Source organism: Pseudophryne corroboree, chromosome 2 (assembly GCF_028390025.1).
Source record: "Pseudophryne corroboree isolate aPseCor3 chromosome 2, aPseCor3.hap2, whole genome shotgun sequence".
In the NCBI taxonomy this organism is placed as follows: domain Eukaryota; kingdom Metazoa; phylum Chordata; class Amphibia; order Anura; family Myobatrachidae; genus Pseudophryne; species Pseudophryne corroboree.
In genome coordinates, this window is record NC_086445.1 from 28461449 (window position 1) to 28533537 (window position 72089).

At 50.6% G+C, this 72089-nt stretch overlaps 1 protein-coding gene across 2 annotated transcripts; it reads left to right on the plus strand.

The window, feature by feature from the left end:
• The first annotated feature begins 25543 nt into the window (after nt 1-25543).
• Nucleotides 25544-58280, plus strand: RNF169 (ring finger protein 169). 2 transcript variants are annotated; one of them, XM_063950932.1, is made up of 5 exons: nt 25546-25763; nt 42411-42536; nt 42854-42957; nt 46807-46909; nt 54296-58280. In XM_063950932.1, the coding sequence occupies exons 1-5, from the start codon at nt 25740-25742 to the stop codon at nt 55433-55435; spliced, it is 1497 nt and encodes a 498-aa protein (XP_063807002.1). In that variant the 5' UTR covers nt 25546-25739; the 3' UTR covers nt 55436-58280. The 2 variants fall into 2 exon arrangements, with proteins under 2 accessions (XP_063807003.1, XP_063807002.1); XM_063950933.1 differs by lacking the exon at nt 42411-42536 and having other exon boundaries at nt 25544-25763.
• Nucleotides 58281-72089: the final 13809 nt, after the last annotated feature.

Genomic DNA, 72089 nt, shown 5'->3' on the forward strand with positions numbered 1-72089 from the left:
GCTCTATACACCCCATATACTCATACTGCCCCCCTACAGCTCTATACACCCCATATACTCATACTGCCCCCCTACAGCTCTATACACCCCAATATACTCATACTGACCCCCAGCTCTATACACCCCCATATACTCATACTGCCTCCCACACAGCTCTATATACCCCATATACTCATACTGCCTCCCACACCTCTATATACTCCCATATACTCATACTGCCCTCACACAGCTCTATATACCCCATATACTTATATTGACCCCACACAGCTCTATATACCCCCATACACTCATACTGCCCCCACACAGCTCTATATACCCCATATACTCACACTGCCCCCACACAACTCTCTATACCACATATACTCATTCTGCCCCCCACAACTCTATATACTCCCATATTCTCATACTGCCCCCCACAGCTCTATATACTCATACTGCCCCCCACAGCTCTATATACTCCATATACTCATACTGTACCCCCCCCCCACAGCTCTATACACCCCATATACTCATACTGCCCCCCCACAAACTCTATATACTCCCTTATACTCATACTGCCCCCCCCACACACGCTCTATATACTCCCATTATACTCATTCTGCCCCCCTCAGCTTTATATACTCCAATATACTCATACTGCCCCCTCCCACACAGCTCTATACACCCCCATATACTCATACTGCCCCCACAAGCTCTATATACTGCCATATACTCATACTGCCCTCCACACAGCTCTATATACCCCCATATACTCATTACTGCCCCCCCAGCTCCATATACCCCCATATACTCATACTGCCCCCCCAGCTCTATATACTCCATATACTCATTACTGCCCCCCACAACTCTATATACTTCCATATACTCATACTGCCCCCCCCCCCCACAGCTCTATACCCCCATATACTCATACTGCCCCTCCACACAGCTCTATATACCCCATATACTCATACTGCCCCCCCACAGCTCTATATACTTCCATATACTCAATACTGCCCCCCACAGCTCTATATTACCCCATATGCTCATATACTGCCCCTCACACCTCTATATACTCCCATTATTACTCATACTGCCCCCCACAGCTCTATATACTCTCATATACTCATACTGCCCCCCCCCCCCCACCAGCTCTATACACCTCATATACTCCTACTGCCCCCACAGCTCTATATACTGCCATATACTCATACTGCCCTCCACACACAGCTCTATATACCCCCATATACTCATACTGCCCTCCACACAGCTCTATATACCCCATTATACTCATACTGCCCCCCCACAGCTCTATATACTCATACTGCCCCCCACAGCTCTATATAACCCCATATGCTCATACTGCCCCTCACACACCTCTATATACTTCCCATATACTCATACTGCCCCCCCACAGCTCTATATACTCCCATAATACTCATACTGCCCCCCACAGCTCTATATACCCCAATATGCTCATACTGCCCCTCACACCTCTATATACTCCCATATACTCATACTGCCCCCCACAGCTCTATATACTGCCATATACTCATACTGCCCTCCACACAGCTCTATATACCCCCATATACTCATACTGCCCCCCCCCAGCTCTATATACCCCATATACTCATACTGCCCCCCCAGTTCTATATACCCCATATACTCATACTGCCCCTACACAGCTCTATATGCTCCATATACTCATACTGCCCCCCACAACTCTATATACTCCCATATTCTCATACTGCCCCCCACAGCTCTATATACTTCCATATACTCATACTGTACCCCCCCCCCCCCCACAGCTCTATACACCCCATATACTCATACTGCCCCCCCACAAACTCTATATACTCCATTATACTCATACTGCCCCCCCACACACGGCTCTATATACTCCCCATATACTCATTCTGCCCCCCTCAGCTCTATATACTCCAAATATACTCGTACTGCCCCCTCCCACACAGCTCTATACACCCCATATACTCATACTGCCCCCACAGCTCTATATACTGCCATATACTCATACTGCCCTCCACACAGCTCTATATAACCCCCATTATACTCATACTGCCCCCCAGCTCCATATTACCCCATATACTCATAACTGCCCCCCCAGCTCTATATACTCCATATACTCATACTGCCCCCCACAACTCTATATACTTTCCATATACTCATACTGCCCCCCCCCCACAGCTCTATACACCCATTATACTCATACTGCCCTCCACACAGCTCTATATACCCCATATACTCATACTGCCCCCCCACAGCTCTATATACTTCCATATACTCATACTGCCCCCCACAGCTTCTATTATACCCCATATGCTCATACTGCCCCTCACACCTCTATATACTCCCATATAACCCATACTGCCCCCCACAGCCTCTATATACTCCCATAAAACTCATACTGCCCCCACAGCTCTATATACTCCCCATATACTCATACTGCCCCCCCCCCACCAGCTCTATACACCTCATTTACTCCTACTGCCCCCACAGCTCTATATACTGCCATATACTCATACTGCCCTCCACAACAGCTCTATATACCCCCATATACTCATTACTGCCCTCCACACAGCTCTATATACCCCATATGCTCATACTGCCCCCCACAGCTCTATATACTCCCATTATACTCATACTGCCCCCCCACAGCTCTATATACCCCATATGCTCATTACTGCCCCTCACACCTCTATATTACTCCCATATACTCATACTGCCCCCACAGCTCTATATACTGCCATATACTCATACTGCCCCCCCCCCCACCAGCTCTATACACCTCATATTACTCCTACTGCCCCCACAAGCTCTATATATACTGCCATATACTCATACTGCCCTCCACACAGCTCTATATACCCCCATATACTCATACTTGCCCCCCCCCCAGCTCTATATACCCCATATACTCATACTGCCCCCCAGTTTCTATATACCCCATATACTCATACTGCCCCTACACAGCTCTATATGCTCCATATTACTCATACTGCCCCCCCAGCTCTATAACACCCCATATACTCATACTGCCCCCCACACAGCTCTATATACCCCATATACTAATACTGCCCCCCACAGCTCTATATACGCCCATATACTCATACTACCCCCCACACAGCTCTATACACCCCATTATACTCATACTGCCCCCACAGCTCTATATATCCTATATACTCATACTGCCCCCACAGCTCTATATACCCTATATACTCATACTGCCCCCCACACAGCTCCATTTACCCCATATACTCATACTGCCCCCCCACAGCTCTATATACCTCATATACTCATACTGCCCCCCACAGCTCTATATACTCCCATATACTCATACTGCCCTCCACACCGCTCTATATATCCCATATACTCATACTGCCCCCCCCCCCAGCTCTATACACCCCATATACTCATACTGCCCCCCACAGCTCTATATACTCCCCTATACTCATACTGCCCTCCACACAGCTCTATATATCCCATATACTCATACTGCCCCACCCCCACAGCTCTATACACCCCATATACTCATACTGCTTCCCCACAGCTCTATATACCCCCATAAACTCATACTGCCCTCACACAGCTCTATATACCCCATATAATCATACTGCCCCCCACAGCTCTATATATCCCCATATACTCATACTGCCCTCACACAGCTCTATATACCCCATATACTCATACTGCCCCCACACAGCTCTATATACCCCCATATACTCATACTGCCCTCACACAGCTCTATATACCCCATATACTCATACTGCCCCCCCCACAGCTCTATATACCCCCATATACTCATACTGCCCCCCACAGCTCTATATACCCCCATATACTCATACTGCCTCCCACACCTCTATATACTCCCATATACTCATACTGCCCCCCACAGCTCTATATACCCCCATATACTCATACTGCCCTCACACAGCTCTATATACCCCATATACTCATACTGCCCCCACACAGCTCTATATACCCAATATACTCATACTGCCTCCTAAACCTCTATATACTCCCATATACTCATACTGCCCCCCACAGCTCTATATACCCATATACTCATACTGCCCCCCACAACTCTATATACTCCCATATACTCATACTGCCCCCACACAGCTCTATACACCACATATACTCATACTGTCCCCCACACAGCTCGATATACCCCATATACTCATACTGCCCCCACACAGCTCTATATAACCCATATACTCATACTGCCTCCCACACCTCTATATACTCCCATATACTCATACTGCCCCCCACAGCTCTATATACCCATATACTCATACTGCCCCCCCACAGCTCTATATACTCCCATATACTCATACTGCCCCCCACAGCTCTATATACTCCATATACTCATACTGTACCCCCCCCCCACAGCTCTATACACCCCATATACTTATACTGCCCCCCACACCTCTATATACTCCCATATACTCATACTGCCCCCCCACAGCTCTATATACTCCCATATACTCATACTGCCCCCCACAGCTCTATATACTCCATATACTCATACTGTCCCCACAGCTCTATATACTCCCATATACTCATACTGCCCCCCACACAGCTCTATATATCCCCATATACTCATACTGCCCCTCCAGCTCTATATACCCCCATATAGTCATACTGCCCCCACACCTCTTTATACTCCCATATACTCATACTGCCCCCACACAGCTCTATATACCCCATATACTCATACTGCCCCCCATACAGCTCTATATACCCCATATACTCATACTGCCCACACCTCTATATACTCCCATATACTCATACTGCCCCCCACACAGCTCTATATACCCTAAATACTCATACTGCCCCCACACAGATCTATATACCTCATATACTCATACTGCCCCCCACAGCTCTATATACCCCCATATACTCATACTGCCCCCCACAGCTCTATATACCCCCATATACTCATACTGCCCCCCACAGCTCTATATACCCCCATATACTCATACTGCCTCCACACAGCTCTATATACCCCATATACTCATACTGCCCCCACACAGCTCTATATACAGCATGTTGATCCGCTTATAGGACTATACCACTATATAGTACACCACATTCCTTTCCTCCCTGTTTGACTCACTTCTCTCTCCTATTCTCTCCCTCTCATGCCCTGAACAAGCCACTTCCACATACAATGCATCCCTTACTTCTGCTCTTAACTCTGTTGCTCCACGAACCACTATTCACCCTCGCAAATTAACACCTCAACCCTGGCACACCAAATGCACCAGATATCTGCAAAAATGCTCACGTACTGCTGAGCGACACTGGAGGAAATCACGCTCTAAGGCAGACTTCCTCCATTTCAAACTTATGCTCTCATCCTTCAGTGCTGCCCTTTCTCTTGCTAAACAGTCATACTTCAAGAACCTCATCTCCTCCCAGTCTTCCAACCCCCGGCGCCTCTTTGCCACTCTCAACTCACTCCTCTGCCCACCTCCACCTCGTCTCCCTTCCTCACTCTCTGATCTTGACTTTGCCACTTACTTCACATCCAAAATTGACTCCATACATCAGGACATCACATCACACCAGACCACAGCTCTATATACCCCATATGCTCATACTGCCCCTCACACCTCTATATACTCCCATATACTCATACTGCCCCCCACAGCTCTATATACTCTCATATACTCATACTGCCCCCCCCCCCCCAGCTCTATACACCTCATATACTCCTACTGCCCCCACAGCTCTATATACTGCCATCCCATATGCTCATACTGCCCCCCACAGCTCTATATACTCCCATATACTCATACTGCCCCCCACAGCTCTATATACCCCATATGCTCATACTGCCCCTCACACCTCTATATACTCCCATATACTCATACTGCCCCCACAGCTCTATATACTGCCATATACTCATACTGCCCCCCCCACCAGCTCTATACACCTCATATACTCCTACTGCCCCCACAGCTCTATATACTGCCATATACTCATACTGCCCTCCACACAGCTCTATATACCCCCATATACTCATACTGCCCCCCCCCAGCTCTATATACCCCATATACTCATACTGCCCCCCAGTTCTATATACCCCATATACTCATACTGCCCCTACACAGCTCTATATGCTCCATATACTCATACTGCCCCCCCAGCTCTATACACCCCATATACTCATACTGCCCCCCACACAGCTCTATATACCCCATATACTAATACTGCCCCCCACAGCTCTATATACGCCCATATACTCATACTACCCCCCACACAGCTCTATACACCCCATATACTCATACTGCCCCCACAGCTCTATATACCCTATATACTCATACTGCCCCCACAGCTCTATATACCCCATATACTCATACTGCCCCCCACACAGCTCCATTTACCCCATATACTCATACTGCCCCCCCACAGCTCTATATACCTCATATACTCATACTGCCCCCCACAGCTCTATATACTCCATATACTCATACTGCCCTCCACACCGCTCTATATATCCCATATACTCATACTGCCCCCCCCCCCCAGCTCTATACACCCCATATACTCATACTGCCCCCCACAGCTCTATATACTCCCCTATACTCATACTGCCCTCCACACAGCTCTATATATCCCATATACTCATACTGCCCCACCCCCACAGCTCTATACACCCCATATACTCATACTGCTCCCCCACAGCTCTATATACCCCCATAAACTCATACTGCCCTCACACAGCTCTATATACCCCATATAATCATACTGCCCCCCACAGCTCTATATATCCCCATATACTCATACTGCCCTCACACAGCTCTATATACCCCATATACTCATACTGCCCCCACACAGCTCTATATACCCCCATATACTCATACTGCCCTCACACAGCTCTATATACCCCATATGCTCATACTGCCCCCCACAGCTCTATATACTCCCATATACTCATACTGCCCCCCACAGCTCTATATACCCCATATGCTCATACTGCCCCTCACACCTCTATATACTCCCATATACTCATACTGCCCCCACAGCTCTATATACTGCCATATACTCATACTGCCCCCCCCACCAGCTCTATACACCTCATATACTCCTACTGCCCCCACAGCTCTATATACTGCCATATACTCATACTGCCCTCCACACAGCTCTATATACCCCCATATACTCATACTGCCCCCCCCCAGCTCTATATACCCCATATACTCATACTGCCCCCCAGTTCTATATACCCCATATACTCATACTGCCCCTACACAGCTCTATATGCTCCATATACTCATACTGCCCCCCCAGCTCTATACACCCCATATACTCATACTGCCCCCCACACAGCTCTATATACCCCATATACTAATACTGCCCCCCACAGCTCTATATACGCCCATATACTCATACTACCCCCCACACAGCTCTATACACCCCATATACTCATACTGCCCCCACAGCTCTATATACCCTATATACTCATACTGCCCCCACAGCTCTATATACCCTATATACTCATACTGCCCCCCACACAGCTCCATTTACCCCATATACTCATACTGCCCCCCCACAGCTCTATATACCTCATATACTCATACTGCCCCCCACAGCTCTATATACTCCATATACTCATACTGCCCTCCACACCGCTCTATATATCCCATATACTCATACTGCCCCCCCCCCAGCTCTATACACCCCATATACTCATACTGCCCCCCACAGCTCTATATACTCCCCTATACTCATACTGCCCTCCACACAGCTCTATATATCCCATATACTCATACTGCCCCACCCCCACAGCTCTATACACCCCATATACTCATACTGCTCCCCCACAGCTCTATATACCCCCATAAACTCATACTGCCCTCACACAGCTCTATATACCCCATATAATCATACTGCCCCCCACAGCTCTATATATCCCCATATACTCATACTGCCCTCACACAGCTCTATATACCCCATATACTCATACTGCCCCCACACAGCTCTATATACCCCCATATACTCATACTGCCCTCACACAGCTCTATATACCCCATATACTCATACTGCCCCCCCACAGCTCTATATACCCCCATATACTCATACTGCCCCCCACAGCTCTATATACCCCCATATACTCATACTGCCTCCCACACCTCTATATACTCCCATATACTCATACTGCCCCCCACAGCTCTATATACCCCCATATACTCATACTGCCCTCACACAGCTCTATATACCCCATATACTCATACTGCTCCCACACAGCTCTATATACCCAATATACTCATACTGCCTCCTAAACCTCTATATACTCCCATATACTCATACTGCCCCCCACAGCTCTATATACCCATATACTCATACTGCCCCCCACAACTCTATATACTCCCATATACTCATACTGCCCCCACACAGCTCTATACACCACATATACTCATACTGTCCCCCACACAGCTCGATATACCCCATATACTCATACTGCCCCCACACAGCTCTATATAACCCATATACTCATACTGCCTCCCACACCTCTATATACTCCCATATACTCATACTGCCCCCCACAGCTCTATATACCCATATACTCATACTGCCCCCCACAACTCTATATACTCCCATATACTCATACTGCCCCCCCACAGCTCTATATACTCCCATATACTCATACTGCCCCCCACAGCTCTATATACTCCATATACTCATACTGTACCCCCCCACAGCTCTATACACCCCATATACTTATACTGCCCCCCACACCTCTATATACTCCCATATACTCATACTGCCCCCCCACAGCTCTATATACTCCCATATACTCATACTGCCCCCCACAGCTCTATATACTCCATATACTCATACTGTCCCCACAGCTCTATATACTCCCATATACTCATACTGCCCCCCACACAGCTCTATATATCCCCATATACTCATACTGCCCCTCCAGCTCTATATACCCCCATATAGTCATACTGCCCCCACACCTCTTTATACTCCCATATACTCATACTGCCCCCACACAGCTCTATATACCCCATATACTCATACTGCCCCCCATACAGCTCTATATACCCCATATACTCATACTGCCCACACCTCTATATACTCCCATATACTCATACTGCCCCCCACACAGCTCTATATACCCTAAATACTCATACTGCCCCCACACAGATCTATATACCTCATATACTCATACTGCCCCCCACAGCTCTATATACCCCCATATACTCATACTGCCCCCCACAGCTCTATATACCCCCATATACTCATACTGCCCCCCACAGCTCTATATACCCCCATATACTCATACTGCCTCCACACAGCTCTATATACCCCATATACTCATACTGCCCCCACAGCTCTATATACAGCATGTTGATCCGCTTATAGGACTATACCACTATATAGTACACCACATTCCTTTCCTCCCTGTTTGACTCACTTCTCTCTCCTATTCTCTCCCTCTCATGCCCTGAACAAGCCACTTCCACATACAATGCATCCCTTACTTCTGCTCTTAACTCTGTTGCTCCACGAACCACTATTCACCCTCGCAAATTAACACCTCAACCCTGGCACACCAAATGCACCAGATATCTGCAAAAATGCTCACGTACTGCTGAGCGACACTGGAGGAAATCACGCTCTAAGGCAGACTTCCTCCATTTCAAACTTATGCTCTCATCCTTCAGTGCTGCCCTTTCTCTTGCTAAACAGTCATACTTCAAGAACCTCATCTCCTCCCAGTCTTCCAACCCACGGCGCCTCTTTGCCACTCTCAACTCACTCCTCTGCCCACCTCCACCTCGTCTCCCTTCCTCACTCTCTGATCTTGACTTTGCCACTTACTTCACATCCAAAATTGACTCCATACATCAGGACATCACATCACACCAGACCATCAGTAACCAGCTTTCTCCCATCCATTACCAACCCTCCCACCTACTCTGACATCTTTCTCCCATGCATCTGGAGAGGAAGTCATGGCCCTCATTCGTTCCTGTCCCCTCACCACCTACCCACTTGACCCTATCCCCTCCCGCCTCCTCCGCTACCTCTCTCCTTCTGCTTGTTCCCATCTTTCCCACCTTCTCAAACTATCCATCTCATCAGGCACTGTTCCCTCTGCCTTCAAGCATGCACTCATCTCTCCTATTCTTAAAAAACCTACCCTTGATCCAAACACTCTCTCCAACTACCGACCCATCTCTCTCCTCCCTTTTGCCTCCAAACTCCTTGAGCGTATTGTCTACAACCGCCTTACTTCCTTTCTTTCCTCACACTCACTGCTTGACCCATTCCAGTCTGGCTTCCGTCCTCTCCACTCCACTGAAACTGCCCTTACAAAAGTATGCAATGACCTCCATGCTGATAAATCTAAGGGACACTATACTTATTCTACTTGATCTCTCTGCTGCTTTTGACACTGAGGACCATCCTTTCCTAATGCAAATTCTTCACTCCATTGGTCTGCGTGACACTGCCTTCTCTTGGCTGTCCTCCTACCTTTCTGACCGTTCTTTCCCTGTCTCCTCTCATGACTCCACCTCCCCCTCACTTCCACTAACTGTAGGGGTACCCCAAGGTTCTGTCCTTGGTCCTCTTCTCTTCTCTCTCTATACGTCCTCACTAGGTAAGCTCATTAGTTCTTTTGGTTTCCAATATCATCTCTATGCTGATGACACCCAAATCTATCTTTCCTCTGCAGACCTCTCCCCTGCTCTCCTCACTCGTATCTCCAACTGTCTCTCTGCTACCTCTTCCTGGATGTCCCAGCGCTTTCTTAAAATTAACATGTCTAAGACCGAGCTGATCATCTTCCCTCCCTCCCGCATAACCTCACCTCCTACAATCTCATTATCTATTGATGGCACTACTATCTCCTCTAGCCCCCAAGTGTGCTGTTTTGGAGTAATCCTTGACTCCTCCCTCTCCTTCAAACCACACATTCAGCACCTCTCACAAACCTGCCATTTTCATCTAAAAATGATTTCCAGGATCAGACCCTTTCTGACCCAGGATGCTACTAAGACTCTTATCCACTCACTGGTCATCTCCAGACTGGACTACTGTAATCTCCTCCTGACTGGCATTCCTGACAAATACCTCTCTCCACTTCAATCTATCCTCAATGCTGCTGCCCGGCTCATTTTCCTCACCAAACGCACTACGTCCACCTCTCCTCTCTTACTAGACCTTCACTGGCTTCCCTTCCCTTTCAGAATCCATTTCAAGCTTCTCACACTCGCTTACAAAGCCCTCACCCACTCCTCTCCCATCTACATCTCTGACCTTATCTCCCTTTACTCTCCCACACGTCCTCTTCGCTCTACTAATGCACGCCAACTCTCCTGCCTACGGATTACTTCCTCCTACTCCTACCTCCAAGATTTTTCACGTGCTGCACCACTTCTCTGGAATTCCCTACCTCTCCCCCTCAGACTCTCCACCTCTCTACAAAACTTCATACGGGCTCTCAAGACCCGCTTCTTCACCAAACCCAGCCAAATCTCATCCTAACCCTCTGTTCCACGCTCTCTATGTACCCCATCTGTCTCACCCCTGTCTGTCTACCCCTCCCCTTTAGAATGTAAGCTCTCACGAGCAGGGCCCTCTTCCCTCATGTGCTTATCCTTTCTTACTTTAATAATCTTCAACTGCAACAAATCCATCAGTCTTCTGCCACCTGATACTTATTCCAGTGTCATCTGCTGATGTAACTATGTTTATTTACCCTGTACTTGTCCTATATTGTCATCAACTGTAAGTTGCTGTTTTCCTGTTTATTGGTTTATGTACTCTGTAATTGGGCGCTGCGGAACCCTTGTGGCGCCATATAAAGGATAATAATAATAATAATAATAATAATAATAATAATATGTTATTATTATCATCCTTTATTTATATGGCGCCACAAGGGTCCCGTAGCGCCCAGTTACAGAGTACATAAACCAATAAACAAAAACAGGAAAACAGCAACTTACAGCAGAAGACAGTATAGGACAAGTACAGGGTAAATAAACATTGCTACATCAGCAGATGACACTGGACTAAGTATCCATTCCATATCTGTGCTGCATTTTTGTGAGCAGTATATAGTAGGACAGTGCAGCATTTTGGTGACCAACAGTATATAGTTGTACAGTACAGTAGGCCATTGCTGTATCTTGCAGCTCTGTGTCACTGCAAGTATCCATTCCATATCTGTGCTGCATTATCGTGAGCAGTATATAGTAGGACAGTGCAGCATTTTGGTGACCAGCAGTATACATATATAGTACAGTACAGTAGGCCATTGCTGTATCTTGCAGCTCTGTGTCACTTCTAGTATCCTGATCAGTGCTCAATATCTGCTGCATTGTTGTGACCAGTATGTATACTGTACTGTGCGATGTGTGTTATACACCTGGTGATTATACATCCTGTAATCTGTACTGAGCGATATGTGAAGATACACCTGGGGATTATACACCCTATATACTGTACTGTGCGATGTGTGTTATACACCTGGTGATTATACATCCTGTAATCTGTACTGAGCGATATGTGAGATACACCTGGGGATTATACACCCTATATACTGTACTGTGCGATGTGTGTTATACACCTGGTGATTATACATCCTGTAATCTGTACTGAGCGATGTGTGAGATACACCTGGGGATTATACACCCTATATACTGTACTGTGTGATGTGTGAGATACACCTGGTGATTATACACCCTTTAATAGGATTTTGGTACCTACCGGTAAATCCTTTTCTCTTAGTCCGTAGAGGATGCTGGGGACTCCAAAAGGACCATGGGGTATAGACGGATCCGCAGGAGCCTGGGCACACTATAAAGACTTAAACTGGGTGTGAACTGGCTCCTCCCTCTATGTCCCTCCTCCAGACCTCAGTTAGAAAACTGTGCCCAGGAGAGATGGACATTTCGAGGAAAGAATTTATTGTTATACACACGGTGAGTGTCCTACCAGCTCACACCTCAAACACACCGTAGAACATGGCATTCAGTAGAATACCAGCCCACAGCATGAACAAACCACAGCCACATGCTGAGAGAATATGCAACACAAACCGTGTGTCTACATAAGCAAAAATAAGACCCCGCATGCCCTGGCATGAAAAACGGTAGCAACCGCCTGACAGAGAAGACACCCCACCAGGGTGTAACCAAAACACTAACTGCAGACCCCGTACGCACTGGGACGGGCGCCCAGCATCCTCTACGGACTAAGAGAAAAGGATTTACCGGTAGGTACCAAAATCCTATTTTCTCCTACGTCCTAGAGGATGCTGGGGACTCCAAAAGGACCATGGGGTTTATACCAAAGCTCCAAAACGGGCGGGAGAGTGCGGACGACTCTGCAGCACCGAATGAGCAAACAAAAGGTCCCCAACAAGCATGGTATCAAACACGTAGAGCATAGCAAAAGCGTTTGATCCCGACCAAAAATCCGCTCGGCAAAGTTGAGCCACCTAGGCTCCTCGGGCATCCGCCCAAGAAAAACCCATCTTTCCATTAGAACGGGCTTCTACCAACTTCGGTCACAGCAATCCAACCATCGAACAACATGCCAAATCGTATCACAGATTCAGCGTGTAACAGACAGCATACTGCAGTCGCCCCAAGCATGTTGGGAGCATACCGGAGAAACAGAGCCTCTGTTTCTCCAAACTGAGCCAAATTGGCGACCTAAATATTCAAATCCCCGGCAACAGCGAGAGACTCCGAATCAGCTAATGCCGAAGGAACCACCGGCATCAAAAAACAGACTGTTTTCTGCGAAACCCAGAAACCACTCTTTGGTAGAACTACAATCCGAGTTCACAAGTCCTCTCTGTCTACCTGGAGATCAAACAAAGCTCTTGTGAGACAAACCCACCACGTCCGCCACCCACCTTGCGGACGCCAAAGCCAATATCATGACCACTTTCCAAGAGAGAATCTTTAAGAAATAATAAGGCCATACTGCACCGAAATGGAGCCTAACTGTAGGCCTGCATCCATCATGGCTTGTATGGATAAGAACGACCTAGCTGAAAGTCTTCCGTAGGAACCATCCTGGATTCACACCAAGACACGGAATTACGCCAACCACGGCGGTAAGGCTTTTCCGTTACTTCTGTTCCAGCCTGAAACATTGAGGAAACGGCTTCACTGAGAACATCCTTCCGGTTTAGAATATCTTGATACACGCCCTGATCTAGTTGTAACAGTTCCTCACGTAAAGGAAGAGGGCAGGAAGCTCCCATGAGCAAATCATGAAAAACGGGATAGCAAAACCTCCTTGGCTAAATCAGATCCGAGAGGATCGCCTGAACCTATGTTCTTCTTTCGTTTATCACCATCCGAAAAAATGAAATAGGAGAGGCCACATAGACCGACTAAAAACACCCCCGGTGTCACGAGGGTGTCCCTTGACCTGAAACAATATCCCAGAGGCCTCTCGTTGAAGCAAGACACCGACATGACCAATTGCGACCGTCCACAAAAGACGTCACTTCTGTGAAAACTTCTCGACGATGACTGAATTTTTTCCCGGATGGAGATCGCGTCAGCAGAGGAAATCCATTTCTCCTTCGCTAACCACCGGCACGAATACTACCAGACTTTTTGCCCCACGGCAAAACTGTGCATCTTCTGCCATTGCCGCTTTGCTCCTTGTTCCGTCATAGCGACTTACTCACGCCATCGCTGATAAGTTGTCTGGCAGAACTAACATGGGCCGAACACGAGAATACGTTCGTCGAAAATATCTCTTAAATCAAGAAAGCTTATTGCAGACAAGCTTTCCAACTTAACCTTAACCTCTGGAAATACGTCCCTTGCAAGGCCTGCTCCCCAGCCTCGGAGATCCTTAAGCACGGATACCAGGATCTAACCTTGGATCCCGAACCTTCATCCCTCTAGCAGGAGAAAACCGAGCAGACACCACAGGAGTGATGTCCTGGCCTTTAGGATTATATTCCGGTGCATGTGCAGGGAAAACACGGACCACAATTTCAACCGGCCCCTTGAAAGCCACTCTGGCAGTAGACCTGCTCACCAAAACAGGCCTCGTAGGCCGCACCCATCTGTTTTAGTAACAGAACATATTGATGCCTCTTTCCACAGGAAAACAGCCCGAACATTAACCGGTCAGTATCTACTCTAAAACCCACCTCCGACAACTGTGTCGGTGGGAACAACAGCCAATCCCTGTGTCGAAGAACAGTCAGAGAGAACCAACGATTTGCAGGGACAACCGGACAATGGCCCTCATTCCGAGTTGTTCGCTCGCAAGGCGAATGTAGCAGAGTTACACACGCTAAGCCGCCGCCTACTGGGAGTGAATCTTAGCTTCTTAAAATTGCGACCGACGTACGCGCAATATTGCGATTACAAACGAGTTAGCAGTTTCAGAGTAGCTCCAGACTTACTCTGCCTGTGCGATCATTTCAGTGCTTGTCGTTCCTGGTTGACGTCACAAACACACCCAGCGTTCGCCCAGGCACTCCCACCGTTTCCCCGGCCACTCCTGCGTTTTTTCCGGAAACGGTAGCGTTTTCAGCCACACGCCCCTGAAACGCCGTGTATCCGCCCAGTAACACCCATTTCCTGTCAATCACATTACGATCGCCGGAGCGAAGAAAAAGCCGTGAGTAAAAATACTTTCTTCATAGTAAAGTTACTTGGCGCAGTCGCAGTGCGAACATTGCGCATGCGTACTAAGCGGATTTTCACTGCGATGCGATGAAAAATACCGAGCGAACAACTCGGAATGAGGGCCAATGTCCTGAACCTGACGCACATCTGTATGACGTAGTGTACTACCTCCCCAACCAGAGGGGAACGGCAAGATCCATTAGAAAAAACAGGAAGGGGAACAACCGTAACTCAGAATGCTCCCCCTTTCGATTCTATAAATAACTCACAAGTCTTAGTCTATTCCTGGAATAACTGAAATTAGTAGACGAGTGCTCACTGGAGTGGGAACTAGCCAGATAGACTCAGCGACAAGTGGTGGATGTGTTGGAAACAGAAAACGACATCCACTTCTGCGAACCTACCAAGGCTGCAGAACTCTTACCTTCCAACCTTCCACTGTCTGCACAGAAAAGGAAAAAAGAACGGTATCGAACCGGTGAAAACGACTGCATCCCACAAAGGAATGCGTCACCAACCGTTGTGAAGGAGGCTAACTCACGAAAGTAGACTTACCAAGGTGTATCCGCCGAGATTGACTGAACAGAGGGCTTACCAAACAGTTGTATACGTCCCCCGAGTATCTCTCGGAGACAACCTCAGCATTTTCCCGGCTACACCTCCTGCCGTCACGCGGCAGGCTGCTGCAATGTTATAAAGTAGAATCAACATAAGCAAGCTTACCCACTGTGAGTAGGGTAATTCTATCGGATGCCTACCTGAATACAACCCTCCCACATGTGCATGTAATGCAATTAAGGACAATGTAAAGAAATAAAATATCACTTAGCTTCCTGTGTATGATCCTTTGCGACCGGGCTCTGCGTCGACCAGGAGTTGACTGCCGTAATGTTCACTCCGCGTCGGGAATAGAATAATATTCGGACTCCTTGAGAGGATCGAAAACCAACTCGTCACGGCCAATCTAGAGCTTAATCAACAGTGCCACCAGCACATGAGAAGAATACCATTATCTTAGCATTCATGGATATACATAATGTAATACACAATAAAACACACATATCCTAACCATGCATATATAAACATATATCTACATATATATACATATAGATATAACCTATACGCAAGTGGATTGTCCAGACCCGTCAGGTCCCAGCAATGTGTTGTGAATGTGTATGACCATGTACTGGCGTGCCCCCAAGGTGGATCTACCAGGAAACGTTATGGTCGACAGAAACTGCGTAAATGTCGACAGCAAGGAGTAGTAAGCAGGCAAAAAATAATCTGAGAACCCCGAGGGGTCTGAGGGAAGTATGCATGTACAATTTCAATAACACTCCCCCCACATCTACCTATAAATATATACATATATATATATATATACATACATATATATATATATATATATATATATATATATACCAATACAGGTACAAGGCAATAACAGCCTGTTAATTTTTCTACCCCGGAATTACCGTTGATGCCGACAGGGCATCCACCAACAACTGTGTCTCCCTTAGCGCGTTTACTTGTTTTCCAGCACACAAAACCAACCTGCTAATACTTAATTTTTATGAATCAAGTACCGCCCAGCGTCGGCGAAGCCGACAGTTATCCCCACAGCAGCTTGTGACAAAGCCCTAACACCTGTCAACATAAGTCGACTAACCGATAGTGGGTAAAAAACAGGGAAACAGTGAGTTTGTGTATCACAACAAAGGATTAAGCGTCCATTATGAAACATAATGCTATATGATACCCATATAGCATTAAACACTCTGTGCCCCCCCTCCTTCTTACTATACAGTAACTCCTGGTGGGGACCTGAGGAAAATGGCGCTGACTCCTTTGTGAGGGCTAAGCTCCGCCCCCTCCCGGCGCGCCCAAGCCCGCTCAATTAAATAATAAGAATTTACTTACCGATAATTCTATTTCTCGGAGTCCGTAGTGGATGCTGGGGTTCCTGAAAGGACCATGGGGAATAGCGGCTCCGCAGGAGACAGGGCACAAAAAGTAAAGCTTTAGGATCAGGTGGTGTGCACTGGCTCCTCCCCCTATGACCCTCCTCCAAGCCTCAGTTAGGATACTGTGCCCGGACGAGCGTACACAATAAGGAAGGATTTTGAATCCCGGGTAAGACTCATACCAGCCACACCAATCACACTGTACAACCTGTGATCTGACCCCAGTTAACAGTATGATAACAGCGGAGCCTCTGAAAAGATGGCTCACAACAATAATAACCCGATTTTTGTAACTATGTACAAGTATTGCAGATAATCCGCACTTGGGATGGGCGCCCAGCATCCACTACGGACTCCGAGAAATAGAATTATCGGTAAGTAAATTCTTATTTTCTCTATCGTCCTAGTGGATGCTGGGGTTCCTGAAAGGACCATGGGGATTATACCAAAGCTCCCAAACGGGCGGGAGAGTGCGGATGACTCTGCAGCACCGAATGAGAGAACTCCAGGTCCTCCTTAGCCAGGGTATCAAATTTGTAGGATTTTACAAACGTGTTTGCCCCTGACTAAGTAGCCGCTCGGCAAAGTTGTAAAGCCGAGACCCCTCGGGCAGCCGCCCAAGATGAGCCCACCTTCCTTGTGGAATGGGCATTTACATATTTTGGCTGTGGCAGGCCTGCCACAGAATGTGCAAGCTGAATTGTATTACACATCCAACTAGCAATAGTCTGCTTAGAAGCAAGAGCACCCAGTTTGTTGGGTGCATACAGGATAACAGCAAGTCAGTTTTCCTGACTCCAGCCGTCCTGGAACCTATATTTTCAGGGCCCTGACAACATCTAGCAACTTGGAGTCCTCCAAGTCCTTAGTAGGCGCAAGGCACCACAATAAGCTGGTTCAGGTGAAACACTGACACCACCTTAGGGAGAGAACTGGGGACGAGTCCGCAGCTCTGCCCTGTCCGAATGGACAAACAGATATGGGCTTTTTTGAGAAAAAAAAACCCACCAATTTGACACTCGCCTGGCCCAGGCCAGGGCCAAGAGCATGGTCACTTTTCATGTGAGATGCTTCAAATCCACAGATTTGACTGGTTTTAAACCAATGTGATTTGAGGAATCCCAGAACTACGTTGAGATCCCACAGTGCCACTGGAGGCACAAAAGGGGGTTGTATATGCAATACTCCCTTGACAAACTTCTGGACTTCAGGAACTGAAGCCAATTCTTTCTGGAAGAAAATCGACAGGGCCGAAATTTGAACCTTAATGGACCCCAATTTGAGGCCCATAGACACTCCTGTTTGCAGGAAATGCAGGAATCGACCGAGTTGAAATTTCTTCGTGGGGCCTTCCTGGCCTCACACCACGCAACATATTTTCGCCCCATGTGGTGATAATGTTGTGCGGTCACCTCCTTCCTGGCTTTGACCAGGGTAGGAATGACCTCTTCCGGAATGCCTTTTTCCCTTAGGATCCGGCGTTCCACCGCCATGCCGTCAAACGCAGCTGCGGTAAGTCTTGGAACAGACATGGTACTTGCTGAAGCAAGTCCCTTCTTAGCGGCAGAGGCCATAAGTCCTCTGTGAGCATCTCTTGAAGTTCCGGGTACCAAGTCCTTCTTGGCCAATCCGGAGCCATGAGTATAGTTCTTACTCCTCTACGTCTTATAATTCTCAGTACCTTAGGTATGAGAAGCAGAGGAGGGAACACATACACCGACTGGTACACCCACGGTGTTACCAGAACGTCCACAGCTATTGCCTGAGGGTCTCTTGACCTGGCGCAATACCTGTCCCGTTTTTTGTTCAGACGGGACGCCATCATGTCCACCTTTGGTATTTCCCAACGGTTCACAATCATGTGGAAAAACTTCCCGATGAAGTTTCCACTCTCCCGGGTGGAGGTCGTGCCTGCTGAGGAAGTCTGCTTCCCAGTTTCCATTCCCGGAATGAAACACTGCTGACAGTGCTATCACATGATTTTCCGCCCAGCGAAAAGTCCTTGCAGTTTTTGCCATTGCCCTCCTGCTTCTTGTGCCGCCCTGTCTGTTTACGTGGGCGACTGCCGTGATGTTTTCCCCACTGGATCAATACCGGCTGACCTTGAAGCAGAGGTCTTGCTAAGCTTAGAGCATTATAAAATTACCCTTAGCTCCAGTATATTTATGTGGAGAAAAATCTCCAGACTTGATCACACTCCCTGGAAATTTTTTCCTTGTGTGACTGCTCCCCAGCCTCTCGGGCTGGCCTCCGTGGTCACCAGCATCCAATCCTGAATGCCGAATCTGCGGCCCTCTAGAACAGGCCTGGCCAACCTGTGGCTCTCCAGCTGTTTAAAAACTACAAGTCCCATCATGCTTTGCCACAGTTTTGCTATTAGGGAATGCTAAAACTGTGGCAGGGCATGCTGGGATGTGTAGTTTCACAACATCTGGAGAGCCACAGGTTGGCCAGGCCTGCTCTAGAAGATGAGCACTCTGTAACCACCACAGGAGAGACACCCTTGTCCTTGGATATAGGGTTATCCGCTGATGCATCTGAAGATGCGATCCGGACCATTTGTCCAGCAGATCCCACTGAAAAGTTCTTGCGTGAAATCTGCCGAATGGAATTGCTTCGTAGGAAGCCTCTTTTCCTGGTTTTAGGAGGTTCCTGACTAGCTCGGATAACTCCCTGGCTTTCTCTTCCGGGAGAAACACCTTTTTCTGGACTGTGTCCAGAATCATCCCTAGGCACAGCAGACGTGTCGTCGGGAACAGCTGCGATTTTGGAATATTTAGAATCCACCCGTGCTGTTGTAGCAGTATCCGAGATAGTGCTACTCCGACCTCCAACTGTTCCCTGGACTTTGCCCTTATCAGGAGATCGTCCAAGTAAGGGATAATTAAGACGCCTTTTCTTTGAAGAAGAATCATCATTTCGGCCATTACCTTGGTAAAGACCCGGGGTGCCGTGGACAATCCAAACGGCAGCGTCTGAAACTGATAGTGACAGTTCTGTACCACGAACCTGAAGTACCCTTAGTGAGAAGGGCAAATTTGGGACATGGAGGTAAGCATCCCTGATGTCCCGGGACACTATATAGTCCCCTTCTTCCTGGTTCGTTATCACTGCTCTGAGTGACTCCATCTTGATTTGAACCTTTGTAAGTGTTCAAATTTTTTTAGATTTAGAATAGGTCTCACCTAGCCTTCTGGCTTCAGTACCACAATATAGTGTGGAATAATACCCCTTTCCTTGTTGTAGGAGGGGTAATTTGATTATCACCTGCTGGGAATACAGCTTGTGAATTGTTTCCCATACTGCCTCCTTGTCGGAGGGAGACCTTGGTAAAGCAGACTTCAGGAGCCTGCGAGGGGGAAACGTCTCGACATTCCAATCTGTACCCCTGGGATACTACTTGTAGGATCCAGGGGTCCTGTACGGTCCCAGCGTCATGCTGAGAGCTTGGCAGAAGCGGTGGAAGGCTTCTGTTCCTGGGAATGGGCTGCCTGCTGCAGTCTTCTTCCCTTTCCTCTATCCCTGGGCAGATATGACTCTTATAGGGACGAAAGGACTGAGGCTGAAAAGACGGTGTCTTTTTCTGCAGAGATGTGACTTAGGGTAAAAACGGTGGATTTTCCAGCAGTTGCCGTGGCCACCAGGTCCGATGGACCGACCCCAAATAACTCCTCTTCCTTTATACGGCAATACACCTTTGTGCCGTTTGGAATCTGCATCACCTGACCACTGTCGTGTCCATAAACATCTTGTGGCAGATATGGACATCGCACTTACTCTTGATGCCAGAGTGCAAATGTCCCTCTGTGCATCTCGTATATATAGAAATGCATCCTTTAAATGCTCTATAGTCAATAAAATACTGTCCCTGTCAAGGGTATCAATATTTTTAGTCAGGGAATCCGACCAAGCCACCCCAGCTCTGCACATCCAGGCTGAGGCGATCGCTGGTCGCAGTATAACACCAGTATGTGTGTATATACTTTTTATGATATTTTCCAGCCTCCTGTCAGCTGGCTCCTTGAGGACGGCCCTATCTATAGACGGTACCGCCACTTGTTTTGATAAGCGTGTGAGCGCCTTATCCACCCTAAGGGGTGTTTCCCAACGCGCCCTAACTTCTGGCGGGAAAGGGTATACCGCCAATAATTTTCTATCGGGGGGAACCCACGCATCATCACACACTTCCTTTAATTTATCTGATTCAGGAAAAACTACAGGTAGTTTTTTCACATCCCACATAATACCCTCTTTTGTGGTACTTGTAGTATCAGAAATATGTAACACCTCCTTCATTGCCCTTAACATGTAAAGTGTGGCCCTAAAGGGAAATACGTTTGTTTCTTCACCGTCGACACTGAAATCAGTGTCCGTGTCTGTGTCTGTCGACCGACTGAGGTAAAAGGACGTTTTAACGCCCCTGACGGTGTTTGAGACGCCTGGACAGGTACTAATTTGTTTGCCAGCCGTCTCATGTCGCCAACCGACCTTGCAGCGTGTTGACATTATCACGTAATTCCATAAATAAGCCATCCATTCCGGTGTCGACTCCCTAGAGAGTGACATCACCATTACAGGCAATTTGCTCCGCCTCCTCACCAACATCGTCCTCATACATGTCGACACACACGTACCGACATATAGCACACACACACAGGGAATGCTCTGATAGAGGACAGGACCCCACTAGCCCCTTGGGGAGACAGAGGGAGAGTTTGCCAGCACACACCAAAGCGCTATATTTTACAGGGATAGCCTTATAATAAGTGCTCCCTTATAGCTGCTTTTATAAAATCACAATTTCGCCAAATTTTGCCCCCCCTCTCTTGATTTAACCCTGTTTCTGTAGTGCAGTGCAGGGGAGAGCCTGGGAGCCTTCCTGACCAGCGGAACTGTGTGAGGAAATGGCGCTGTGTGCTGAGGAGATAGGCCCCGCCCCCTTTTCGGCGGGCTCGTCTCCCGCTTAAAAATGGATTCTGGCAGGGGTTAAATATCTCCATATAGCCCCGGAGGCTATATGTGAGGTATTTTTTGCCAAAAAAAGGATTTTCATTGCTGCCCAGGGCGCCCCCCCCCAGCGCCCTGCACCCTCAGTGACTGCCGTGTGAAGTGTGCTGAGAGCAATGGCGCACAGCTGCAGTGCTGTGCGCTACCTTAAGAAGACTGAGGAGTCTTCTGCCGCCGATTCTGGACCTTCTTCTCTTTTCAGCATCTGCAAGGGGGCCGGCGGCGAGGCTCCGGTGACCATCCAGGCTGTACCTGTGATCGTCCCTCTGGAGCTAATGTCCAGTAGCCAAAGAAGCCAATCCATCCTGCACGCAGGTGAGTTCACTTCTTCTCCCCTAAGTCCCTCGATGCAGTGATCCTGTTGCCAGCAGGACTCACTGTAAAATAAAAAACCTAAGCTAAACTTTTCTAAGCAGCTCTTTAGGAGAGCCACCTAGATTGCACCCTTCTCGGCCGGGCACAAAAACCTAACTGAGGCTTGGAGGAGGGTCATAGGGGGAGGAGCCAGTGCACACCACCTGATCCTAAAGCTTTACTTTTTGTGCCCTGTCTCCTGCGGAGCCGCTATTCCCCATGGTCCTTTCAGGAACCCCAGCATCCACTAGGACGATAGAGAAATATAAATATATAACCCCCTAAAACTAGCTGGGGGACCCTATATACAGGGGGTAACACCTTGTATAACTTACTTTTTTCCCCACGCAGCCCAGGTCGCCCCTCCTGCGCCCTGCACCCAAGGAAGCCGTTGGTGTGTGGAGCTAAGGACCGCGGCGTGCTCCCGGCGGGGCGAAGACACCCGGTGTCCGGGAATGTACCCCCGCCCGGGATCCTCTTATCCATGCCGCTTTCCCCCAGCGCCCTGCACCCTGGAGTCCGACGGGGAGCTGCCTCTCCCTCCCGTTCGCAGCGCACTGGCGGGGCGGGCGCCGAAGCATGTCCCCTCCGCCAGAGATTACATTATTTTAAATGTTGCTCAGGGCGCTCCCCCCCAGCGCCCTGCAGGCCCGATGGAGTGCGGGAGCCGGGAGCGCAGCGCTACCGCTGCCTCTCCCTTCCGTTCGTGGCGCACTGGCGGGCGGGCACCGAGGTATGTCCCCCCGCCAGTAATAATACCGATCTTATTATATGCTGCCCAGGGCGCTCCCCCCCAGCGCCCTGCAGGTGATGGAAAGCGCGGGAGCCGGGAGCGCAGCGCTACCGCTGTCTGTCCCCCCTGCGACATGCTGGCGGGGTGAACATACGCTGTGCCCAGGCACCGTAATATGTCCCCCGTCAGCATCATAGACTGTTAGCAACATGCCCCCCAGGGCGCTCCCCCCCCAGCGCCCTGCACCCTGCCAGAGACGTTGGTGTGTGGGAGCATGGAGCGCAGCCCTACCGCTGTGCTTACCTTCGTTACTGAAGTCTTCTGCCGTCACTGAAGTCTTCTTTTCTTCCAATACTCACCCGACTTCTTTCTTCTGGCTTCTGTGAGGGGGGTGACGGCGCTGCTCCGGGAACGAGCAGCTAGGCGCACCAAGTGATCGAACCCTATGGAGCTAATGGTGTCCAGTAGCCGAGAAGCAGGGGAGGGAGAGGAGAAGCAGAGCCTTTAAACTAAGAAGAAGTGGGTCCTGCTTCTCTCCCCTCACTCCCACGCTGCAGGGAGCCTGTAGCCAGCAGGTCTCCCTGAAAATAAAAAACCTAACAAAAGTCTTTCAGAGAAACTCAGTAGAGCTCCCCTAGTGTGTGTCCAGTCACTACTGGGCACAAAGTCTAACTGAGGTCTGGAGGAATGGGCATAGAGGGAGGAGCCAGTTCACACCCAGTTTAAGTCTTTATAGTGTGCCCAGGTTCCTGCGGATCCGTCTATACCCCATGGTCCTTTTGGAGTCCCCAGCATCCTCTAGGACGTAGGAGAAATTATTATTATTATCCTTTATATGGTGTCACAAGGGTTCTGCAGCGCCCAATTACAGAGTACATAAATAATCAAACAGGGAAAACAGCAACTTACAGTAGATGACAATATAGGACAAGTACAGGGTAAATAAACATAGTTACATCAGCAGATGACACTGGAATAAGTATCAGGTGGCAGAAGACTGCTGGATGTGGTACAGTTGAAGATTATTAAAGTAAGAAAGGATAAGCACATGAGGGAAGAGGGCCCTGCTCGTGAGAGCTAAAGGGCCCTACTCACTGGCCGACCCGCCGCCGAGCTGCCCGACGGCGGATACGGCCGACGAGCGACCCGGCGGCAGGGGGGCAGTGACGGGGGGAGTGAAGTTTCTTCACTCCCCCCGTCACCCGGCTCCATTGAAGTGCAGGCAAATATGGACGAGATCGTCCATATTGGCCTGCATGTACAGCCGACGGGAGACCAGCGATGAACGAGCGCGGGGCCGCGCATCGTTCATCGCTGGAGCCTCCACACTGAAAGATATGAACGAGTTCTCGTTCATTTATGAACGAGATCGTTCATATCTTTCCGAAAATCGGCATGTGTGTAGGGCCCTTTACATTCTAAGGGGAGGGGTAGACAGACAGGGGTGACACAGATGGGGTACATAGAGAGCGTGGAGCAGAGGGTTAGGAGGAGATTTGGCTGGGTTTGGGTCTTGAGAGCCTGTTTGAAGTTCTGTAGAGAGGTGGAGAGTCTGAGGGGGAGAGGTAGAGAATTACACAGACATGCAGCATAACACCCCCCCCCCCCAACAGAGACATATTATACCCCCCCCCCCCATGTAGATGTACTGATGATACCGCCTCAACTCACAGCCCAGCCCACCACCCGGCTACCGTATATATAATACACACAGCGCGTCACGTACATCACGTGCCCTTGTACTGACGCTGATCCCTCCCTGCGGGCGGCTACCGTATATATTATATTAATACCCACAGAGCATCACGTGACCCGTAATTTGAGCCCGCGCCCCTCTCTCAGCGCGGGGAGGTGAGGAAGGACACGCGCCAGGGGGCGTCGTAGACGTGGGACACGCCCCCTCGCATGACGCCCCTGCTGTTACCTCCGCCGACGTCACGCGCGACCTCTCGCCATCGGAGCACGACTAATGACGTCACGCGTGGCTGGGCGGATATCCGGCGGTTGGATCCTAACCGGGGGATGTGATTCCCACTCGGCATGTCCCGGAGAGCTGCCACCCAGGTACCGGGTCACACCGTGCGCCCTCTTCTCACACACGTGACCCGCCGTTACGCCCTGTGACGCCCCATTCTGCACCCTGTTACACACGTGACCGCCATTACACCCTGCGACGTCACCTGACGCCCCATTTTACACACGTGACCTGATGGGCTACCCTGTGACACCCCATCACACCCTGTAACATCACCTGACAGCCCATTCTACACCCTATTACACATGTGATTTGCCAGAATACACTGTGACACCCCATTACACCCTGTAACATTACCTGACACCCCATTCTACACCCTATTACACATGATCTGCCAGAATACACTGTGACATCACCTGACACCCCATTCTACACCCTATTACACATATGTTCTGCCAGAATACACTGTGGCACCCCATTACACCCTGTAACATCACCTGACACCCCATTCTACACCCTGTTACACATATGATCTGCCAGGCTACCCTGTGACACCCCATTACACCCTGTAACATCACCTGACAGCCCATTCTACACCCTATTACACATGTGATTTGCCAGAATACACTGACACCCCATTACACCCTGTAACATTACCTGACACCCCATTCTACACCCTATTACACATGATCTGCCAGAATACACTGACATCACCTGACACCCCATTCTACACCCTATTACACATATGTTCTGCCAGAATACACTATGGCACCCCATTACACCCTGTAACATCACCTGACACCCCATTCTACACCCTGTTACACATATGATCTGCCAGGCTACCCTGTGACACCCCATTACACCCTGTAATATCACCTGACACCCCATTCTACACCCTATTACACATATGATCTGCCAGGCTACCCTGTGACACCCCATTACACCCTGTAACATCACCTGACACCCCATTCTACACCCTATTACACATATGATCTGCCAGGCTACCCTGTGACACCCCATTACACCCTGTAACATCACCTGCCACCCCATTCTACACCCTGTTACACATATGATCTGCCAGGCTACCCTGTGACACCCCATTACACCCTGTAACATCACCTGACACCCCATTCTACACCCTATTACACATATGGTATGCCAGAATACACCGTGACACCCCATTACACCCTGTAATATCACCTGACACCCCATTCTACACCCTATTACACATATGATCTGCCAGAATAGACTGTGACACCCCATTACATACTGTAACATCACCTGACACCCCATTCTACACCCTATTACACATATGGTCTGCCAGAATACACTGTGACACCCCATTACACCCTGTAATATCACTTGACACCCCATTCTACACCCTGTTACACATATGATCTGCCAGAATACACTGTGAAACCCCATTACACCCTGTAACATCACCTGACACCCCATTCTACACCCTATTACACATATGATCTGCCAGAATACACTGTGACACCACATTACACCCTGTAACATCACATCACACCCCATTCTACACCCTATTATACATATAGTCTACCAGGCTACCCTGTGACACCTTTATTACACCCTGTAACATCACCTGACACCCCATTCTACACCCTATTACACATATGATCTGCCAGAATACACTGTGACACCCCATACACCCTGTAACATCACCTGACACCCAATTCTACACCCTATTACACATATAGTCTACCAGGCTACCCTGTGACACCTTTATTACACTCTGTAACATCACCTGACACCCCATTCTACACCCTATTACACATATGATCTGCCAGGATAGCGTTTGACACCCCATTACACCTTGAATCATCACATCACACCCCATTACACATATGGTTATTACACCCTTTGACATCACGTGACTCTATTACACATATGGTCTGCCAGGATAGCATGTGACACTCCATTACACCCTGTGACGTCACCTGACGCCCCATTCAACACACATGACCTGATAGGCTACACTGTGACACCCCATCACACCCTGTAACATCACCTGACACCCCATTCTACACCCTATTACACATATGGTCTGCCAGGCTACCCTGTGACACCCCATTACACCCTGTAACATCACATCACACCCCATTCTACACCATATTACACATATGATCTGCCAGAATACACTGTGACACCCAGTTACACCCTGTAACATCACATCACACCCCATTCTACACCCTATCACACATATTTTCTGCCAAGCTACCCTGTGACACCCCATTACACCCTGTGACATCACGCCCCATTCTACACTCTATTACACATGTGATCTGCAAGAATACACTGACACCCCATTACACCCTGTAACATCACATCACACCCCATTCTACACTCTATTACACATATGATCCGCCAGGATACCCAGTGTTACCCCATTACACCGGGTAACATCACCTCATGCCCCATTCTACACCCTACTACACACATATGATCTGGGATGATACACTGTGACACCCCATTACACCTTGTAACATCACAACACACCATAATCTACACCCTATTACACATATGATTTGCCAGGATAGCATGTGACACCCCATTACACCCTGTAACATCACCTGACACCCCATTCTACACCGTACTACACATATGATCTGATAGGATACACTGTGACATCCCATTACACCCTGTAACATCACCTGACACCCCATTCTACACCCTATTACACATATGGGTGGTCATTCCGAGTTGTTCGTTCGTTATTTTTTTGTCGAAACGGAGCGAATAGTCGCTAATGCGCATGCGCAATGTCCGCAGTCCGACTGCGCCAAGTAAATTTGCTATGCAGTTAGGTATTTTACTTACGGCATTACGAGGTTTTTTCTTCGTTCTGGTGATCGTAATGTGATTGACAGGAAGTGGGTGTTTCTGGGCGGAAACTGGCCGTTTTATGGGAGTGTGTGAAAAAACGCTACCGTTTCTGGGAAAAACGCGGGAGTGGCTGGAGAAACGGAGGAGTGTCTGGGCGAACGCTGGGTGTGTTTGTGACGTCAAACCAGGAACGAAACTGACTGAACTGATCGCAGATGCCGAGTAAGTCTGGAGCTACTCAGAAACTGCTAAGAAGTGTCTATTCGCAATTCTGCTAATCTTTCGGTCGCAATTTTAATATGCTAAGATTCACTCCCAGTAGGCGGCAGCTTAGCGTGTGCAAAGCTGCTAAAAGCAGCTTGCGAGCGAACAACTCGGAATGACCCCCATGGTCTGCCAGGATACACTGTGACACCCCATTACACCCTGTAACATCACCTGACACCCCATTCTACACCCTATTACACATATGGTCTTCCAGGATACACTGTGACACCCCATTACACCCTGTAACATCACATAGGGGACAGATGTCATCTGCCAGGTGCTGTGTCTTAAAGGATACGAGCGGCAGGAGGTGTATCTAACATTACATTACATATATTGTACAGGGCCCTATAGGAGACCAGCGGCAAGAGGTGTGTCTAGCATCACATTGCACATATTGTATAGGGCCCTATAGGTGACTGGCGGCAGGGGGTGTGTCTGACATCAAATTACACATATTGTATAGGGCCCTATAAGAGACTAACGGCAAGAGGTGTGTCTAGCATCACATTACATATATTGTATAGGGCCCTATAAGAGACTGGCGGCAGGAGGTGTGTCTAGCATCACATTACATGTATTGTATAGGGCCGTATAGGGAGACTGGCAGCAGGAGGTGTGTCTAGCATCACATTATACACTGATACATCTGACAGGTGCTGTGTATAGGGCCCTGTGGGAGACTCGTGGCGGGAGGTGTGTCTAGCATCACATTACATGTATAGGGCTCTATAGGAGACAAGCAGCAGGTGGTGTGTCTGGGATCACATTACCCACGGATACATCGGATAGGTGCTGTATATTGGGCCCTATAGGAGATTGGTGGCAGGTGGTATTTATAGGATCGCATTACACACTGATGCATCTGACAGGTGCTGTGTATAGGGCCCTATAGGAGACTGATGACAGGTGCTGTGTATAGGGCCCTATAGGAGACTGATGACAGGTGCTGTATATAGGGCCCTATAGGAGACTGGCGGCAGGTGGTGTGTCTGGGATCACAGTGATACATCTGACAGGTGCTGTGTATAGGGCCCTATAGGAGACTGATGACAGGTGCTGTGTATAGGGCCCTATAGGAGACTGATGACAGGTGCTGTATATAGGGCCCTATAGGAGACTGGCGGCAGGTGGTGTGTCTGGGATCACAGTGATACATCTGACAGGTGCTGTGTATAGGGCCCTATAGGAGACTGGCGGCAGGTGGTGTGTCTGGGATCACAGTGATACATCTGACAGGTGCTGTGTATAGGGCCCTATAGGAGACTGGCGGCAGGTGGTGTGTCTGGGATCACAGTGATACATCTGACAGGTGCTGTGTATAGGGCCCTATAGGAGACTGGCGGCAGGTGCTGTGTCTGGGATCACATTACTGATACATGACAGGTGCTGTGTATAGGGGACTGGCGAGCATCTCTGAGGTCACATACAGGACAGTGATGACTGGACAGGTTCTATGTCTGGTGAGCTATGGGAGATAGGGGTCACCGTGTATAGATTTCTGTAGGGAGCTGTGAGGGGCAGTGGGTATAGGTTCCTGTACAAACTCGGTCCTCAGGACCCCACACAGTGCATGTTTTGCAGGTCTCCTCACAGAATCACAAGTGAAATAATTAGCTCCACCTGCAGACCTTTTATAATGTGTCAGTGAGTAATGAGTACACCTGTGCACCTGCTGGGTTACCTGCAAAACATGCACTGTGTGGGGTCCTGAGGACCGAGTGTGCAGACCTATGCTGTAGGAGGTAGGTGACATTAGAGAAGTGCTGCGTATATAGTCAGGGTATCAGGACTCCATATCGACACCAAGAAGGTCGACACACCTTACCTCGACATCTGAAATAGGTCGACATGAAAAAAGGTTGACATGAGTTTTTCACTTTTCTCTGACGTCCTAGTGGATGCTGGGGACTCCGTAAGGACCATGGGGAATAGACGGCTCCGCAGGAGACTGGGCACATCTAAAGAAAGATTTAGGACTATCTGGTGTGCACTGGCTCCTCCCCCTATGACCCTCCTCCAAGCCTCAGTTAGATTTCTGTGCCCGGCCGAGCTGGATGCACACTAGGGGCTCTCCTGAGCTCCTAGAAAGAAAGCCCGCCAAAAAAGGGGCGGAGCCATCTCCCTCAGCACACTGGCGCCATTTTCCCTCACAGCTCCGCTGGAAGGATCGCTCCCTGGCTCTCCCCTGCAGTCCTGCACTACAGAAAGGGTAAAAAAGAGAGGGGGGGCACTAAATTTAGGCGCAGTATATATATAATACAAGCAGCTATAAGGGAAAACACTCTGTATAGTGATATCCCTCTGTTATATAGCGCTCTGGTGTGTGCTGGCATACTCTCCCTCTGTCTCCCCAAAGGGCTTTGTGGGGTCCTGTCCTCTGTCAGAGCATTCCCTGTGTGTGTGCTGTGTGTCGGTACGGCTGTGTCGACATGTATGATGAGGAAAATGATGTGGAGGCAGAGCAAATGCCTGTAAATGTGTTGTCACCCCCTGAGGGGTCGACACCTGTGTGGATGGACTTATGGAAGGAATTACGTGACATTGTCAGCTCCTTACATAAAAGGTTTGACGACATAGGACAGCCGGCTACTCAGCTTGTGACTGTTCCAGCGTCTCAAATGTCATCAGGGGCTTTAAAACGCCCGCTACCTCAGATGGCAGACACAGATGTCGACACGGATACCGACTCCAGTGTCGACGACGATGAGACTAGTGTACCCTCCAATAGGTCCACCCGTTACATGATTGAGGCAATGAAAAATGTATTACACATTTCTGATAGTACCCCAGGTACCACAAAAAAGGGTATTATGTTCGGTGAGAAAAAACTACCAGTAGTTTCTCTGACGTCCTAGTGGATGCTGGGAACTCCGTAAGGACCATGGGGAATAGCGGCTCCGCAGGAGACTGGGCACAAAAGTAAAGCTTTAGGACTACCTGGTGTGCACTGGCTCCTCCCCCTATGACCCTCCTCCAAGCCTCAGTTAGATTTTTGTGCCCGACCGAGAAGGGTGCACACTAGGGGCTCTCCTGAGCTCTTAGTGAAAGTTTAGTTTTAGGTTTTTTATTTTCAGTGAGACCTGCTGGCAACAGGCTCACTGCATCGAGGGACTAAGGGGAGAAGAAGCGAACTCACCTGCGTGCAGAGTGGATTGGGCTTCTTAGGCTACTGGACACCATTAGCTCCAGAGGGACCGAACACAGGCCCAGCCTCGGAGTCCGGTCCCAGAGCCGCGCCGCCGGCCCCCTTACAGAGCCAGAAGCAAGAAGAGGTCCGGAAAATCGGCGGCAGAAGACATCCTGTCTTCACCAAGGTAGCGCACAGCACTGCAGCTGTGCGCCATTGCTCCTCAGCACACTTCACACTCCGGTCACTGAGGGTGCAGGGCGCTAGGGGGGGGGGGCGCCCTGAGCAGCAATAGAAACACCTTGGCTGGCGAAAATACATCACATATAGCCCCCAGGGCTATATGGATGAATTTTAACCCCTGCCAGATTCCACATAAAAGCGGGAGAAAAGGCCACCGAGAAGGGGGCGGAGCCTATCTCCTCAGCACACAGGCGCCATTTTCCCTCACAGCTCCGCTGAAGGGACGTCTCCCTGACTCTCCCCTGCAGTCCTGCACTACAGAAACAGGGTAAAAAAGAGAGGGGGGCACTAATTGGCGTAATAATTACAAATAGCAGCTATAAGGGGGAAAAACACTTATTTAAGGTTATCCCTGTATATATATAGCGCTCTGGTGTGTGCTGGCATACTCTCCCTCTGTCTCCCCAAAGGGCTAGTGGGGTCCTGTCCTCTGTCAGAGCATTCCCTGTGTGTGTGCTGTGTGTCGGTACGTTGTGTCGACATGTATGAGGAGGAAAATGATGTGGAGGCGGGGCAATTGCCTGTAATGGAGATGTCACCCCCTAGGGAGTCGACACCTGAGTGGATGATCTTATGGAAGGAATTACGTGACAGTGTCAGCTCTTTGCAAAAAACAGTTGACGACATAAGACAGCCGGCTACTCAGCTTGTGCCTGTCCAGGCGTCTCAAAAGCCATCAGGGGCTCTAAAACGCCCGTTACCTCAGATGGTAGATACAGACGTCGACACGGATACTGACTCCAGTGTCGACGGGGAAGAGACAAACGTGACTTCCAGTAGGGCCACACGTTACATGATTGAGGCAATGAAAAATGTTTTACATATTTCTGATAATACTAATACCACTAAAAGGGTATTATGTTCGGTGAGAAAAAACTACCTGTAGTTTTTCCTGAATCTGAGGAATTAAATGAGGTGTGTGATGATGCGTGGGTCTCCCCCGATAAAAAACTGATAATTCCTAAAAAATTATTGGCATTATATCCTTTCCCGCCAGAGATTAGGGTGTGTTGGGAAACACCCCCTAGGGGGGATAAAGCGCTCACACGCTTGTCAAAACAAGGGCTCTACCCTCTCCTGAGATGGCCGCCCTTAAGGATCCTGCTGATAGAAAGCAGGAGAATATCCTAAAATGTATTTACACACATACTGGTGTTATACTGCGACCGGCAATCGCCTCAGCCTGGATGTGCAGTGCTGGTTTGGCTTGGTCGGATTCCCTGACTGAAAATATTGATACCCTAGACAGGGACAGTATATTACTGACTATAGAGCATTTAAAAGATGCATTTCTATATATGCGTGATGCACAGCGGGATATTTGCCGACTGGCATCAAGATTAAGTGCGCTGTCCATTTCTGCCAGAAGAGGGTTATGGACGCGACAGTGGTCAGGTGATGCGGATTCCAAACGGCATATGGAAGTATTGCCTTATAAAGGGGAGGAGTTATTTGGGGTAGGTCTGTCAGATCTGGTGGCCACGGCAACAGCTGGGAAATCCACATTTTTACCCCAGGTCGCCTCTCAACATAAGAAGACGCCGTATTATCAGACGCAGTCCTTTCGTCCCCATAAGGGCAAGCGAGCGAAAGGCTCCTCATTTCTGCCCCGGGCAGAGGAAGGGGAAAAAGGCTGCAACAGACAGCCAATCCCCAAGAACAGAAGCCCTCTCCCGCTTCTGCCAAGTCCTCAGCATGACGCTGGGGCTTTACAAGCGGACTTAGGCACGGTGGGGACACGTCTCAAGAATTTCAGCGCGCAGTGGGCTCACTCGCAGGTAGACCCCTGGGTCCTTCAGGTGGTATCTCAGGGGTACAAATTGGAATTCGAGACACGTCCCCCTCGCCGGTTCCTAAAGTCTGCTTTACCGACGTCTCCCTCCGACAGGGAGGCGGTATTGGAGGCCATTCACAAGCTGTATTCTCAGCAGGTGATAATCAAGGTACCCCTCCTGCAACAGGGCAAGGGGTATTATTCAACGCTGTTTGTGGTACCGAAGCCGGACGGCTCGGTGAGACCTATTTTAAATCTGAAATCTTTGAACACTTACATACAAAGGTTCAAGTTCAAGATGGAGTCACTCAGAGCAGTGATCGCGAACCTGGAAGAAGGGGACTATATGGTGTCTCTGGACATCAAGGATGCTTACCTCCATGTCCCAATTTACCCTTCTCACCAAGGGTACCTCAGGTTTGTGGTACAGAACTGTCACTATCAGTTTCAGACGCTGCCGTTTGGATTGTCCACGGCACCCCGGGTCTTTACCAAGGTAATGGCCGAAATGATGATACTTCTTCGAAGAGAAGGCGTCTTAATTATCCCTTACTTGGACGATCTCCTGATAAGGGCAAGATCCAAGGAACGGTTAGTAGTCGGAGTAGCACTATCTCAAGTAGTGTTACGACAGCACGGGTGGATTCTAAATATCCCAAAATCACAGCTGATTCCGACGACACGTCTGCTGTTCCTAGGGATGATTCTGGACACAGTCCAGAAAAAGGTGTTTCTTCCGGAAGAAAAAGCCAGGGAGTTATCCGAGTTAGTCAGAAACCTCCTGAAACCAGACCGGGTCTCAGTGCATCAATGCACAAGGGTCCTGGGAAAAATGGTGGCTTCCTACGAAGCGATTCCATTCGGCAGATTCCATGCAAGAACATTTCAGTGGGATCTGCTGGACAAATGGTCTGGATCGCATCTTCACATGCATCAGCGGATAACCCTGTCCCCAAGGACAAGAGTGTCTCTCCTGTGGTGGTTGCAGAGTGCTCATCTTCTAGAGGGCCGCAGATTCGGCATTCAGGACTGGATCCTGGTGACCACGGATGCCAGCCTGAGAGGCTGGGGAGCAGTCACACAGGGAAGAAATTTCCAGGGCTTGTGGTCAAGCCTGGAAACGTCACTTCACATAAATATCCTGGAACTAAGGGCCATTTACAATGCTCTAAGCCAAGCAAGACCTCTGCTTCAGGGTCAGCCGGTGTTGATCCAGTCGGACAACATCACGGCAGTCGCCCACGTAAACAGACAGGGCGGCACGAGAAGCAGGAGGGCAATGGCAGAAGCTGCAAGGATTCTTCGCTGGGCGGAAAATCATGTGATAGCACTGTCAGCAGTGTTCATTCCGGGAGTGGACAACTGGGAAGCAGGCTTCCTCAGCAGACACGACCTCTACCCGGGAGAGTGGGGACTTCATCCAGAAGTCTTCCACATGATTGTAAACCGTTGGGAAAAACCAAAGGTGGACATGATGGCGTCCCGTCTCAACAAAAAACTAGACCGGTATTGCGCCAGGTCAAGAGACCCTCAGGCAATAGCGGTGGACGCTCTGGTAACACCGTGGGTGTACCAGTCAGTGTATGTGTTCCCTCCTCTGCCTCTCATACCCAAGGTACTGAGAATTATAAGACGGAGAGGAGTAAGAACTATACTCGTGGCTCCGGATTGGCCAAGAAGGACTTGGTACCCGGAACTTCAAGAGATGCTCACAGAGGACCCGTGGCCTCTACCTCTAAGAAGGGACCTGCTCCAGCAGGGACCCTGTCTGTTCCAAGACTTACCGCGGCTGCGTTTGACGGCATGGCGGTTGAACGCCGGATCCTGAAGGAAAAAGGCATTCCGGATGAAGTTATCCCTACCCTGATCAAGGCCAGGAAGGAAGTAACCGCACAACATTATCATCGTATTTGGCGTAAATATGTTGCGTGGTGCGAGGCCAGTAAGGCCCCTACAGAGGAATTTCAACTGGGTCGTTTCCTGCATTTCCTGCAAACAGGACTGTCTATGGGCCTAAAATTAGGGTCCATTTAAGGTTCAAATTTCGGCCCTGTCGATTTTCTTCCAAAAAGAGCTGGCTTCAGTTCCTGAAGTTCAGACGTTTGTCAAAGGGGTACTGCATATACAGCCTCCTTTTGTGCCTCCGGTGGCACCTTGGGATCTCAATGTGGTTTTGGGGTTCCTAAAGTCACATTGGTTCGAACCCCTTATCACTGTGGACTTAAAATATCTCACATGGAAAGTGGTAATGCTGTTAGCCCTGGCTTCAGCCAGGCGCGTGTCAGAATTGGCGGCTTTGTCCTATAAAAGCCCTTACCTAATATTTCATACGGATAGGGCAGAATTGAGGACTCGTCCTCAATTTCTCCCTAAGGTGGTTTCAGCGTTTCACCTGAACCAGCCTATTGTGGTACCTGCGGCTACTGGGGACTTGGAGGACTCCAAGTTGCTGGACGTAGTCAGGGCCCTGAAAATATGTTTCCAGGACGGCTGGAGTCAGAAAATCTGACTCGCTGTTTATCCTGTATGCACCCAACAAGCTGGGTGCTCCTGCTTCTAAGCAGACTATTGCTCGTTGGATTTGTAGTACAATTCAGCTTGCACATTCTGTGGCAGGCCTGCCACAGCCAAAATCTGTAAAAGCCCATTCCACAAGGAAGGTGGGCTCATCTTGGGCGGCTGCCCGAGGGGTCTCGGCTTTACAACTTTGCCGAGCAGCTACTTGGTCAGGGGCAAACACGTTTGCTAAATTCTACAAATTTGATACCCTGGCTGAGGAGGACCTGGAGTTCTCTCATTTGGTGCTGCAGAGTCATCTGCACTCTCCCGCCCGTTTGGGAGCTTTGGTATAATCCCCATGGTCCTTACGGAGTTCCCAGCATCCACTAGGACGTCAGAGAAAATAAGAATTTACTTACCGATAATTCTATTTCTCGTAGTCCGTAGTGGATGCTGGGCGCCCATCCCAAGTGCGGATTGTCTGCAATACTTGTACATAGTTATTGTTACAAAAATCGGGTTATTGTTGTTGTGAGCCATCTTTTCAGAGGCTCCTCTGTTATCATGCTGTTAACTGGGTTCAGATCACAGGTTGTACGGTGTGATTGGTGTGGCTGGTATGAGTCTTACCCGGGATTCAAGATCCTTCCTTATTGTGTACGCTCGTCCGGGCACAGTATCCTAACTGAGGCTTGGAGGAGGGTCATAGGGGGAGGAGCCAGTGCACACCAGGTAGTCCTAAAGCTTTACTTTTGTGCCCAGTCTCCTGCGGAGCCGCTATTCCCCATGGTCCTTACGGAGTTCCCAGCATCCACTACGGACTACGAGAAATAGAATTATCGGTAAGTAAATTCTTATTTTTTCCTGCATCTGAGGAATTAAATGAGGTGTGTGAGGAAGCCTGGACTTCCCCCGATAAGAAATTTATAATTTCTAAACGGTTATTGGCAGCGTACCCTCTCCCGCCAGAGGATAGGTCACGTTGGGAAACATCCCCTAGGGTAGATAAAGCGCTTACACGTTTATCAAAACAGGTGGCACTACCGTCTCAGGATACGACCGCCCTAAAGGATCCTGCTGATAGAAAGCAGGAGGCTACCCTAAAAGCTATATATACACACACGGGCATTATATTGCGACCAGCGATTGCATCAGCATGGATGTGCAGTGCTGCTGCTGCGTGGTCAGATTCCCTGTCGGATAATATTGATACCCTGGATAGGGACAATATTTTGCTGACAGTAGAGCATATAAAAGACGCTGTCTTATACATGCGTGATGCACAGAGGGATATTTGCCTGCTGGCATCAAAAATAAGCGCAGTGTCCATTGCCGCCAGAAGGGGGTTATGGACTCGGCAGTGGTCAGGTGATGCCGATTCAAAAAGGCACATGGAAGTTTTGCCTTATAGGGGGGTGGAACTGTTTGGGGATGGTCTTTCAGACCTCGTTTCCACAGCTACGGCTGGGAAATCGACATTTTTGCCACAGGCTACCCCACAGCAAAAGAAAGCACCGTATTATCAAGTACAGTCCTTTCGGCCCCATAAACACAAGAGGGCTCGAGGCGCATCCTTTCTGCCGAGAGGCAAAGGTAGAGGGAAAAAGCTGCAGCATACAGCCAGTTCCCAAGAGCAAAAGTCCTCCCCTGCGTCCGGTAAGTCCACAGCATGACGCTGGGGCTTCACAGGCGGACCCGGGTACGGTGGGGGCCCGTCTCAGAAATTTCAGCACACAGTGGGCTCTCTCACAGGTGGATCCCTGGATCCTTCAAGTAGTATCTCAGGGGTACAGGCTGGAATTCGAGACGTCCCCCCCCCCCCCCCCCCACCCTGCCGTTTTCTAAAATCTGCCTTACCAGCAACTCCCTCTGCCAGGGAGGCAGTGTTGGTGGCTATCCAAAAGCTGTATTCACAGCAAGTGATTGTCAAGGTACCCCTCCTTCAGCAAGGAAAGGGTTACTATTCCACAATGTTTGTGGTACCGAAACCGGACGGTTCGGTGAGACCCATCTTAAATTTAAAATCCTTGAACACGTATATCAGAAAGTTCAAGTTCAAGATGGAATCGCTCAGGGCGGTTATTGCGAGCCTGGACGAGGGGGATTACATGGTCTCTCTGGACATCAAGGATGCCTACCTGCATGTCCCCATTTACCCTCCTCACCAGGAGTACCTCAGATTTGTGGTACAGGACTGTCACTATCAGTTCCAGACGCTGCCGTTTGGGTTATCCACGGCACCGAGGGTCTTTACCAAGGTAATGGCCGAAATGATGATACTCCTTCGCAAGAAGGGGGTTTTAATTATCCCGTACTTGGACGATCTCCTGATAAAGGCGAGGTCCAAGGAACAGTTGGTAGTGGGGGTAGCACTTTCTCGGGAAGTGCTACAACAGCACGGCTGGATTCTCAATATTCCACAGTCACAGCTGGTCCCGACGACACGTCTTCTGTTCCTGGGAATGATTCTGGACACAGACCAGAAAAAAGTGTTTCTTCCAGTGGAAAAAGCAGAGGAGTTGTCATCTCTAGTCAGAGACCTCCTAAAACCGGGACAGGTGTCGGTACATCAATGCACATGAGTCCTGGGAAAAATGGTAGCTTCGTACGAAGCAATTCCATTCGGAAGGTTCCACGCAAGGACTTTCCAGTGGGACCTGTTGGACAAATGGTCCGGGTCCCATCTCCAGATGCAACAGTGGATAACCCTGTCGGCAAGGACCAGGGTGTCGCTGCTGTGGTGGCTGCAGAGGGCTCATCTACTAGAGGGCCGCAGATTCGGAATACAGGACTGGGTCCTGGTGACCACGGATGCCAGCCTTCGGGGCTGGGGTGCAGTCACAGAGGGAAGAAATTTCCAAGGACTGTGGTCAAATCAGGAGATTTCGCTTCACATAAATATTCTGGAGCTAAGGGCCATTTACAATGCCCTAAGCCAAGCAAGGCCCCTGCTTCAGAACCAACCGGTACTGATCCAATCAGACAACATCACGGCGGCCGCCCATGTAAACAGACAGGGCGGCACAAGAAGCAGGAGGGCAATGGCAGAAGCCACAAGGATTCTCCGATGGGCGGAAAATCATGTGTTAGCACTGACAGCAGTGTTCATTCCTGGAGTAGACAACTGGGAAGCAGACTTCCTCAGCAGGCACGACCTCCACCCGGGAGAATGGGGACTTCATCCAGAAGTCTTCCAAATGCTGGTAAACCGTTGGGAAAGACCACAGGTGGACATGATGGCGTCCCGCCTCAACAAAAAGCTAAAAAGATATTGCGCCAGGTCAAGGGACCCTCAGGCGATCGCTGTGGACGCTCTAGTAACACCGTGGGTGTACCAGTCGGTTTATGTGTTTCCTCCTCTGCCTCTCATTCCCAAGGTACTGAGAATAATACGAAGGCGAGGAGTAAAAACTATACTCGTGGTTCCGGACTGGCCAAGAAGAGCTTGGTACCCGGGAACTTCAAGAGATGCTTTCAGAGGACCCTTGGCCTCTGCCGCTCAGACAAGACCTGCTGCAGCAGGGGCCCTGTCTGTTCCAAGACTTACCGCGGCTACGTTTGACGGCACGGCGGTTGAACACCGGATCCTGAAGGAAAAGGGCATTCCGGAGGAAGTCATCCCTACCCTGATCAAAGCCAGGAAGGATGTCACCGCAAAACATTATCACCGCATTTGGCGGAAATATGTTGCTTGGTGTGAGGCCAGGAAGGCCCCAACGGAGGAATTTCAACTGGGTCGATTCCTGCATTTCCTGCAAGCAGGGGTGACGTTGGGCCTCAAATTGGGGTCCATTAAGGTCCAGATTTCGGCCCTGTCGATTTTCTTCCAGAAAGAACTGGCTTCACTGCCTGAAGTTCAGACTTTTGTCAAAGGAGTTCTGCATATTCAGCCTCCTTTTGTGCCCCCAGTGGCACCTTGGGATCTCAATGTGGTTTTGGAGTTCCTGAAATCACATTGGTTTGAACCACTTAAGACTGTGGATTTGAAATATCTCACGTGGAAAGGGGTCATGCTGTTGGCCCTGGCTTCGGCCAGGCGTGTGTCAGAATTGGCGGCTTTGTCATATAAAAGCCCTTATCTGATTTTCCATATGGATAGGGCAGAGTTGAGGACTCGTCCTCAGTTTCTCCCGAAGGTGGTATCAGCGTTTCACTTGAACCAGCCTATTGTGGTGCCTGCGGCTACTAGGAACTTGGAGGATTCCAAGTTACTGGACGTAGTCAGGGCCCTGAAAATTTATGTTTCCAGGACGGCTGGAGTCAGGAAAACTGACTCGCTGTTTATCCTGTATGCACCCAACAAACTGGGTGCTCCTGCTTCTAAGCAGACTATCGCGCGCTGGATTTGTAGCACTATTCAGCTGGCGCGTTCTGCGGTGGGACTACCGCAGCCTAAATCTGTAAAAGCCCATTCCACAAGGAAGGTGGGCTCATCTTGGGCGGCTGCCCGAGGGGTCTCGGCTTTACAACTTTGCCGAGCTGCTACTTGGTCAGGGGCAAACACGTTTGCAAAATTCTACAAATTTGATACCCTGGCTGAGGAGGACCTGGAGTTCTCTCATTCGGTGTTGCAGAGTCATCCGCACTCTCCCGCCCGTTTGGGAGCTTTGGTATAATCCCCATGGTCCTTATGGAATCCCCAGCATCCACTAGGACGTCGGAGAAAATAAGATTTTACTCACCGGTAATTCTATTTCTCGTAGTCCGTAGTGGATGCTGGGCGCCCGTCCCAAGTGCGGATTGTCTGCAATACTTGTAAATAGTTATTGTTACACAAATCGGGTTGTTATTGCGAGCCATCTGTTCAGAGGCTCCGTTGTTATCATACTGTTAACCGGGGTTCCTATCACGAGTTATACGGTGTGATTGGTGTGGCTGGTATGAGTCTTACCCGGGATTCAAAATCCTTCCTTATTGTGTCAGCTCTTCCGGGCACAGTTCCTAACTGAGGCTTGGAGGAGGGTCATAGGGGGAGGAGCCAGTGCACACCAGATAGTCCTAAATCTTTCTTTAGATGTGCCCAGTCTCCTGCGGAGCCGTCTATTCCCCATGGTCCTTACGGAGTCCCCAGCATCCACTACGGACTACGAGAAATAGAATTACCGGTGAGTAAATTCTTATTTTTTTTCATCTTTTGAACTTTTTGATACTTTACGATCCACGTGGACTACAATTGGGAATAGTAATCTGTGGCGAGCGCAGAGGTAGCGGAGCGAGGCACCTTGGCCGAAGCATGGCGAGCTAAGCGAGCGCAGCAAGGTTACCCTGTGCACAAATTGGGGTTCCCGATGACATTACGGAGAAAACAACACCAAAAAAACTCGTCAACCTTATTCCACGTCGATCTTTTGTCCATGTTGACCTATTTCAGGTGTCAACTGAAGGTGTGTCGACCTAAATGGTGTTGACCCGGAGTCCCAGAGCCATGGTCAGACAGTGGTTCGGTAACGTGATAGTCTGTATGTATAGGCGGCTGTGTAAGATTGTGGTGACGTCAGAGTAAGGGGCCCATACACTACGGTGTCGGACCCCCATGTCGTCTACGCTTTCCCGTGAACCGGGCGGCAGGATCGCTTACGATACATCGTATGTGGTCCTTTTGCATACGATGTATCGTATGCAATCCCAGCCATGCCTGCGGGATCCGACATATCAGAAGTGCAGCAATAACGACCTAGGGGCTCCGGTCCGATGCTCACGGGACCGCGCATCAGATCGGATGTAACATCCGATTTGCCACTTTTCATCCGATTTATCGGCCCGAAACGTCAAAATCAGATGAAATCGGGCATTATCGTTCTAGCGTATGGGGCCCTTAATGTTTCATAAACAGAAATCTTGTTGCTGGCATTTAGATTGTGAGCTCTCCGTCAGAGAGACAGTACGGATAATATCCTCTCACTGTACTGGATCTTCCTGTGCTGCGCACTTGCTCCCCACTGAATTGTTGTTGTCTCTTGTCACTGGTGTTTATAGGGAAATGGTGATCCGAGACTGGAGAGAGTTCCTGATCCGATGAGTCAGAGGCGACTGGTAGAGGACGCGGCGGGGGGGAGCAGAGACGCGGACGACAAAAGCGCCATAAAGCTGTGTCATGTCACGGTGGGTCATGTCTTACATAGGATTCCGACGTGCTTAGGACACTAAGCACATGGTATATGGCTACAAAGCAAATAAGATGTAACATTCGGGGAATAGTGCGGGGATCGCAGCATCTTAGTGGCGCCAGGCGTCTCTTGCCACATGGCGGAAATAGGATACGTGTTCTAGGACACACCTGTGTGAGGACGCTCGATTCCGAGCCCTCCAAAGCATCTAGCAGAGAGACGCAGAGCTCAGTAATATAGCAGGCGTATAAGGGGCTTAAAGTCGGACCTGTCGGGTCTTTGTTCTCTAACTCCACTCTCGCTTCTCCCCAGCACCCGCAGCCCCTCTCGGACTCTGAGAATGAGGAGCCGTCCACCAGGAGGACCCTTCACAGATCGGCTTTTGTCTCGAAGAACAACACAAACTGCATCACATGGTAAAGTGGCCATATCTCATGTCCTCTGTTGCCGGGTATTGCCTGGTCATCTCTCATGTCCTCTGTGGCCGGGTATCGCCTGGTCATATCTCATGTCCTCTGTTGCCGGGTATCGCCTGGTCATATCTCATGTCCTCTGTTGCCGGGTATCGCCTGGTCATCTCTCATGTCCTCTATTGCCAGGTATCGCCTGGCCATACCTCATGTCCTCTGTTGCCGGGTATCGCCTGGTCATACCTCATGTCCTCTGTTGCCGGGTATCGCCTAGCCATACCTCATGTCCTCTGTGGCCGGGTATCGCCTGGTCATACCTCATGTCCTCTGTTGCCGGGTATCGCCTGGTCATCTCTCATGTCCTCTGTTGCCGGGTATCGCCTGGTCATCTCTCATGTCCTCTGTTGCCGGGTATTGCCTGGTCATACCTCATGTCCTCTGTTGCCGGGTACCGCCTGGTCATATCTCATGTCCTCTGTTGCCGGGTATCGCCTAGCCATACCTCATGTCCTCTGTGGCCGGGTATCGCCTGGTCATACCTCATGTCCTCTGTTGCCGGGTATCGCCTGGTCATCTCTCATGTCCTCTGTTGCCGGGTATCGCCTGGTCATCTCTCATGTCCTCTGTTGCCGGGTATCGCCTGGTCATATCTCATGTCCTCTGTTGCCGGGTATCGCCTGGTCATATCTCATGTCCTCTGTTGCTGGGTATCGCCTGGTCATACCTCATGTCCTCTGTGGCTGGGTATCGCCTGGTCATACCTCATGTCCTCTGTTGCCGGGTATCGCCTGGTCATATCTCATGTCCTCTGTTGCCGGGTATTGCCTGGTCATACTTCATGTCCTCTTTTGCCGGGTATCGCCTGGTCATCTCTCTTGTCCTCTGTTGCCGGGTATCGCCTGGTCATCTCTCATGTCCTCTGTTGCCGGGTATCGCCTGGCCATACCTCATGTCCTCTGTTGCCGGGTACCGCCTGGTCATACCTCATGTCCTCTGTTGCCAAGTATCACCTGGTCATATCTCATGTCCTCTGTTGCTGGGTATCGCCTGGTCATATCTCATGTCCTCTGTTGCTGGGTATCACCTGGTCATACCTCATGTCCTCTGTTGCCAAGTATCACCTGGTCATATCTCATGTCCTCTGTGGCTGGGTATCGCCTGGTCATACCTCATGTCCTCTGTTGCCGCTTACCGCCTGGCCATACCTCATGTCCTCTGTGGCCGGGAATCGCCTGGTCATACCTCATGTCCTCTGTGGCCGAGTATCGCCTGGTCATACCTCATGTCCTCTGTGGCCGGGTATCGCCTGGTCATCTCTCATGTCCTCTGTTGCCGGGTATCGCCTGGTCATACCTCATGTCCTCTGTTGCCGGGTATCGCCTGGCCATACCTCATGTCCTCTGTTGCCGGGTATCGCCTGGTCATATCTCATGTCCTCTGTTGCCGGGTATCGCCTGGTCATACCTCATGTCCTCTGTTGCCAAGTATCACCTGGTCATATCTCATGTCCTCTTTTGCTGGGTATCGCCTGGTCATATCTCATGTCCTCTGTTGCTGGGTATCACCTGGTCATATCTCATGTCCTCTGTGGCTGGGTATCGCCTGGTCATACCTCATGTCCTCTGTTGCCGGGTACCGCCTGGCCATACCTCATGTCCTCTGTGGCCGGGAATCGCCTGGTCATACCTCATGTCCTCTGTGGCCGGGAATCGCCTGGTCATACCTCATGTCCTCTGTGGCCGGGAATCGCCTGGTCATACCTCATGTCCTCTGTGGCCGAGTATCGCCTGGTCATACCTCATGTCCTCTGTGGCCGAGTATCGCCTGGTCATCTCTCATGTCCTCTGTTGCCGGGTATCGCCTGGTCATCTCTCATGTCCTCTGTTGCCGGGTATCGCCTGGTCATATCTCATGTCCTCTTTTGCCGGGTATCGCCTGGTCATATCTCATGTCCTCTTTTGCCGGGTATCGCCTGGTCATCTCTCTTGTCCTCTGTTGCCGGGTATCGCCTGGTCATCTCTCATGTCCTCTGTTGCCGGGTATCGCCTGGCCATACCTCATGTCCTCTGTTGCCGGGTATCGCCTGGTCATCTCTCATGTCCTCTGTTGCCGGGTATCGCCTGGTCATACCTCATGTCGTCTGTTGCCGGGTATCGCCTGGTCATATCTCATGTCCGCTGTTGCCGGGTATCGCCTGGTCATACCTCATGTCCTCTGTTGCCGGGTATCGCCTGGTCATCTCTCATGTCCTCTGTTGCCGGGTATCGCCTGGTCATACCTCATGTCCTCTGTTGCCAAGTATCACCTGGTCATATCTCATGTCCTCTGTTGCTGGGTATCGCCTGGTCATACCTCATGTCCTCTGTTGCCGGGTATCGCCTGGTTATCTCTCATGTCCTCTGTTGCCAGGTATCGCCTGGTCATACCTCATGTCCTCTGTTGCCGGGTATCGCCTGGCCATACCTCATGTCTTCTGTTGCCGGGTATCGCCTGGTCATCTCTCATGTCCTCTGTTGCCGGGTATCGCCTGGTCATACCTCATGTCCTCTGTTGCCGGGTATCGCCTGGTCATACCTCATGTCCTCTTTTGCCGGGTATCGCCTGGTCATATCTCATGTCCTCTGTTGCCGGGTATCGCCTGGCCATACCTCATGTCCTCTGTTGCCGGGTATCGCCTGGTCATACCTCATGTCCTCTGTTGCCGGGTATCGCCTGGTCATACCTCATGTCCTCTGTTGCCGGGTATCGCCTGGTCATCTCTCATGTCCTCTGTTGCCGGGTATCGCCTGGTCATATCTCATGTCCTCTGTTGCCGGGTATCGCCTGGTCATACCTCATGTCCTCTGTTGCCAAGTATCACCTGGTCATATCTCATGTCCTCTTTTGCTGGGTATCGCCTGGTCATATCTCATGTCCTCTGTTGCTGGGTATCACCTGGTCATACCTCATGTCCTCTGTTGCCAAGTATCACCTGGTCATATCTCATGTCCTCTGTGGCTGGGTATCGCCTGGTCATACCTCATGTCCTCTGTTGCCGGGTACCGCCTGGCCATACCTCATGTCCTCTGTGGCCGGGAATCGCCTGGTCATACCTCATGTCCTCTGTGGCCGGGAATCGCCTGGTCATACCTCATGTCCTCTGTGGCCGGGAATCGCCTGGTCATACCTCATGTCCTCTGTGGCCGAGTATCGCCTGGTCATACCTCATGTCCTCTGTGGCCGAGTATCGCCTGGTCATCTCTCATGTCCTCTGTTGCCGGGTATCGCCTGGTCATCTCTCATGTCCTCTGTTGCCGGGTATCGCCTGGTCATATCTCATGTCCTCTTTTGCCGGGTATCGCCTGGTCATATCTCATGTCCTCTTTTGCCGGGTATCGCCTGGTCATCTCTCTTGTCCTCTGTTGCCGGGTATCGCCTGGTCATCTCTCATGTCCTCTGTGGCCGGGTATCGCCTGGTCATACCTCATGTCCTCTGTTGCCGGGTATCGCCTGGTCATACCTGATGTCCTCTGTTGCCGGGTATCGCCTGGTCATACCTCATGTCCTCTGTGGCCGGGTATCGCCTGGTCATACCTCATGTCCTCTGTTGCCGGGTATCGCCTGGTCATATCTCATGTCCTCTGTTGCCGGGTATCGCCTGGTCATACCTCATGTCCTCTGTGGCCGGGTATCGCCTGGTCATACCTGATGTCCTCTGTTGCCGGGTATCGCCTGGTCATACCTCATGTCCTCTGTGGCCGGGTATCGCCTGGTCATACCTCATGTCCTCTGTTGCCGGGTATCGCCTGGCCATATGTCTTGCTGGACGCAGTTACTACGTGTGTTCTCAGTCGGCATTCTCTTCTTTGTCCTCAGGAGCCTTCGGTCCAAACTGGAGCGCAGTCAGAGCTGCGGCGAGACGATCAACGAAAGCTTACCGCTTGGGCTACGGAGATCCTCACAGCTTCATAAAGCTAAGGTGAGAACGGCACCTCTGTATCACACAGCGCTGCGTCCATGTAACAGCAGGACCTCCAGGGTCCATACCGCGCTGCATCACAAGGTGGCTGCTGGGGGCTACTTTCACAGGCCATCATAGAGCTATGGCCAATAGCCACAGCCATGGTCATCATGATAGACAGACAGAAACATACGCCTGAAGATGTATTTGCACTTACGGCCATCTCTGCTCAGCCCCGAACTGAACCCTTCCTAGAGCAGAACGTCCTTTCATCTCCAGAGATGGGACTGCACTGGCACCAACTATACATGCCTAGACTTGGTTCTGCAGCACACACACTGTATGGAATCATCCCCATATTGTGCTTCTCTCTTTTGCACCAAAGGTATCGCTGCTGCACATGTGCACTGATGACGACAGGTATCAAATTAGATGTACATATAGCAGCGGTCTGCTCGCAGAAATGTGTACAACTCCGCGGCAGCACCTAGGCAGGGCCAGAGAATGGGCCACGTGGGTCTGGGGCTGGAAATTATGGAAAGCCTATTGTGAGAAGCGGAAGAGGTGTCCCCAGCGCTGTGTGGGTGTGGTCAGTACCATGTGGGCGTGTGCACCCCCTACACTGCAGAGGAGGTGTGACCAGTGCTGTGTGGGTGTGGCTAGTACCATGTGGACGTGCACTCCACTACACTGCAAAGGAGGTGTGGCCAGCATATAGGAGTGTGCACCCCCTACACTGCAGAGGAGGTGTGACCAGTGCTGTGTGGGTGTGGCTAGTACCATGTGGACGTGCACTCCACTACACTGCAAAGGAGGTGTGGCCAGCATATAGGAGTGTGCACCCCCTACACTGCAGAGGAGGTGCGACCAGCGCTGTGTGGGTGTGGCCAGCATGTAGGAGCGTGCACCCTCTACACTGCAGAGGAGGTGTGACCAGCGCTGTGTGGGTGTGGCCAGCATGTAGGAGTGTGCACCCCCTACACTGCAGAGGAGGTGTGACCAGCGCTGTGTGGGTGTGGCCAGCATGTAGGAGTGTGCACCCTCTACACTGCAGAGGAGGTGTGACCAGCGCTGTGTGGGTGTGGCCAGCATGTAGGAGTGTGCACCCCCTACACTGCAGAGGAGGTGTGACCAGTGCTATATGGGTGTGGCCAACATGTAGGAGTGTGCACCCCCTACACTGCAGAGGAGGTGTGACCAGCGCTGTGTGGGTGTGGCCAGCATGTAGGAGTGTGCACCCTCTACACTGCAGAGGAGGTGTGACCAGCGCTATATGGGTGTGGCCAGCATGTAGGAGTGTGCACCCCCTACACTGCAGAGGAGGTGTGACCAGCGCTGTGTGGGTGTGGCCAGCATGTAGATGTGTGCACCCCCTACACTGCAGAGGAGGTGTGACCAGCGCTGTGTGGGTGTGGCCAGCATGTAGGAGTGTGCACCCCCTACACTGCAGAGGAGGTGTGACCAGCGCTGTGTGGGTGTGGCCAGCATGTAGGAGTGTGCACCCCCTACACTGCAGAGGAGGTGTGACCAGCGCTGTGTGGGTGTGGCCAGCATGTAGGAGCGTGCACCCCCTACACTGCAGAGGAGGTGTGACCAGCGCTGTGTGGGTGTGGCCAGCATGTAGGAGTGTGCACCCCCTACACTGCAGAGGAGGTGCGACCAGCGCTGTGTGGGTGTGGCCAGCATGTAGGAGTGTGCACCCTCTACACTGCAGAGGAGGTGTGACCAGCGCTGTGTGGGTGTGGCCAGCATGTAGGAGCGTGCACCCCCTACACTGCAGAGGAGGTGTGACCAGCGCTGTGTGGGTGTGGCCAACATGTAGGAGTGTGCACCCCCTACACTGCAGAGGAGGTGTGACCAGCGCTGTGTGGGTGTGGCCAGCATGTAGGAGTGTGCACCCTCTACACTGCAGTGGAGGTGTGACCAGCGCTGTGTGGGTGTGGCCAGCATGTAGGAGTGTGCACCCCCTACACTGCAGAGGAGGTGTGACCAGTGCTATATGGGTGTGGCCAACATGTAGGAGTGTGCACCCCCTACACTGCAGAGGAGGTGTGACCAGCGCTGTGTGGGTGTGGCCAGCATGTAGATGTGTGCACCCCCTACACTGCAGAGGAGGTGTGACCAGCGCTGTGTGGGTGTGGCCAGCATGTAGGAGTGTGCACCCCCTACACTGCAGAGGAGGTGCGACCAGCGCTGTGTGGGTGTGGCCAGCATGTAGGAGTGTGCACCCTCTACACTGCAGAGGAGGTGTGACCAGCGCTGTGTGGGTGTGGCCAGCATGTAGATGTGTGCACCCCCTACACTGCAGAGGAGGTGTGACCAGCGCTGTGTGGGTGTGGCCAGCATGTAGATGTGTGCACCCCCTACACTGCAGAGGAGGTGTGACCAGCGCTGTGTGGGTGTGGCCAGCATGTAGATGTGTGCACCCCCTAAACTGCAGAGGAGGTGTGACCAGCGCTGTGTGGGTGTGGCCAGCATGTAGGAGTGTGCACCCCCTACACTGCAGAGGAGGTGTGACCAGCGCTGTGTGGGTGTGGCCAGCATGTAGATGTGTGCACCCCCTACACTGCAGAGGAGGTGTGGCCAGCATGTAGATGTGTGCACCCCCTACACTGCAGAGGAGGTGTGACCAGCGCTATATGGGTGTGGCCAGCATGTAGGAGTGTGCACCCTCTACACTGCAGAAGAGGTGTGACCAGCGCTGTGTGGGTGTGGCCAGCATGTAGATGTGTGCACCCCCTACACTGCAGAGGAGGTGTGACCAGCGCTGTGTGGGTGTGGCCAGCATGTAGATGTGTGCACCCCCTACACTGCAGAGGAGGTGTGACCAGCGCTGTGTGGGTGTGGCCAGCATGTAGGAGTGTGCACCCCCTACACTGCAGAGGAGGTGTGACCAGCGCTGTGTGGGTGTGGCCAGCATGTAGGAGTGTGCACCCCCTACACTGCAGAGGAGGTGCGACCAGCGCTGTGTGGGTGTGGCCAGCATGTAGGAGTGTGCACCCTCTACACTGCAGAGGAGGTGTGACCAGCGCTATATGGGTATGGCCAGCATGTAGGAGTGTGCACCCCCTACACTGCAGAGGAGGTGTGACTAGCGCTGTGTGGGTGTGGCCAGCATGTAGGAGTGTGCACCCCCTACACTGCAGAGGAGGTGCGACCAGCGCTGTGTGGGTGTGGCCAGCATGTAGGAGTGTGCACCCTCTACACTGCAGAGGAGGTGTGACCAGCGCTATATGGGTGTGGCCAGCATGTAGGAGTGTGCACCCCCTACACTGCAGAGGAGGTGTGACCAGCGCTATATGGGTGTGGCCAGCATGTAGGAGTGTGCACCCTCTACACTGCAGAAGAGGTGTGACCAGCGCTGTGTGGGTGTGGCCAGCATGTAGATGTGTGCACCCCCTACACTGCAGAGGAGGTGTGACCAGCGCTGTGTGGGTGTGGCCAGCATGTAGGAGTGTGCACCCTCTACACTGCAGAGGAGGTGTGACCAGCGCTGTGTGGGTGTGGCCAGCATGTAGGAGCGTGCACCCTCTACACTGCAGAGGAGGTGTGACCAGCGCTGTGTGGGTGTGGCCAGCATGTAGGAGTGTGCACCCCCTACACTGCAGAGGAGGTGTGACCAGCGCTGTGTGGGTGTGGCCAGCATGTAGGAGTGTGCACCCTCTACACTGCAGAGGAGGTGTGACCAGCGCTATATGGGTGTGGCCAGCATGTAGGAGTGTGCACCCCCTACACTGCAGAGGAGGTGTGACCAGCGCTATATGGGTGTGGCCAGCATGTAGGAGTGTGCACCCTCTACACTGCAGAAGAGGTGTGACCAGCGCTGTGTGGGTGTGGCCAGCATGTAGATGTGTGCACCCCCTACACTGCAGAGGAGGTGTGACCAGCGCTGTGTGGGTGTGGCCAGCATGTAGGAGTGTGCACCCTCTACACTGCAGAGGAGGTGTGACCAGCGCTGTGTGGGTGTGGCCAGCATGTAGGAGCGTGCACCCTCTACACTGCAGAGGAGGTGTGACCAGCGCTGTGTGGGTGTGGCCAGCATGTAGGAGTGTGCACCCCCTACACTGCAGAGGAGGTGTGACCAGCGCTGTGTGGGTGTGGCCAGCATGTAGGAGTGTGCACCCTCTACACTGCAGAGGAGGTGTGACCAGCGCTGTGTGGGTGTGGCCAGCATGTAGGAGTGTGCACCCCCTACACTGCAGAGGAGGTGTGACCAGTGCTATATGGGTGTGGCCAACATGTAGGAGTGTGCACCCCCTACACTGCAGAGGAGGTGTGACCAGCGCTGTGTGGGTGTGGCCAACATGTAGGAGTGTGCACCCCCTACACTGCAGAGGAGGTGTGACCAGCGCTGTGTGGGTGTGGCCAGCATGTAGGAGTGTGCACCCTCTACACTGCAGTGGAGGTGTGACCAGCGCTGTGTGGGTGTGGCCAGCATGTAGGAGTGTGCACCCCCTACACTGCAGAGGAGGTGTGACCAGTGCTATATGGGTGTGGCCAACATGTAGGAGTGTGCACCCCCTACACTGCAGAGGAGGTGTGACCAGCGCTGTGTGGGTGTGGCCAGCATGTAGATGTGTGCACCCCCTACACTGCAGAGGAGGTGTGACCAGCGCTGTGTGGGTGTGGCCAGCATGTAGGAGTGTGCACCCCCTACACTGCAGAGGAGGTGCGACCAGCGCTGTGTGGGTGTGGCCAGCATGTAGGAGTGTGCACCCTCTACACTGCAGAGGAGGTGTGACCAGCGCTGTGTGGGTGTGGCCAGCATGTAGGAGCGTGCACCCCCTACACTGCAGAGGAGGTGTGACCAGCGCTGTGTGGGTGTGGCCAACATGTAGGAGTGTGCACCCCCTACACTGCAGAGGAGGTGTGACCAGCGCTGTGTGGGTGTGGCCAGCATGTAGGAGTGTGCACCCTCTACACTGCAGTGGAGGTGTGACCAGCGCTATATGGGTGTGGCCAGCATGTAGGAGTGTGCACCCCCTACACTGCAGAGGAGGTGTGACCAGCGCTGTGTGGGTGTGGCCAGCATGTAGATGTGTGCACCCCCTACACTGCAGAGGAGGTGTGACCAGCGCTGTGTGGGTGTGGCCAGCATGTAGGAGTGTGCACCCCCTGCACTGCAGAGGAGGTGTGACCAGCGCTGTGTGGGTGTGGCCAGCATGTAGGAGTGTGCACCCCCTACACTGCAGAGGAGGTGTGACCAGCGCTGTGTGGGTGTGGCCAGCATGTAGATGTGTGCACCCCCTAAACTGCAGAGGAGGTGCGACCAGCGCTGTGTGGGTGTGGCCAACTTGTAGGAGTGTGCACCCCCTACACTGCAGAGGAGGTGTGACCAGCGCTGTGTGGGTGTGGCCAGCATGTAGATGTGTGCACCCCCTACACTGCAGAGGAGGTGTGACCAGCGCTGTGTGGGTGTGGCCAGCATGTAGATGTGTGCACCCCCTAAACTGCAGAGGAGGTGTGACCAGCGCTGTGTGGGTGTGGCCAGCATGTAGGAGTGTGCACCCCCTACACTGCAGAGGAGGTGTGACCAGCGCTGTGTGGGTGTGGCCAGCATGTAGATGTGTGCACCCCCTACACTGCAGAGGAGGTGTGGCCAGCATGTAGATGTGTGCACCCCCTACACTGCAGAGGAGGTGTGACCAGCGCTATATGGGTGTGGCCAGCATGTAGGAGTGTGCACCCTCTACACTGCAGAAGAGGTGTGACCAGCGCTGTGTGGGTGTGGCCAGCATGTAGATGTGTGCACCCCCTACACTGCAGAGGAGGTGTGACCAGCGCTGTGTGGGTGTGGCCAGCATGTAGATGTGTGCACCCCCTACACTGCAGAGGAGGTGTGACCAGCGCGCTGTGGGTGTGGCCAGCATGTAGGAGTGTGCACCCCCTACACTGCAGAGGAGGTGTGACCAGCGCTGTGTGGGTGTGGCCAGCATGTAGGAGTGTGCACCCCCTACACTGCAGAGGAGGTGCGACCAGCGCTGTGTGGGTGTGGCCAGCATGTAGGAGTGTGCACCCTCTACACTGCAGAGGAGGTGTGACCAGCGCTATATGGGTATGGCCAGCATGTAGGAGTGTGCACCCCCTACACTGCAGAGGAGGTGTGACTAGCGCTGTGTGGGTGTGGCCAGCATGTAGGAGTGTGCACCCCCTACACTGCAGAGGAGGTGCGACCAGCGCTGTGTGGGTGTGGCCAGCATGTAGGAGTGTGCACCCCCTACACTGCAGAGGAGGTGCGACCAGCGCTGTGTGGGTGTGGCCAGCATGTAGGAGTGTGCACCCTCTACACTGCAGAGGAGGTGTGACCAGCGCTATATGGGTGTGGCCAGCATGTAGGAGTGTGCACCCCCTACACTGCAGAGGAGGTGTGACCAGCGCTGTGTGGGTGTGGCCAGCATGTAGGAGTGTGCACCCTCTACACTGCAGAGGAGGTGTGACCAGCGTCATGTGGGCTTGTGCTTCCCCTATACTGAGGAGGATGTATGACCGGTGCTGTGTGGGTGCGGCTAGTACTATGTGGGCGTGCACTCCACTCCACTTATCGTCCCCAATGTCTCCCTAAATATATAAAAGGAGAAAAATTGCATAATTTTAAGTGAAAAATAGAAATGGTTTTTTATTCCTGTGATTTATGGCTGACTCTGTGACCTGCTGGGCGGCTGGTCACCATCATGCTTCCATGATGATGGGCCTATTTTAATGTGGAGGCCTGGGGCTGCAGTCTTCATGATTGCGGTCCACGGTCTGTGTAGATGAAGTTGCGCGGTCTATATAGATGAAGTTGCGTGGCTTGTGTGGGTGAAGTTGCGCGGCTTGTGTGGGTGAAGTTGGGCGGTCTGTGTGGGTGAAGTTGCGCGGCTTGTGTGGGTGAAGTTGCGCGGCTTGTGTGGGTGAAGTTGCGCGGCTTGTGTGGGTGAAGTTGCGCGGCTTGTGTGGGTGAAGTTGCGCGGCTTGTGTGGGTGAAGTTGCGCGGCTTGTGTGGGTGAAGTTGCGCGGCTTGTGTGGGTGAAGTTGGGCGGTCTGTGTGGGTGAAGTTGCGCGGCTTGTGTGGGTGAAGTTGCGCGGCTTGTGTGGGTGAAGTTGCGCGGCTTGTGTGGGTGAAGTTGCGCGGCTTGTGTGGGTGAAGTTGCGCGGCCTGTGTGGGTGAAGTTGCGCGGCCTGTGTGGGTGAAGTTGCGCGGCCTGTGTGGGTGAAGTTGCGCGGCCTGTGTGGGTGAAGTTGCGCGGCCTGTGTGGGTGAAGTTGCGCGGCCTGTGTGGGTGAAGTTGCGCGGCCTGTGTGGGTGAAGTTGCGCGTCCTGTGTGGGTGAAGTTGCACGGCCTGTGTAGAGTGTGGTCCATGTCTGTATAGATTGCAGTCCACGCCAGCATGTCTAATATAGCATCTTCTTTTCTTTCCCCCACAGACTCCCTTTGGTGGCAGCTCAGCTGGCTTCCTTGGCGTCCTGCTATCTACAGAGAACAGCCGCTCTTTCTCTGCCCCTGTCCTCACGTCTGAGAAATGTCTCCCGATCAACGCCCTCAACTCTTTCACCCCACTGCATAAGCCTGAGCGATCCGTCAGTCCCGAGAGCAACGACAGCATCTCCGAGGAGCTCAACCACTTCAAGCCAATTGTCTGTTCCCCTTGCACCCCTCCCAAGAGACTCCCAGATGGCCGAGTCCTAAGCCCCGTCATCATCAAGTCCACTCCCAGGAACCTGCGGCGGAACCTGCAGAAGCCCACCACCTACGAGGCCAGCCCTGTGATTCTAAAGAAATGGGAGCAAGTCTTCCGGGACCGACAAATGAAGAGGACTCTATCCAAAGGCACTCTGACTATATCGGCTGAAGGTAGCGCGCCGGTAAAAGTTAAAGCCCCTGACGGCGAGGAGCCGACAAATCGCCAGACCAAGTTCAGTGGTATAAGTGCCGTTGGAGATGTTGGACTTTTGCCCTGCTCTAGTAAGGAGGAAGCAGCGCTCATAAATTGTGACCCAAGGGGCCAGTTGCACCCCTGCAGGGATTGTTCTCAGGGCAAAGGTCAGCACCCTGAGCCCATTGCAATGAACTTTCATGATGCGAATACCAACACGCATACTGGAGCCAAGACCAGGTTGGCATCGCGGCTTACGTCCAGTAAAAAGACAGTCCCTCAGTGCACGTGCTTGGTAGCAAAACCCATTAAGCAGTCTTTGAAGCGCGGGCACAAAAAGAAGATGCAGCCGGTTGGCCTGCAGAACGGCTCCTCCTTCGCACCCGCCGAAAAAATCAGCCCGGCCTTCCCCCAGCGCAGAGGGCAAAAGAGACGCTGTAAAACCAAGCACTTAGAACAGAACGGTTCCTTCAAGCGGCTACGGGTCACGGTAAAGGGCAGCTGCAGCCAGCGTGGCTTTGAGAGGCTTTGGCGGGAGGCGGAGAAGAAGTTGCACCAAGAGGAGGAAGATAAAAAACTTGCTTTAAAACTTCAGCAAATTTTTGACAAGGAAAGCCGCATGGTGAAGCGCTGTAAAGGGAGCAGGGATGACTACCACTTGCGTTCCAAAAATACAGCTGGCGCAAACTAGCGTCTCATTGTTTTGCCTTTTCTAGACTGAAAAATATCCAAATTGTCAGATAAATGTTTTTTTTTATCTTTATTTTGGACAATGGAAACAGATGGTTATTACAGTACTACTCGGTATAACGTACAAAACAAGATGGCTCTTCCAAAAGCAAGACTACCTGAAAAAAATATATAGACTGAGGTCTACAGTTAGTGATTATGTATCTTATTGTCCAGTATGAAGGCATATTGTCCTCACATCTGCTTACATTATCTTATAGCCGCTGGTTTCATCTTGATGCATCTTGTTCCTGTCTCACTTCGCAAGGGCTTTACATTACTATGCAGTGTTTGTGCATATCAGATGGCGAAACGCGTTTCTACTATATTCCTCCGTCCTGTAGGAAATCCCTTCTTCTAATGAAGCGGTCAGTTTGGTCTGGCAGTTGCATCTGACTGTAGTATGTCGCTTTGCTCTAATCTGCATACCGATTGTTTCAGTACATGCCCCACGCGTTTCGATCTGTTAAAATAGCTGCTAAACCTTAAATACAAGTTGCCATAATATGAAACTCAAAATTTGTAAAAATCCCATATGTGTATACAAAGGTCCCCGTTACACAACTGAGCGTTAGAGCTTGGATTCCCGTGACTGAGCAGTAGGTCCCATTCCGTTATCTGCCTTTTTCGGGCTGCCAGGAGCTTCCTGCGCTGTTTGTCAATAGATCCTTAGAACAGTGATCTGCTCAGCCTAGGGAAAAATCACCCTCTCCGCCCCCTCCCTCCATCTGCGAACACCAACATGTGTGAAACGACAGAAGATACCTTTTGAGAAATGTTATTAGCGGGTCTCCTATAACGCATCTCGTATCGGTGTTATAGCCTGATCCTCCTCTATATTCTGTGAATGTATATTGGATACCTCAGTATTTCTGCTGTGTGCCATTGGTAATTCCAATTTAAGTTAATCAGAGCATTATTCCGCATGTTGATTAATGCGGTAAGACGATGACCATCTGCTGCCATCTTCTAGACCAGTGGTTCTCAAACTCGGTCCTCAGGACCCCACACAGTTCACGTTTTCCATGTCACCCAGCAGCTGCACTGTGCATCACCAACTGTCACATTTTAAAAATGTACAGGTGACCTGCAAAACATGAATCGTGTGGGGTCCTGAGGACTGAGTTTGAGAACCTGTGTTCTAGACAAATAATAATATAAATAAATTGCCTTATCTGCTTTCATAAAAAAAAAAAAAGGTTCAAATTGTTTATGTATATCCTGTATTTGTCCCCAGCATCCGCCCTTCATGGCTCCTGTTCATTTCACACATCTCCATCACCGTCATACTAGCTACCTTCTGATGACGCACCTGTCACAGGCTCTGGCCCTAATTTAGGGCCCGAATCAGACCTGATCACTTTTCTGCGAAATTGCAGAGGTTTGCGATCAGATATTGGCCGCCCAAACAAAGCGAAGAGCCGCCCCGTGCAAGTCTGCGTACGCCGTGCGAAAAGCAAGCTCTGTGTACGCCGGTCAGCTACAAATCTGTTCGCAACTCACCATCAAATGGTTTTTGCAGTCTGCGCGCAGCCCAGGACTTACTCCTACAGTGCCATAGCAACAGGCTGATCGGGGCCGGAGCTGATGTCACACCACCGCCCTGAAAACGCTTGGGAACGTCTGCGTTTTTCCTGACACTCCCAGAAAACGGCCACTTACCACCCCCAAACGCCCACTTCCTGTCAATCGACTTGCGTACGCCTAGCGATCAAAAAGACGCTGGATTCTTCCGACGTATGGCCTCGCGTGCGCGCATTACAATCTATATGCATGTGCAGTTGATCGATAATCGTCCGTCCTGCGAAATTGCTATCAGGTATAAATCGGGCCCTTAGACATTAGCATTACGCTCCCATAGACCTGGTGTAAATCTGTTATATAATCTATTAATGCCAGATCTCAAAATACAGCCGTGTTTTACGCAAAATCAGCAAGTTGATGTTTACACGGCCCCTACCTCCTCCCGGGTATTGTGATCGTAACAATGGCAGTGATACTACAGATAACAGATCATTATACCTTTAATGTTTTGATCATCCGAAATGGAAATAATTCAGATGAGTGATTTACGCATCAGTCGCTTGTACTATTCTGTCACCTCCACATCCCGCACAGATTGCACCTTAATAAATCTACCTGCTGCAGCGTATACAATGCCGTATTTACCAACCTTGTATCCCGTCTCTTACCGTTCAGCACAAGTAAATTAAATACCCCAAATTATAATATATTCCTTTCAACCGTAAGTAATGAAGATTATGTCAGAACGAAAAAAATATTTTTACTATGTAAAACTATTTTAATATCAGTCCATTAGACCGTTCCAAAGCTGACCTCCCACCCCTGCTGGCTGACCACAGCGCTGAGGGTCGTGCTCAGTCGCCCGCCGCGGTACAGCCGGATCACATGGGGACTGGTTAGCACGGATGTCAGCAATATCGTATATCATCGTATAACTAATATCTGTATTGCTGTGCCTGCTGTATGTTAATGGATGCAGACATTTTTCTATAGCTTTACCTGCAATTCCTGCCCCAATCATGGAATATATGTGACGATGGAAGTTTGGGAGATCACCGTGCAGTGACCGTATGTCTGTATGTAAGCCGGTTACTGACCACCTCCTGTTTACAGCCAATTAATCTGAAGATAGTTCCCATAATGTGGAATTACATATTTATCATCCTTTAGTTGGGGTTCTGTTGTGGAGCTTTATTGCCTTAACTTGTACAGAGTGGGGGCGACAGGCCTGCGAGAATGTGCGTATACCTAATGTAAATAAACTCTTCTGGATTTGTTCTCGACTGCAGATATGGTCTTCGTGAATGTTCAGCAAGCTTACCCTAAGGTCATTCAATGAGGTGTAATCTCCATCTAATATATTATTTGGAACCATCCAATCGCTTGCTGGTCGCCGGACAATCTCTGACTTTTTTAAGGGGTAATCATTTACAAGGCACCCCCAAACTGTCACACGGTCCTAGTCCTTAGCCGAATAGAGTAACCCCTTGCTACCAAGAGGGGGTGGAGCGGTAAACCCTCCCTATGTGTTAGTGCAGCTTTACATAGAGCACAGGTTCTCAAACTCAGTCCTCAGGGCCCCAGTTTGTTTTCTAGGTGTCACATAATCACCTGTGAGTAATGAATACACCTGTGCACCTGCTGGGTGAACTGGAAAATGTGACCCGTTTGGGGTCCCGGGGACCGAGCTTGAGAACCACTGACCTATAGAAGCTTCACTTTGTATATTTTGAAGGTTATATTTGTAATGAATACAATTACAGCATTTCTTTCCTCCCCAATGGCATGGGGTCTCCAGTAAGCATCTGAGACTTGTCCAGAGGGGTGCAACTTAGAGCAACGTCTAATGGAACATTTTAGTAACTTCTTTACATTGTACTCAAAAACTACAATCTTGTTTTTGGCCGTGCCCTGACAGACATGTTATGGCAGTCTGACACCCAGCAGATATGGTGGCGGAGACCTGATATCTGGGTTCCTCCTCTAAGAAGCAATAGGGGAAATATTGGGTAGTCAGCTTCAGCAATGCAGCCGACCAATGATCGGATCCATCAGACTGATCAGTGATTGGTGGCGACCGTACACTGCGATCATTGGTCCGATTCACCAATAATATGTTGTTCCAGCCGATGATTACATAATGTTAGCTGGGTAATACACTTGTTCAGTACTCATCCAATCCGACCTACCAGTTGGTCAGACATTGGTAGAGTGTGCATGCTCAGACGACCTTCATCCAATCCTGGTCATAGCAAAGGATTTTAATACCTGTAAAATCAGGAACCCCATTCCCCAATCACCTACCCAAAATAGAGATATAGACAAACAGTGGCAGTTACTCAATCATTCCTGGAGATAATTATATATCAGGTGCTAGAAAGGGGGAGGGGTTTGTGACCCCTCCCCCTTTCTAGCACCTAATATATAATTATCTCCAGGAATGATTGAGCAACTGCCACTGTTTGCATATGGGAGCAGTATTTGGAAGGCAATGCTGTTTCTTGTAGTGCTAATTGGAGATCCTAGGGGTGGCTCCCGGGTAAGTTAGCCCTCTGTCTGGATGCGTTTTAGTATGAGCTTTTATCATGAGGCCTTACTGTAGACAAATCACATGGCCCTATGTGGGCACTGCCATTATGTAGTGTTAGGACTGCTGATAGCTGATATCGGAGAGGCCTTGACGCAGCCAGTAGCCCGGGGGGGGGGGGGGGGGGGGTGGAGACCCTCTGCAATGTAGTGATGTGTAAGGAGATACTGTATGCAGCAAATTGGACAGGTGTGTATGGATAGATTGGATGTATTTGTGACCAAGGTCTCCATTGTGGCAACAGTCTGGTCGGGAGTTGGATGCATTGAGGATCGGACAAGGGTGTACCCAGCTTTGCAGTACAAGTTCCCGAGCGGATGACAAGAACGTTTCGTAAAATAGGCTAGACTATAAATATATCGCTATAACAGTAAGAGAGATTGTAGCTGCCGTTTCCATTACGTGAACTGCTTTCTCCTTCATCCACTAGGGGACACTGGAGGATCATTACAGTTGGGTATAGATAGTGGTCAAGTGGAGCCGTGCACTTTAAATTCTTTAGAATTGTGACTGGCTCCTCTCCTCTATGCCGCCCCTACAGACCAGTTTTTAAAATGTGCCGAAGGGAGCCGGTCCTCTCTCTGGGCTTCTCCAGAGATATTTTCAGGCTGAGGACAGACAGGCAGCCTACTGCCCCTGTCTGTCTGCTACATGGGAGCTGCCGGTGGGACTTTGGCACAGTTTCTTTAAACTGCAGCCATTGTCCCGGCTACAGGGACATCCGTCCCAGAGGTACTTGTACAGCACTGCGTGCAGTGTCTGCTAGGGTCCCCACAGCCAGTGCCCAGCCAGTTCAGCAAGGCACGGGGTGAGTATTACACGGAGCTCTGACTAGCAGACTCTCCGGAGCAGTTTCCTGCAGGGCACAGTGTATCCCCGCGCTGAGTACCGGAGACACTCTATACAGCGGCGGTACTTAAGTGCTGGCCGCTTGGAGATGGAGCACTTTTGAAATTCCCGCTTAGCGCAGGGCGCCGGAGGCGGGGGACAGAGCTACTCTGCGGAGAGCGGTGATAGAGTAGCAGCTTCCTGCACACAGTGTATCCCTCACGCTGAGTACTGGAGCTGCTCTGTACAGCGGCGATACTTCAGCGCCCACCGCTGATGAAGTAGAGCACTTTAAAATTTCCCGCTTAGAGCAAGGCGCCAGAGGCGGGGGACGGAGCTACTCTCTGGACGGCTGCGGTTTTAGCCAGGCTGGTGGGCGCCATTAAAGACGCTGCTGGAGGCTACTGAGTGGACGGAGTGCGTTTTTCAGTGGAGGAGCTCTTAACTCTCCGAGGTCTGTTATCGTTGGATACCGAGGAACTAGAGAGGGGGAGTGCTTAGAGTCAATGCTATATATAATTTAACAAACGCCTGTTTAGGGTTACACGGAGTTGTAACTAGCTATATAGGGCAGCTATGACTGGTCCTCTCACCTATTCTCCCCTTTCTCTAGTGTTTTCTGACTATTTCTATTTCTCATACGTCCTAGAGGATGCTGGGGATGCTTCAAGAACCATGGGGTATAGACGGGATCCGCAGGAGACATGGGCACACTATAAGACTATGAATGGGTGTGAACTGGCTCCTCCCCCTATGCCCCTCCCCCAGACTCCAGTTAGATTCTGTGCCCAGTGAGACTGGATGCACACTGAGGAGCTCTCCAGAGTTTATCAGGAAAATACTTTATTAGGTTTGTTATTTTCAGGGAGACCTGCTGGCTACAGGCTTCCTGCATCGAGGGACTGAGGGGAGAGAAGTCAGACCTACTTCTTAAGAGTTCAAGGGCTCTGCTTCTTAGGATACTGGACTCCATTAGCTCCAGAGGGTTCGATCACTTGGTACGCCTAGCTGCTTGTTCCCGGAGCCGCGCCGTCACCCCCCTCACAGAGCCAGAAGATTGAAGCCAGGTGAGTATGAGAAGATCAGAAGACTTCAGTGACGGCAGAAGACGGCGTTTGAGGTACCGTGCAGCGGCCGCTCTGCGCACTATGCTCCCACACAGATCACGGCACAGCAGGGCGCAGGGGGGGGGCACCCTGGGCAGCATGGGGGACCTCAAACAGCACTGGCATAGCATTTAACAGTGCCCAGGCACTAGTTAAGGGACCCCCGCCAGTATAAAGATTTTGAGCGGGACGGAAGCGCGCCAGGTAGTGGGCGGGGCTTAGCCGCATAGCTCTGAACAGCGCCATTTTTCTCTTCACAGAAGGCTGCAGAGACGCAGGCCCTGACCTCCACACTGCTGTGCAAGTAACAGGGTGCAAAACGGGGGGGGGGGGGCACAAGTGATTTGGTGATTTATTATATATGTCAAAAGCTCTAGCAGGTCTGGGCAGTCTTACTACTGGCCTCAGTACCGGGATAGGTGCTGGGTGTGAGCTGGCAGAACTCCCTCTGTGTCTCTCTGGCAGGCTTTATTGTGGGTCTGTCTCCTATAGCCCAGTGTGATTGTAACTGTCGGTACGTGTGTGTGTCGACATGTCTGAGGCTGAATTCTCTTCCCAGGAGGAGGCTGGAGTGGGGACAGACAATTCTGTGAGAGTGGCACCGCCGACAGATGATTGGGTGAATATGTTGAGTGTTTTAAACGCAAATGTGACTAAGTTGACTAAGAGATTTGATAAATCTGAGTCTAAGAACCAGACATGGTTGCTTTGTGCTTTGTCACAGGCCCAGGCTCCTTCGGGGTCACAGAAACGGGCATTTACCCAGATAGTAGATACAGATACCGACACGAACTCTGATTCCAGTGTCGACTATAGTGATGCCAGGTTACATCCAAAACTGGCTAAGCGTATTCAGTATATGATTGTGGCAATAAAAGATGTTTTACATATCACTGAGGACCCTGCTGTTCCTGATACTAGGGTCTGTATGTATAAAGGAAAGAAACCTGAGGTAACGTTTCCTCCCTCTCATGAGCTTAACGCACTTTTTGAAAAAGCTTGGGAAAATCCTGACAAAAGGATACATGTTCCCAAAAGAATTCCAGTGGCATATCCGTTCCCTTTTGGGGACAGGGAAAAGTGGGAGTCTACCCCCACGGTAGACAAGGCTTTATCGCGTCTATCCAAAAAGGTGGTGCTTCCGTCCCCTGACACGGCAGCCCTAAAGGATCCTGCGGATCGTAAGCAGGAAAATACACTAAAATCCATTTATGTCACTACAGGGTCGCTACTCAGGCCTGCCGTTGCTGCGGCATGGGTGAGTAGCGCTATTGAACGGTGGGCAAATAACTTATCATCTGAGGTAGATTCCCTAGACAGGGATAGTGTGCTTTTGACTCTTGGTCACATCAGGGACGCTGCAGCATATTTAAAAGACGCTGTAAAGAATAATGGCCTTTTGGGATCAAGGGCCAATGCCATGGCGGTCTCTGCTAGGAGAGCGTTGTGGATTCATCAATGGAACGCTGACTCTAAGAAGGCAATGGAGTCTCTACCGTTTAATGGTAGGGTCTTGTTTGGCGACGGCCTCACTGACCTGGTGTTTACGGCTACCGCGCGGGTAAGTCGTCATTTTTACCTTATGTTCCAGCACAACAGAATAAAACGCCTCACTATCAGATGCAGTCCTTTCGGCCATTAAATTAAAAAAAGGACGAGTGTCGTCCTTCCTGGCTGCGAGAGGAAGGGGAAAGAGGTCACAGGCTGTGGCAAGTTCCCAAGAGCAGAAGTCCTCTCCGGCTTCTACCAAATCCACCGCATGACGCTGGGGCTCCGTGGCGGGAGTCCGCACCAGTGGGGGCACGTCTCAAACTCTTCAGTCAGGTCTGGGTGCACTCGGACCTGGATCCTTGGATAGTAGACATAGTAACCCAGGGGTACAAGTTAGAGTTTCAAGACGTGCCCCCTCACCGATTTTTCAAATCAGCCTTGCCAGCTTCTCTTCCAGAAAGGGAAATAGTAAGCGCTGCGATACTAAAGTTGTGTCAAAATCAAGTGATTGTCACGGTACCCTCGTCTCAACAGGGTGAAGGGTTTTATTCGAGCCTGTTCGTGGTCCCGAAGCCGGATGGCTCAGTCAGACCGATTCTAAACCTAAAATCCCTCAATTTCTTTCTGAAAAAATTCAAGTTCAAGGTAGAGTCTCTACGAGCAGTGATCTCCAGTCTGGAGGAGGGGGATTTTATGGTGTCGGTTGACATAAAAGATGCCTACTTACATGTTCCCATATATCCTCCACATCAGGCTTACCTGAGATTTGATGTGCAGGAGTGTCATTACCAATTTCAGACGTTGCCGTTTGGTCTGTCCACGGCTCCGAGGATTTTCACCAAAGTAATGGCGGAAATTATGGTTCTCCTGCGCAAGCAGGGAATAACAATTATCCCGTACTTGGACGATCTCCTCATAAAGGCGATATCCAAGGAGCAATTGTTGAAGAATGTTGCCCTTTCACTGACGATTCTGCAACAACACGGTTGGCTCCTAAATTTGCCAAAATCACAGTTGGATCCAACGACACGATACAGAATTGCACAGAGTTTTTCTTCCAGTGGAAAAAGCTCTGGAAATACAGAACATGGTAAAACAGATTCTGTAACCGGCAAAGGTGTCAGTTCTCCACTGCACTTGGTTGCTGGGGAAGATGGTGGCGGCCTACGAGGCCATTCCGTATGGCAGGTTCCATGCCAGGGTGTTTCAGTGGAACCTACTGGACCAGTGGTCCGGGTCTCACCTGGACATGCACCGGAAAATAACTCTATCTCCCAGGACCAGAATTTCCCTTCTGTGGTGGCTGCACAGTTCTCACCTTCTGGAGGGACGCAGGTTCGTGATTCAGGATTGGATCCTGGTGACCACAGATGCAAGCCTCCGAGGCTGGGGAGCAGTCACACAAGGAAGAAACTTTCAGGGAAAGTGGTCAAGCCAGGAAGCTTGTCTACACACAAACATTCTGGAATTAAGAGCCATCTACAACGACATACTGTAAGCAGAACATCTTCAAGGTCTGCCGGTCTTGATTCAGTCAGACAACGTGACAGCAGTGGCGTACGTAAACCGCCAAGGCGGAACGAAAACCAGAGCGGCGATGGCCGAGACCACGAAGAGTCTTCGCTGGGCGGAAAGACATGCCAGCGCTCTGTCAGCGGTCTTCATTCCAGGAGTGGACAACTGGGAAGCAGACTTCCACAGCAGACACGATCTCCATCCAGGAGAGTGGGGTCTTCATCAAGAGGTCTTTGCAGAAGTGACAAGTCGATGGGGAGTTCCTCAAGTGGATATGATGGCGTCCCGCCTCAACAAGAAACTTCAGAGATATTGTTCCAGGTCAAGGGACCCTCAAGCGATAGCGGTGGACGCCCTAGTGACACCGTGGGTGTTTCAGTCGGTCTATGTGTTCCCTCCACTTCCACTCATTCCAAAGGTGATAAAAATTATACGAAGAACAAGGGTTCAGGCGATCCTCATTGTTCCGGATTGGCCAAACAGGGCCTGGTATCCAGATCTTCAGGAACTGCTCATAGAAGATCCCTGGCCTCTCCCTCTTCGGGAGGACCTGTTACAATAGGGGCCGTGCGTGTATCGGGACTTACCGCGGCTGCGTTTGACGGCGTGGCGGTTGAACGCAAAATCCTAGCTCGAAAGGGTATTCCCAGTGAAGTAATTCCTACACTTCTTCAGGCTAGAAAAACGAGATTTATGGTAAGAACTTACCTTTGTTAAATCTCTTTCTGCGAGGTACACTGGGCTCCACAAGGATAGACATTGGGGTATAGAGTAGGATCTTGATCCGAGGCACCAACAGGCTCAAAGCTTTGACTGTTCCCAGAATGCACAGCGCCGCCTCCTCTATAACCCCACCTCCCTGCACAGGAGCTCAGTTTTTAGTTAACCAGCCCAATGCAGTAGCAGGAAAAAAGACGACAACGGTAAGTAGCCACATACACCACACTCTCACGACAAGATAAGTGTCAGCGGCTAATGCCATACCAACCCAAAGAAGCTAAGTGTGTCAGGGTGGGCGCCTTGTGGAGCCCAGTGTACCTCGCAGAAAGAGATTTAACAAAGGTAAGTTCTTACCATAAATATCGTTTTCTGCTGGGGGTTACACTGGGCTCCACAAGGATAGACATTGGGGATGTCCTAAAGCAGTTCCTTATGGGAGGGGACGTACTGCAGCGGGCACAAGAACCCTGCGTCCAAAGGAAGCATCCTGGGAAGCGGCAGTATCGAAGGCATAGAACCTTATGAACGTGTTCACATATGACCATGTAGCCGCCTTGCACAATTGTTCAAGGGTCGCACCACGGTGGGCCGCCCAAGAAGGTCCCAAAGACCGAGTAGAATGGGCCGTAATGTGAGCAGGAGTCGAGAGGCCAGCCCTCACATAAGCATGTGTAATCACCATTCTAATCCATCTGGCCAAAGTTTGCTTGTGAGCAGGCCAGCCCCGTTTGTGAAATCCAAACAGCACAAAGAGAGAATCAGATTTCCTAACAGAAGCAGTTCTCTTCACATAGATACGGAGAGCCCGTACCACATCCAAAGACCTCTCTTTGGAAGACAGATCAGGAGAAACAAGTGCCGGAACCACAATCTCCTGGTTAAGGTGGAACGAAGAAACCACCCTAGGCAAGTATCCGGGACGAGTCCTAAGAACCGCCCGTCACGGTGAAATATCCGATATGGGGAACTACAGGACAAGGCACCCAAATCCGACACTCTTCTAGCTGAGGCAATAGCCAGCAGAAACACCACCTTAAGGGAAAGCCATTTAAGATCAGCTGAACCAAGAGGTTCAAACGGAGACTCTTGTAACGCTTCCAAAACCACCAACAAGTCCCAAGGAGCCACAGGCGGGACATATGGAGGTTGGATACGCAACACACCCTGAGTAAAGGTATGCACATCAGGTAAGGTCACAATTTTTCTCTGAAACCACACCGACAAGGCAGATATTTGAACCTTGAGGGAGCCCCAACGCAGGCCTAAGTCCAGGCCCTGCTGAAGAAAAGCCAACAACTTGGCTATGCTAAACTTGGAAGCGTCATAATCTTTAGATGCACACCAAAGTAAGAATGCCAGACCCTATAGTAAATCCGAGCCGTAGCCGGTTTCCGGGCCCGCAACATAGTTTGAATGACTGCCTCAGAAAACCCTTTAGCCCTCAAGACGGAAGCTTCAAGAGCCACGCCATCAAAGACAGCCGGGCTAGGTCCTGGTAGACACAGGGGCCCTGAACGAGGAGGTCTGGGCGTTGTGGAAGTAGAATTGGACGCTCTGACGATAGGCCTTGCAGGTCTGAGAACCAGTGCCGTCTGGGCCACGCCGGAGCTATGAGAAGCAGATTTCCTTTTTCTTGCTTGAACTTCCGAATTACCCTGGGCAGGAGTGACACCGGAGGGAACACGTACGGCAGCCGAAACCTCCACAGCACCGCCAGCGCTTCCATGAATGCGGCTTGAGGATCCCTTGTCCTTGCTCCGAAGACCGGAACCTTGTGATTGTGTCGAGACGCCATCAGATCTACGTCTGGAAGGCCCCAATTTTCCACTAGGAGTTGAAACACTTCTGGATGGAGGCCCCACTCGCCGGCATGTATGTCCTGATGACTGAGAAAGTCTGCTTCCCAATTCAGGACTCCCGGAATGAATATTGCCGATATGGCCGGTAGATGGCGTTCCGCCCAATGTAGAATCCGTGAGACTTCCTTCATTGCCAAACGGCTTCGAGTGCCGCTTTGATGATTTATGTAAGCCACTGTCGTGGCATTGTCTGACTGTACTTGAACAGGACGGTTCTGAAGTAAATGCTGGGCCAGGTTCAACGCATTGAAGACCACCCGCAATTCCAGAATGTTGATCGAGAGGAGGGATTCCTCCTTGGTCCACCGACCCTGAAGGGAGTGTTGCTCCAGCACCGCGCCACATCCTCTTAGACTGGCATCTGTCGTCAACAGGACCCAGTTGGATATCCAGAATGGACAGCCCCTGCACAACTGTCGGTCCTGAAGCCACCAGAGCAGCGACAGACGGACCTCCGGAGTCAATGAGATCATGTGAGACCTGATCCGGTGAGGCAGGCCGTCCCACTTGGCTAGAATCAGCTTCTGGAGGAGGCGAGAATGGAATTGAGCATACTCCACCATGTCGAATGCTGATACCATGAGGCCCAGCACCTGCATCGCCGAATGTATCGACACTTGCGGACGAGAAAGGAAGCAACGAATCCTGTCTTGAAGCTTCAGTACTTTCTCCTGACACAAGAACAACCGCTGGTTGTGTCAAATAGCGCTCCCAGGTGCACCATGCTCTGAGCAGGGACCAGGGAGGATTTCTTCCAGTTGATGAGCCACCCGTGGACTTGTAGAAACTGGACAGTCATATCCAGATGACGCAGGAGAATTTCTGGGGAATTTGCCAGGATTAACAAGTCGTCCAGATACGGCAGTATCCTGACCCCTTGACGGCGGAGTACCACCGTCATCACTGCCATGACTTTGGTGAAGACTCGCGGAGACCAAAAGGTAGCGCCCGAAACTGGTAATGGAGGTTGCCAATCTCAAACCTGAGGTATTGCTGATGTGACTCTGCTATAGGAATGTATGTCCAGGGAGACCATGTAGTCCGCACGTTCCAAGGCCAGAACTATAGAGCGAAGGGTTTCCATACGGAACTTGGAAATCTTCACAAACCTGTTCAATGCCTTGAGGTTGAGAATTGGCTGGGAGGACCCATTCGGTTTCGGGACTAGAAACAGCGGAGAATAGTACCCCCGCCCCTCTGCGCAAGAGGCACCTGTACTACGACTCCTGTATCCAGGAGGGTCTGTACCACCGAATGAAGAGTGTTTGCCTTTGTCTGGTCCAACGGGACGTCTATTCGGCAAAATCGATGAGGGGGTTGGTTTTTGAAGGCTGTGGCGTAACCTCGAGTGACGATTTCCTGTACCAAGGCATCTGAAGTGGTCTTCAACCATTCCTGGGTGTACCCTAAAAGCCGGCCTCCCACCCTGGGATCCCCCAGGGGGAGGCCCGCCCTGTCATGCGGCAGGCTTATCGGTCTTGGAAGCTGGCTGACGGGCCGCCCAGGCTCCTTTGGGCTTTGGCTTACCAGGTTTGGAAGTACGGGCCTGCTTGTTGTACGCTTGACCTTTTGCTTTACTTGAATGACGAAAGGGGCGAAAGGAAGTACCTTTAGCCTTCGACACAGAAGGAGCGGTACTTGGCAGACAGGCAGTTTTGTCAGTAGCCAAGTCAGCCACAATCTTATTTAAGTCCTCCACAAACAATATCTCCCTTGAAGGGGAGTACCTCCAGGGTTTTTCTAGAGTCCAGATCCACAGACCAGGATCTCAGCCACAATATCCGGCAAGCCAGGACTGACGTAGTAGAGGCCTTGGCTGCTAGGATACCAGCATCAGAAGCCGCCTCTTTAATATAGCGAGAAGCTGTGACAATATATGACGAGCATTGTCTAGCATGGTCAGAAGAGATTTCAGCTTCTAACTCCAAGGCTCATGCTTCAATAGCCTCTGCTGCCCATGTAGCTGCAATAGTGGGTAGGGGGTCCCATAGGGGGTGTTAGTTTATTAACTAGCGTATGTAGAAGCGTGGAAAAAACGGCCCATGGTGGGTCATTATGTACCCCCATTGCCACAGTCCCACTGGGGGGCAAGGAGCCCCCAGCAGCTATATTTTCCTCATAGGGGTCTATGGCTTCAGCAACAGCTGTAGTGTGTTCAGCTCCAGAACCGTTACCCTCAGAAGCAGACATGATATAACTTGCAGTATCAGGTAACACAGTACAATTATCAGCAGCACAATACCTCTTACCCAAACCCCGGCGCAGTGTAGCACTAGCAGAGATAAAGGAGAGATATGGTGACTAAATCACAGAGAAAAATATGTATTAAAGTATATCTTTGTGAAAATCCTATATCAATATAAAACCTGACGCACCAAGCCCCCTCAGGTTATAGAATATAGGGATAGCAAGTTGAGTGAAAGACACGAAATGGACACCACTCAGCTATCTAATGCACACACAGATATTCACAGTTTGTACAATGCAGAGGTTATTACTAACAATAATACTGCACTGGACTAGCTTATATATATAGCTATGTAGTCAATAGATATAACACTGCACAGTAAGAACTGGATGTATATCACAGGGTAATTGTACTAGAAAACCCTGACTAAGTGCACTCTTTCTTAACTAGCACTGTCTAAAAAGGCAGGTAGAATACTTAAGTGTCATGTAAAGTCACAGCACTGACAACCAGGCGGCTTTACACAGGAGGATTTGCCCAAGCAGTCCCAGGAACAGTGAAGCTGAGAGATAATGTCGCCCTGACAGGGAGTGAGGGAGAGACAGATATGCAGCTCCAAGGTGGGAACATTTGCGGGAAATGGCGCCCTGGGGCTGGGGGAGGGGCTTCAGGTCTAAGCCTTATTTCCCTGCTGGCAAAACCACCAGGTACTGTGTGCTACTGAAAATGGTTTAGAGAGAAAACCTGACCTGCACCCATGCCCTGGTGATCTAGTGGGATCGCCTATACTGCCACAGTGTCCACCGCCAGTGCGCAAGCGGGACCCACTTACCACCTCCCGAAGCGCGGCCATGCGATCCCGGGGAGCCCCTGTCGTGTGTGCCTGACTGTGAAGAAAACCAGAGGCTCCTGCTGTAGTTACCCGGCAACCAGGGCTCGGGAGTGTACAGCGCCGCTGGGGAGAGCTGGAGCTGCAGCAGTGAATGTCTTCTGACATTTACCACCGCTGCTGCCCTTGTAGTCTTCACTTTTTTCTTCAAAAAAAAACTCTTCTTAGGGCTGCCTGGAGCAGCCCCTCTGTTATGTGCCTGCTTACTGCAGCACCAACTACAAAACTGAGCTCCTGTGCAGGGAGGCGGGGTTATAGAGGAGGCGGCGCTGTGCATTCTGGGAACAGTCAAAGCTTTGAGCCTGTTGGTGCCTCGGATCAAGATCCTACTCTACACCCCAATGTCTATCCTTGTGGAGACCAGTGTACCCCGCAGCAGAAAGAAGTAACGGCAAAGCATTACCACTGTATTTGGAGAAAGTATGTGTCTTGGTGTGAATCCAAGAAGGCTCCTACGGAAGAATTTCACCTGGGGCGTTTGCTCTATTTCTTACAAGCAGGTGTGGATGTGGGCCTAAAGTTAGGCTCTATTAAAGTACAGATTTCAGCCTTGTCGATCTTTTTTCAAAAAGAATTGGCCTCCCTTCCAGAATATCAGACCTTCGTAAAAGGCGTGCTGCACATCCAACCTCCCTTTGTGCCCCCGGTGGCACCATGAGACCTTAATGTGGTGTTGCAATTCTTGCAATCACATTGGTTTGAAACTTTGCGCAAGGTTGAGTTAAAATTCCTTACTTGGAAATTGGTCATGTTGTTGGCCTTGGCGTCTGCAAGGCGAGTGTCTGAGTTGGCGGCTTTGTCTCACAAAAGCCCCTATTTGATTTTCCATGCTGATAGAGTGGAGTTGAGAACTCAACAGCAATTTCTGCCAAAAGTGGTTTCATCATTTCATGTTAACCAGCCAATTGTGGTGCCAGTGGCTACTGACGCCTTGGCGGAGTCAGTCTCTCGATGTGGTCAGAGCTTTGAAGATCTATGTCGCCAGAACGGCGCAGATTAGGAAAACAGAGGCTCTGTTTGTCCTGTGGGCTCCCAACAAGATTGGGGCTCCTGTTTCTAAGCAGACTATTGTGCGCTGGATTTGTAATACGATTCAGCAGGCTCATTCTACGGCAGGATTGCCATTACCGAAATCGGTGAAAGCCCATTCTACCAGAAAGGTGGGCTCATCCTGTGTGGCTGCCCGGGGAGTATCGGTGTTACAACTTTGCCGAGCTGCTACTTGGTCGGGTTCAAACACCTTTGCGAAGTTTTACAAGTTTGATACCGTGGCTGAGGAGGACCTCTTGTTTGGTCAATCGGTGCTGCAGAGTCATCCGCATTCTCCCGCCCATTCTAGAGCTTTGGTATAAACCCCATGGTTCTTGAAGCATCCCCAGCATCCTCTAGGACGTATGAGAAAATAGGATTTTAATACCTACCGGTAAATCCTTTTTTCTTAGTCCGTAGAGGATGCTGGGCGCCCGTCCCAGTGCGGGCTGTACCTGCAGTTTGGTTATAGTTACGCTCAGGTTGCGTTGAGTTCAGTAAATCTGTGACTGTTGGTCATGCCGTTGCATGCGTTGTTGAATGCCATGTTGACCGCCGTGTTGGTGGTGTGAGCTGGTAGGTATCTCACCTTAGTTTACAATAATTAAATAAATCCTTTTCCTCGAAATGTCCGTCTCCCTGGGCACAGTTCCTATAACTGGAGTCTGGGGGAGGGGCATAGGGGTAGGAGCCAGTTCACACCCAAAGTCTTATAGTGTGCCCATGTCTCCTCCGGATCCTGTCTATACCCCATGGTTCTTGAAGCATCCCCAGCATCCTCTACGGACTAAGAGAAAAGGATTTACCGGTAGGTATTAAAATCCAATTTTTACTTACTGCTGCAATTGTTCATCTATTTTTCTGACACTGACAATATGAC

Bases quoted from the DNA above. Each gene is read 5' to 3' on its own strand.
- RNF169 (XM_063950932.1), top strand. From the start codon at position 25,740: ATGTCCCGGAGAGCTGCCACCCAG. The intron at 25,764-42,410 runs GTACCGGGTCAC...TGGTGTTTATAG, and splicing joins CCCGGAGAGCTGCCACCCAG to GGAAATGGTGATCCGAGACT. The intron at 42,958-46,806 runs GTAAAGTGGCCA...CTTTGTCCTCAG, and splicing joins AACACAAACTGCATCACATG to GAGCCTTCGGTCCAAACTGG.